This window comes from Pagrus major, chromosome 13 (assembly GCF_040436345.1).
Source record: "Pagrus major chromosome 13, Pma_NU_1.0".
Taxonomy (NCBI): domain Eukaryota; kingdom Metazoa; phylum Chordata; class Actinopteri; order Spariformes; family Sparidae; genus Pagrus; species Pagrus major.
Genome location: NC_133227.1, coordinates 23019599 through 23091687, shown reverse-complemented (window position 1 = coordinate 23091687; position 72089 = coordinate 23019599). Strand labels below are relative to the sequence as shown.

The window sequence follows — 72089 nt, the reverse complement described above, 5'->3', positions numbered from 1 at the left end:
CACCTTCCTGGGCGTCGGACACGACTGCCACACCTTCGCTGTGATCGTGGACGGCGGCACGCAGCAATTCGAGTGTCACGTGTTCTGGTGTGAACCGGACGCAGGGAACCTGTCTGAGGCCGTCCAGGCTGCATGTATGGTGAGTGACAACACCTGAACATCATCTAGATCCTGAAGACAATTTATGGATAAATTAAAATAAATATCGTAGTAGATATCAGGTGGTTTAAGGTAGAAAGTGAAGGGATTGTTGTTCTTCTGCCCCCTGGTGGTCCAAACATGTCGAGCGGCTCTCGCAGATGAATTAACTTCGTCTAACAGTCCTGTCCTCTCCGTCAGGTCCAGTATCAGAAGTGTCTCGTGGCTCAGACTCCTCCACCGAGGTCCAAGTCGTGGCGTGTTAACCCGTCAAAGGTCAAACGGGCCAACTCCATGGACGGCGCCACCTTCCCTCCTCTCTCATCCCGTCACCACGGCGGCAGCAGTAGCTCCATAATGACGCCGAGGATAACCAAGGGCAACGGCAGCAACAGCAACGTGAGGAAGGGGATGTTGGCGTTCTTCGAAACTTTCCGGAACAAACAGGCCGCAACCTCCTAATGACGGGGGCGGGACCATCAGAGACAGCAGAGACCACCGATCCTCCAGGACTGAAATGTTTTCACTGAGACCGTGACGGTGTCGCCAGACCATCACGTGATTGGCTGAACTCTGTGTGCACGTGGCTCTGGTGGTCCGACCGGCTGATTCTGCCGTCTTCACATCACCAGCGACGCCTGGCCTTCTGTTTATTAGACCAGAAATATACCTGTTTGAACTTATTGTCGTGATGTTCGTCTCACCTGTTGCTGCGACACCATTGGTTAGCTTAGCTTAGCTTAGCAATGGTGTTGCTAGCTACCTCACTGCAGGCTGAACGACATGAATGAAGAGAACAGACTGTGAAGGACCAGACCAGGATCAATGAACTGGACCTGCAAACGAGTCGCACTAGAGCGGATTGAAGCAGCTGATCAGTGACTCGTCCAGCAACACCTCCTCAGTTACCTGTCAGACAGATCGACGGAGCTGTGGAGGATCATTTCACCCAAAACTAAAAGAGAAAACTGAAACATTAAAAGACAAACTGGCTGGTGTGAGAACAATAATTAGATTATACTACTCAGGTGATCGGGTCAGAGTTAAATATTAAAAGAAAAAGTAGAATATTGAAAGACAAAAATAATTTTGGGGAAATGATCAAAGAAAAACGTCTTGACTCCTTTGAGGGTATCGGACTTCGCTTTAAAGAGACAGTTCACCCACAAATCAAAAATACATATCCGTCCTCTCAACTGTAGGGATATTTATCAATCTAGATTGTTTTGGTGTGAGTTGTTGAGTTTTGAAGATCTTAAACTAGATGTCTCTTAGCTTGCGGTGCTCAAAGTGCCAAAAAAACAAACAAACAAAAAAGATTTTGAATAACTTAACAGCTAAGTGTCTCCGTGGGCAAGTTAGTTAGTTTGGTACCAAAACTGCTTGATTTGGGTTCAGAAAGTTGAAATTTAATTAGAAATAAAGGAGGATAAAACTTAACATAACAATGGATGATTAAAACCATAAAACACCAAGGACAAATGTTAATTTGACGAGTAAATTAAAGTGCATTGCAAGAATCTAAAAAATGTACACACCATACAGAAAGCCTTCCAACAGAAGATACTGCGTACCGATATGAGGCTAATCCATTTAAAAAACCTTAACATATTATAATTTATTCATTCATTTGTTGAGCATCCACTTGAAATCCAATTATCTTTACAGTTAAAGAGATTTTAGGGTTGTGAAAACCTGTAAAATGTCCTGAAAAGCATACGAGCAGAAGGTCCTTTAAGGTATCTTAATGATCTGTGGATTAACCCGGTCATGATTTCAGGAAAGAGAGACATTACTGCTGAGTTATTCAATTTATTTATTTTTGTGGTGCCTGGAGCACTACAAGCTAAGTTCCATTATAATCGAGAGAAGGCAGACAAAAATAAGTGTTTTGGATTTTTGGGTCAACTATCCCTCTAATCAGCAAATAGCTTATAAATAATTAATCAACCCTGTGTCATTATACTTTCCCAACCCTTCACTGTCATGAGACACAAATTCAGTTGGATTTGTGTCTGATTTCTCCTTAAATTTCTCCTTAAAATGACTGAAACTTAGAGATAAGATAGAGAAGAAAAGCATCTTTCCACACTGGTCGTCGGTGTCAGATATGTATCCTGTATGTATTCGCTTCAAGCTTCATGTTTAGAGAAATATTACGGTGTGAGATTTTTAAAGCTGCAGTGAGAGATTCTGTCCGTCAGAGGGCGGAAACACAAACACACGGGAGCGAGTCTTAAAAAACTGATGCGATGTTTATCAACTTACCTGTTTCTTCTTCCATGTTCATTTCCCGTGGGAGGTTACCATGGTTACTGCTGTTCTCACGCTCCATTAGAAGTCAAGATGGCGTCTGCCAGAGAGAAGAAACAAGAGTCTTTGTATAAGTTAACATGTTTATTCATACAGAGCATCTCATTCACAAACGAGTGTGTTAGGGCCACTGGGAAACATATCTGAGATTTAAAGGATTAATTTCTTTATTTCTAGCCTTCAGTAGGCAACAGAAGCATTTTTCCTAGAAATTTCACGACTGGAATACTCGAGGATTTTTCTCGTAAATTCTGACTTTTTTTCCCCTGGAAATTATATATCTTTTCTTAAAGGAACAGTCCACCCAAATATGAAAATTCAGTCATTATCGACTGACCCCAGATGAAGTCAGGTGAAGTTTTGTAGTCCACAAAATGTTTCTGAAGCTTCACAGCAAAACGGTGTTTTGAAGCATTCTCAAACGACTGAAGAAGACCAACCACTTGAGGGTGCAGATGATTTGAACAACAGCGATGTTGTGACGTAAATGCGATAAAAGGGGGGAGATGGTATGACACAATGAGTAGCTGAATATTATCAATAACTCCTGTAAAGTTGTTTTTCTTTACGTTTTGAAACAAGTCTCCAGCTACTTCAGTTGTTTAGGAGAATGCTGCAACAGTGTTTCGCTGCGAGACTCCAGAAATGTTTTGTGGGCTACGAAACGACAAAACTGAATTTTCATTTTTGGGTGAGCTGTCCCTTTAACAGTGGCCTGATACTGCATCATACATGAAGCAATTCAAAGTGTTTCGGATCAAAATGCATAAAATAAGAGATGTGAACACAGAGGAATACAAAAAAAGAGACAGTTTAAAAAGATAAGACAAATAAGCAGGAACAAATTGAAGCACGAAGGTGTTCATGATCTGAGCAGCATTAAAGGAACAGTCCAACAATATCTGACCTGCAACAGTGAGAGCTCTTAAATGCCTCCTGAACTGGTCAGTAAACACTCTGCAAAGAAGTATACATTTATTTACATTATTATTACCATTATTTTAATAAAAAAGTCAACATCAGTTTGACACTTTGACTTGCAGTTTGCATGTCAGGCACAAATGACAGCATGGAAGGTCATTGAAAAATATCCTGGAAATGATTTCTTGAGGAACTTTAAAGTTCTCATCATGTAAACTTGTCTGATAGCTTTATGTTATTGAATGTACAGACGGCGGAGATGTTCACAAATATATATAACTTACTATAAACATATATAATATAAACAGACGGTGACGGTCCAGCTGCCTCCTGATCGGCTGAAGCACCTGTAGATAGAAGCTTTAGTATGTTTAATGTCAGTAGGAAAAATCAGTGAGAGGTTTGAATGTGTTAATACAGCAACAGAAATATATTTCAGAGTCCAAACTGTCCCAGACGTCGTAGAGAAACAGTCAGTTTGCCGCTCCGTGTGATGAAAACATGTCTGGTTATCTGCAGTAAAAACTTTGGCACAAGAGAAACCAATGATGTCATGTATAAATTAACCAAAAAATGTCAAATAAACAAGTGAAATATTCTTGGTCTGCTGCTGGTGTTGTTTAATGTGAAGAACATAACATCATGATGTGATGTGTTGGTAGTTCAGCTAATGCTACATCAGCTTTATGTCTCTTTTTTTAATCTTTGTTAAGCCAAAGTGTCAGTGAGTCTGGATTTGTGTTTGTCTGTAGAGGAGCCGTGGAGATTTTAACACCTCAGAGGTTTTTTTTTTTCTCCTTCTGCCACATTTTATCAGCTGAGTGTGAAGTTTGACTTAAGTGTGAAAATTGAGGAAGACAAAAGCTAATCTGTTACATGCTGACACCAACATATAGGCCTATTTAGGAACCAATGTGAAGACGGAAACAATTAAAGGCATCAGGACAGTAAGGCTCCAGCTACCTTCTCTTTACGGGCCTGTTTGGCCTCTGTTTATTTATATTTAGTCAAATTGCCAGTCAAAGGATGCCAAATCAGCTGTAAGCAGTTCCAGTTTACAGTGTACTCATGGATGTACAGATAACTGTCACTGGATTACTTTGATACTGAAGAAAACTTAAAAACGTGAAGATTCTAAGGCAAGTTCTGAATGGTCCTTTTTCTATGATGTCTAAGTGGATTTATGGACGTTTATTCTGGTTGGATATCAGAGATAGTGATATCCTCAAGAAGTGGATATCACCTCCTGCAGTATCTTTGCCTCCCCTTAACTCTCCAGCGCCCACCTGAGGAGGCTGCATGCTCCTGTAGTTAGTTTCACCAGGATTAAAATGATTTTGGTTACTGAAGAGCTCAGTAACAATTTCCTTCTGCCTCACCTGCTGTGATGTTTATTGTTAGACTTAATTCACACGTCAACAGAACAGGAAGAACAAAAACACAACCCAACTTTATAATAATAACTTTATGTATATAGCACCTTTAAAAACAGAGTTTACAAAGCATTTTGACAGACAAAGCAGAAACAGGAAACTCAGGAATAAACGCTACAGTTAAGCCAAACAGAAAGAAACCCAGACTAGAGAAGTTAGAGCAAGGAGGCAAAACACAAGATGTAAATAATACAAATAAAATCACACAAAAACAATACAATTAAAGAGAATAAAAGCAGTTGCAGCTTTTACTTAAATTAAATTAAGATTTTTATGCACAACATATATGAAGAGTTTACAAATAAAATGTTAAATTAGAAATCAAACTACCAAAGTTTATACAAGTACTGCTCGAACAATTACTTAATCAGTCGATTGACAGACAATTTATTGGAAAATATCTTGATAAGCTTTTATTTTCATGTAAAAACATTTCATATTTTCAGCTTCACAAATGTGAAGATTTGCTGCTTTTCTTTTAATAATTTTAATATAATTGTATTAGTGTTGAGGTTTGGACTGTTGGTTGAAGGTGTCACCGTGGTGGTTTCAGTCTAAACTCTGGAGGCTGTTTGATTTTCTTCATCAGTTAACAGTAAAACACCTGGAGGGTTCAGGTGGGAGGTCAGGACCCCCGGGGGTCCTTCACCATGGAGGCTGGCTATAGGTTATTAATAACCAATTAATTGGTGTAATAAAGATACAACTAATAAAGTGACTAGTGTAAATAATGCAACAACGGCAGCTGAAGTTATATTATTAAAAGAAACAAAAAGAAGGGGAGAGGGAAGTGAGAATGACAAAGAAAAGAAGGAGGGAGGAGGTTCAGCAAAAGTGTTGGGATGCGTCCCTCTGACCTCACCCTGTCCTCGTGCTGTTGACAGCTGTATCCTCGCGCTCAATCGATGCATCAGTCAACCGGTCAACAAGTCAATTAACCAGAGAGAGGCAGGACCGAGAGGAGAGGAAGTTTACACGGTGACATTTTTGGAGTTTGTCTTGAACTGGAAGGTAAGATAAGATTATTTCACACATTCCAGACTCCACAGAACAAAACGTCAGTTTACTAATTTATTTCATTTAAAGTCATTTCAAACCGCTCGTGTAACATTTAATAATTACCGACTTGTTTTGGTGTCATTTGCGCTCAATCCGGCCATCAGATAATTCGGAAAGCAGCAACTCTTTCAAATAAATTCCCCGTTTTTACAAACTCCGTGATGTGTCTACGCACTGAATTCTCACGATGATGATTTCTGCAAAGAAACTTGTCAAGAAGTGTTCAAATCTTTAACATCAACACGAGTTAAAGTACCTGATATCAGCCGAATTAAAGAATGGAAACTTTGGATTTGTAAAATGTCATGAATGTTATTATTCAGGTTGTAACTGCTCACTGGTGTGCCTGACAACATTAAAATGTACGAGTTATGAACGGAGTCTGGCATTGTGCTGCATTGTACATTCACCCACTGCACATTTCAGTATTGTAAATAATTTATTCCTTTCATAATATCTTATAATGGTCAGCCTGACTTTAAAAAGCTGAATTTGATCTTTAACTGGATAAGATAAAGCCTTAAATGATGCTTCTGGTGTCACACGTCTGAATGTGTTAATTCTAGGTTTATTTAAGTGAACTGTTCCTTTAATCCTGCAACATTAAGGGGGAATTTTGGCCTCAATCGGGAGATTTACATGAAATGTTAAATGGGTTTGTGTGTTTGGATGATGAAATGATTTTGAGGCTATTAGATGTTCGTGTGTTCAAGATGTCACACAGACCAAACTCCATTGAAAAAACTAACATTTTAAAAAAGAATTTCATCATAGCCCCAAAATAACTGTTACGTCACCTGTATTCATCACTGAAGACCATATAGATTAAAACTTTTGAAGCTATTTTATGGATATACGAGTACATTTTTTATGTTTGATATTCATTTACCTCCTAAAAAGGAACATATAGCGTCATTTCTTCAACACAAACTGTATCTTAATTCTGCTGTAAGGTGCGTTAGAGCTTCAGTCAAAGAATTAACATGAGTAAAATTATAAAAAACTTGCCATTAACAGCTCGGGGAGCAGACAGTTAAAGCAGCAGACTGGTTTAACTGGAAACATGTTTACTGGGTCATTTTGTCAGAACAAACAAAATGTGTGTGTAACAGAAAAAAACAGAGAGAGAGCTGTCTGTTTCTAAACTGGCTGTCATGGAAACCAGTAGATTAGATTACAGTTGGTATGTAGACAGTTTAGAGGGATCCCTGAGTGACGATTTGTCATATGGAAACCCTCAACGTGATTTTAAACAGTCACCTGACTGGAAATTTCTGTCACTTACACAGAACTGAACTACACATGATTTTAGTTACGATCAATCTGCAGACAGTTTTCTTCATTAGGCTGATGAATCAATCAGTCAGGCAGTCAATCTAGTGTTTATTTTTATAAAATAGCAAAAAATGGTGAACGATTATTGAAGAATTACATGTTTGTTTTCTTCAAGATCTTCAGTTTACTGATGTAACATACTGTAGGAGGATAAAGACACAGGGGCTTCAATAAAGAGGCCACAAATGTAAAGCCAACCACCCACGGATGGAGTGCTGGGAGTAATCTACCTGTGAAAAATACAACATATAAATAAAACGCCACACTAATAAAAATGTGCAGCCACAAACCATTTCACCATCAGAAGTGAGTGAAGTCCCATCACCCCGACCACATTGGTGACTGGTCCAGAAACACAAAGAGACAGACAACCAATCTTCACTAAACAATAAAAACAGTAAGATCTCTGTGACTAAAATACCTAATATTAGAATAATGCTAAAACAGCAGTCAGTGCTTTGCCCGAAAACAAACAAAGTAACTTGCAATGTTGGATTAAATCTACATTAGCTGACAGCAATCTCTTTTCATCTCTTCTTTTATGTCAGATCCACTTATTAATGATTAAAATGTACAATACCTCAGGGTGCTTGCACCTCTAACATACCCAACAATTAAAAATAAAATGCTTATAAAACACAGTGAGAAAAAAACCCAAAGGTTTGGCTTAGCAGAGCCTGAAGTGCAGCCTGTACACCTGCTGCCCATCAGCCTGCTTATTACTGTGGCTTCACCTGATTGGCTGCATGGTCCTAGTGCCCCTGTGTACAATGGGATATGACACACACCTTTGTGACTTCATCACCTCTACTTGTATGATTTAGACAGCTAGATAGAAGTTTTTAAATATTTCTCCTACCCCCTCTCAGATCCATCCATCCATCCAGATGAGTGACCAGCCTCCTCCGTACATTCCTCACCCCCACGGCCCCTCAGCTCCCGGCTTCCCCTCAGGTTTGTTCCTTCATTCGTTAATAGTAATGAAAATAAAAATAATGTGTTTTCTTTGTGAAACATGAAACTTCAGGTTTTTAAATAGTTTTAAAATATCATAATATTAGAACATAATCACCGCCATTCAACTGCGGGAGCTGCCTGGCTCTGCTGCCGGGGACAGACGCTGTTGTTCGGGCAGAAATGTGAGGAGGAGTTCGTAGGACAGACAGGATGACGGAGGCTTTTCCACGTATAAATGCAGTATTTTTTCCCTCATATAGGATGCTGAAGACACAACCTGCTACCACATTACTGTTGTCTGGTCCTGTAACGTTGCGTCGTGGGTTAGACATTTCTCTTTCATTTGATGAGTGAAGGATCTATTTAGTTGTCAGACTGTGAACACCATCGGACCGACACAATCCTGTTCCCAGCTGCCGGCTTTTCCATTCACACAGACGTCATCTCGCCTCTGCTGCGGCTTTGTGACTACCTCCGGTGGCGGATCAGAGGTGGAACGAAACTGTCCCCTCATTCCACCTCTGTAACTTTCACACAGATGGCGAGGCGTAGTATCGGCCCATGATACCCGCCTTGAAGGGGCAGCGTGAATGGGGCTTTTATTTGCCCAGATGTTCAGAAATTAGAAGTCAGCGGAGGGCTGTTGGAAACGGTCAGTTTTACTCTGTTGAGCCATTGTGTTGATCTGATCACGTGACCTCTCTCTCTCTCTCTCTCTGCAGCCTTCAACCCTCAGCCTTCAGCCTTTCCTGTCTCGCCTTACCAGGTACCCAGCATGCATTGCTACAGCCAGAGCACACCTCCAATAAATGAATGAATAATAACCAAATAAACTTAAGTTACTGTAGCAATACCAAGCTTCTAAACATTTATTTGAATTTTCCTTCACTTTTTGTTTAGTTTGTAAAACTTCTCAAACATAATACCTAGACAGAGAGGAAATACAGACAACACTGACACAATTATGGGTATTTCATAACTTGAGTCCAGCCAACTGTTCAGATACACCTCCTGTAATTTTCACTGTATTTCAAAGTCTAATTGAACCTCAATAGATGCTGAGTACTGACTGAAATGTGTTACAGAAAGTTGGTATTGAATGTCTGGACACGATGTCACTATGACAGCCACATCTGTGTCTTCCACAGACCTTCCCTCAGACACCTCTAGGAGACCCTTCCTACTATCAGGGACCAATGGGGCCGATGGGGCCGGGGCAGATGGCGACCCCAGGGCCCTACCTGGCTCAGCCCGGGTTCCAAGGGTACCAGAGCGGGCCTCCTGGGCCCTCCCACACCTGGGACAACCCGAAGACGTATGGAGAGCCGTCAAAAAACACAAGTGGGTCAAAGACACAACATCGATGTCTGTTTGTTTGGTATTCACTTCACACACATAGGAAGCTGGCTCAGCTAGTTGTATGGAAGTCTTGATCTAGTTGAGCTCGCTGTAATTTAGTTGAGCCAGTTGTAAGCTATTGTAAGCTAGCTGAGCTAGGTGTAAGCTAGTTGGAAGCTAGTTGGAAGCTATTGTATGCTAGTTGAAACCTACTGTGAGGTGGTTGAAAGCTAGTTTAGATAGTTGAAAGCTAGTTGAAAGCTAGTTTAGATAGTTGAAAGCTAGTTTAGATAGTTGTATGTTAGTTGTATTCTTCTTAAGTCTGGAGGTAACTCTGATGGATGGATGAAAAGTCACATGTATATGCTTATAAATGTGGACGTGTGTTCGCAAGTTTGAAAAATGTAAAGCAGCCTGTTTTAACCAATCAGGGCTGAGACTTTTTGCTGGTATTTACTATCTATTTACTAATACTAATTCATACAAGTCTACATTTGAAAATACCAGCAAATAAATGTTAATTCTGTCCAGAGTTAATGATTAAACGTTGATGTAAGACTTTGGCTCTCTCTATCTCTCTCTCTCTGTCAGTGTTCTTGGTCGATCAGAATCGTGGCGGCGACAGTGGTGGTGGCGGCGGCGGCGCTGAAAAATCGTGCCTGGCAGCGTGTTCGGCTGCTCTGTGCTGCTGCTGCCTCTGGGACCTGTTGGCCCACAACTTCTGCTGACCTCTGACCTTCACCAAGAGTTTCTTTGTTCCCATCATGCAGTGGGGCAGTAATGATGACACCAACCTCTGCTGGTGAAACTAATTATTGGATTTAGATAATAATTCATCATTAATGTTTTGTTTAAACATTTTTAAAAATGCTTTATAATCTCAATGTCCTTGTGGAGAGTCTTTAAAGGCTCAGCTTTCTGATTGGAGTATGTGCAGATCTATATACTATAAACTATAAACATGGAAGACATGCCTGGTTCATATTTTTAATTACGGAAATGTGTTCTTGTTTTCTTCATTGATTTGATGATGTCAATAAAAAAAACTTCATTAAGCGGACAAAGCGTCAAACACATTTCTGCATTGAATTTGAGTCAATGGGTCAAATGACCTGGAAGCTGTTGGTGTCTGTAAAAAAGCCTTTGTCTTATAAAAATATTTTTGCAAAATATAAATAACACATTAGCAATCAAAATAAGTTTGCTACATGAAATTTGTCTAGTATATTTTTTTTAATTGTCATATTTTCACTAATATCATCAAGTCAGCATGGAGAAACATTGTTCTTGTGTAAATCAAACAACCAATAGGGTAATTTATTTATGGTCCCTCAGTCACACTATCATCTGCACTGGCTGTGGCATACAGCAGAGGACCGGCTGTAGATCTGCATCCACTTCTACAAACTGTGATGGAGTCACGTGTTCTCTCATGAATGAATATCATATATGTAATATAAACATATATCACGTTTGCAATTATACACACACCTCTTCCTACATAAGCACACAACAATCTCCTTATTCGTTTTTAGTTTAAGATGTTGTTATTACCTAAGTAAGAGTAATGTGGTATGTTAGTGAGGTTTTAACTTAAAAGTGTCATCCATAAGGATTGTAAACATACTGTAGTTTACACAAAGCAGAAGCACCCAGGAACTTGGAGCGAGCTCTTCGCTGATTGGACGATGGCACTTACGTTCAGTGTAGCCAATGAATGAGCAGCTGTGTTAAGGATATAAAGGCGGGTTTCACCAACTCTCAGATACGTTTCGACTCACTTCAAAGAACAATAACACAACATGTCTGGACGCGGCAAAGGAAGCAAGACTAGAGCAAAGGCGAAGACTCGCTCTTCTCGTGCCGGGCTCCAGTTCCCGGTCGGCCGTGTCCACAGGCTGCTGAGGAAGGGTAACTACGCCCAGCGTGTCGGCGCCGGGGCTCCGGTCTATCTGGCGGCTGTGCTGGAGTATCTGACCGCTGAGATCCTGGAGCTGGCTGGAAACGCTGCCCGCGACAACAAGAAGACCAGGATCATCCCCCGTCATCTGCAGCTGGCCGTCCGCAACGACGAGGAGCTCAACAAGCTGCTGGGCGGAGTGACCATCGCTCAGGGCGGCGTGCTGCCCAACATCCAGGCCGTCCTGCTGCCCAAGAAGACCGAGAAAGCAAAGAAGTAAACACGAGCTACTTCAACAAACACAACGGCTCTTTTAAGAGCCAAAACATCTACCTAAAGGTCTATCGTTCCTCTGCTCTGTTCACCGCTTATATCAAGGCGCATTATTTGATAAAGCTTGTTTCTGCATAATTGTTTAACAGGGGGTTATGGAAGAGGATTTTTTTTAACAATAACACAACAAGGACACGTTTAGGTTGCTGGAATTGGCTTAGTGGCACTCGTAGAGTAGTGGACACTACACTTAAGTATCCTACAGCACTTTGTAATCAGATTGGTTATAATGCTGATCAACACTACAGTACCAGAGCTTCAACTCAAGGTCTACTTGCATTACCACGACCAAGAACTAATTCAATGAAAAGCACTGTGTATATAGAGCCATTTCGTTATGGAACACTTCCTTTAAATATTAGGACTATTCCAAGGGAAAAAAAGCATTTAAGAAACATGTAAAGTCACTTTTCAGACTTGAGTTACTAGTCTTTAATGTTACCATTTTGGGAACTCTTTTCCTTTCTTTTATTTTAACTAGATCTGTGTTTTGTAACTGGATCTGTGAATTATTGTTTCATATTGAACTTTTTGAAAAGGGACCCCAGGAAAACTAGCCTGGCGTTTGTGCGTCGGCTAATGGGGATCCTTAAACTATGTGGCTGTATTTTCTGCATATATTATGTAAAACTGAATCAAATAAACACCAAGTTCGTTATTCGCCCAGCTTCATACAAAGCCTTTCATATGGTTTTGAAGTGGGTTAAGTTTAGAAGTTGTAAAATATGCAGCCATGTTATCGTTTGTTTCAAGAAAGTTCATTCACAGTAGTATAAAACCTCCCGCCAACCCTAGATAAAGTAGTCATGTGACCCATTGATATGAACCAGTGCTGACAGCACCACGACTTCAAACTAGACAAGGTGGAAACTGCTCTCAAAGTGCGTGTATGTGGCTCTTAAAAGAGCCGTTGTGTTGTTAAACAGGTGCGGGTCAGTCTAAGCTCGCTCTCCGCGGATGCGGCGGGCCAGCTGGATGTCTTTGGGCATGATGGTGACCCTCTTGGCGTGGATGGCGCACAGGTTGGTGTCCTCGAACAGGCCGACCAGGTAAGCCTCGCTGGACTCCTGCAGAGCCATGACGGCGGAGCTCTGGAAGCGCAGGTCGGTCTTGAAGTCCTGAGCGATCTCCCTGACCAGGCGCTGGAAGGGCAGCTTGCGGATCAGGAGCTCGGTGGATTTCTGGTAACGACGGATCTCTCTCAGAGCCACGGTACCGGGCCTGTAACGATGGGGCTTCTTCACTCCGCCGGTGGCCGGGGCGCTCTTACGGGCAGCCTTGGTGGCCAGCTGCTTCCTGGGAGCTTTTCCTCCGGTGGACTTACGGGCGGTCTGCTTGGTCCTGGCCATTGTAGTTTCTCAGTCTTCTCTGTGAGAACAGTAAAGAATGAATACTGTCACACCGCGAACAGCGGCTTTATAAAGGACCCGCCGGAGCGATGTCGGCGCTGATTGGTCGAGCCCGAGCTGAGCGCGCGCTCTAGCTCATCAACTATTGGAGGAAAGAAATTCAAACTAACCAGTAAACCGCTCCTCCACGCGGCTGTTAACCCCTGAAGACAATAAAAAGGGTTTGTGGCTGATTTGACAAAAACAAACAACTAAAAACTAAATATACTTTTATTCTGTAATTCAAATATTCAACACATAATTCTCAATCATGTAGCCAAAGTCCTTTCCTGGTGACGCTCATAATTTGATAAACCAGCACACAAAAAAAACTCAAGAATAAATACAGTATGTTGCAAGAATCCAAATCCATCACTGACACATTGTTGAAGAGAAACAAACAAAAAGAGAAACTATTAGAGAACTGTGTGAAAGCAAATGTATCAAAAAATGAATATAAATGAGTCTAAGTTAGATCAGATAAGGTGAGATGAAACTTTAACGATCCCTCACTGGAGAAATTCACTTGTTGCAGCAGCTTAACAGTCATAAACAGAGGGGGAAAACACTGAAACAAAACAATAGGAAATAGAAAAATAAAGTAAAAATAATAATAAAGACTTTTTGTTTTGGAGAGTTTTCCGTCTCTTGATAAGAGTTTAAGGACAGGATGCTGTTCACTGTACACATTGTAAAGCCCACTGAGGCAATGTGATTGAGATTTGACACAGATAAAAATGATTTGATTCAAATATTGTAAATGAAAAGGACTTCACATGCTTCATAATATGATAGTATAGTATCATAATTTAACTTTAAATGTCCAAATACAGTGTGAGTGGTCAAAATGTCACCACTCACCCTGTAATGACTAGTAAAAATAAAGCTTCAAATATCTACAACTGGAATTATGACTAGAAAGCACACAGTTGTAGATACTCACAAATATACACCACTCAAGAGTAGTGAGGGATACGGGTGCACACATGATCAAGTCAAATGAAATGTGTTAAAATATCCACAAAATTAAAATGTGGACATGCCAGAATAAACAAGTGAAACTATAAAATATCCCTAACTCATTCTGAGTAGTGTATAGTGGATGTGAATTGTTGGATATCCAAAAATATAATATTAATTGCTTAAATGACTGACTTCTGCTCTGACTTGCAGCAGCTGGATTGTAGAACTGAACTGGTAAACCAATATCTGTAAGTCATGTATCTTTTCGTCGCTGCTGTGCTGGAATAGAAAACTCTTCAGTAGAAGTTGTGGTGGCTCTTAAAAGAGCCTTTGGAGCACCAGGTGCAGGGAGGGGTCAGGACTTTACTTCTTGGCCTTCTTCGGTGCAGCCTTCTTCGCAGCGGTCTTCTTCACAGGCTTCGCCTTGCTTTTAGGGGCAGCCTTCTTCGGGGTGACCTTCTTCGGTGCAGCCTTCTTGGCAACCTTTTTCGGGGAAGCCTTCTTCGCTGCTGGTTTCTTCGCTGCTGGTTTTTTAGCCGCTGGTTTCTTGGCTGCGGGCTTCTTGGCTGCGGGCTTCTTGGGTGCAGCTTTCTTGGCGGCGGGTTTCGCTTTGGCGGGTGATTTCTTGACCACTGCCTTGGCTTTGGGCTTCTTCTTCTCCTCGGTCTTCTTTGCTACTTTGAAGGAGCCAGACGCACCTGAACCTTTGACCTGAGTCACGGTTCCTTGAGTCACCATCCTGCCCAAACAGGTATTGATGCGTTTGTTGGACTTCACCACATCAACGCCTCTGTCAGCGAGCACCTTCTTGATGGCCGCCGCCGACATCCCCTTGCGCTCACTGGACTGAGCCAGGACGGCGCTGATCTCTTTCGGGAGGGAAGGTCCATCCTTCGGCTTGCGGGCAGCCGCCGCCTTCTTCTTCGGGGCTTTGGCCGGGGCCGGAGCCGCTGCGGGAGCTGGAGCTTCTTCTACCATGTTTGTCTCTGCTGTAGTTTGCTGAGTTTGTCTGAAGTGACGGCAGGAGGCGGAACTTATAAAGCACATGAGAACCGTGGAGAGTCAACGCACACGGCCGCGCCGCCGCGCCGCTCACATCCGGAGACACTTGTGTTTTCTCTCCCACATTTTGGGGATAAAACTCACAGAAAACAAACGTTTCAGATCACGATTGTTCCTGTTGCAGTGAGGAAAAGTTCGTCCCTTCATATCGACTTCGTGTTTGGAGACGAGAAGTCGTTTATTTATCTCCAGCAGCCTTAAAACCTCTCTAATACACGGTCGCTTTGTGCAGCTCGCAGCGACTTTTCTTCACATTTCGTCTCTAAAAATGGCTTAAAGAGTTTTGTATTAGACGTGACAGTGGTGTTCTAGCGAGATGAAACATCTGAGGATATGATAAAAGTGAAATGACCGCAGTGGTGTGATTTATTTCGCTGTATTAAGAGAAGTTTTCTGTGCTTGTAAACACACGAACGATGCCGATGCCTCAGGCGGTGAGACGAACTGTCACAGACTGATCCGCTGGAAAAGAGACTTCCCTTTTCCGCTAAACTTTAATTTAACACGAAGGGATTGACAACAACACTTTAAAGGTTAAGTCTGTGATATTTCAATAAAGTAATACGTTTTGTCTTCTGCTAAAGACATCTGCTTCAAGTTTGTGAGGACAAGGGTCAGTCCCATAATGCTTAATAACAACACATGAACGTGATATAAATATTTTCTTATAATATTTTTTTTACCATTTGTCCTCTATCTGTTGCCGATTGGCTACTTTAGCACATAAATATGCATTTTATGTTTTTATCAAAGTTACAAACACACAAAGGCAGATACAGAAACTGAACTCTTTGTTTTAATGATGCTAAACGAGGACAAATAACGTAATGAATAAGATTACAGTTATTTTTGGTTTTCAAATCAATTATCATTTTAATTTTAAAGTCATAAACACATATGAAGACTTCTCAGGTTATAGGCAAATATTTAGTTATTCAAAAACAATTATCTCACATTCCCATAGACCAGTGATTGGATGTTATTAAGTACATTCACTCAAGTACGGTACTGTAATTGTACAATTTTGAGGTAGTTGTACCATTTTCTGCTACTTTATACTTCACATTAGATAGTCAATATGTAGAGCATATAAAAATATGTATAATTTACTTTGACTTGTATTTTTTGTATACATTATCAGATGCTTGGGTGACTTTTTATTTTTACAAAGTAATTGTTTAACACAATCTTTATGAATGACTTTTGGATACTTTTTACAACACTGCCACAGACCAGTAATGAATATTATGTTGTGTGTGAGTGAGTGAGTGAGTGAGTGAGTGAGTGAGTGAGTGAGTGAGTGAGTGAGTGAGGTATTGGGATTGATGGATGACCCTGGATGAAGTCGACTATCAGCCTGCACTGTGTGATCAGCCTCCCATAGTGGAGACGAGGCAGGAACATTACTGTAAGGTTACAGCACCAGTGTCGAAGAAATAATGAGTTGTTACACACAACCAGACGATTAGATTCATCCTTGTTATTCAACTTTTATTTCCACTGGCAATGGCCGTGCATGAGCTGATGTGATTATCATCCTCTCATATACAGAAAATATTCCCACATTACAAATTATATTCAAAAAATTGATTATTTTAATTACAAAATCATATACCCTTTGCTGAATTTGGACTTCCGATGACCCAAATCATCTTCTGTAGCAGCTTCTTCAGTTGTTTTGGAGAATGTTCTTGCTCTGTTCTACTGTGAAGCTCCAGAAATGTGTTTTGGACTACGAGAGTTCAATTGATTTTTCACCATCAGCATGGAGGTGAGTAGATAATGATTTTCTTCTTTTCTTTTTTGGGCGAACTTATCCTTTAATCATCATTTGCAATGACTTGGTAACAGCATTTGATGTTACACAGTTAGAAAGAAAGAAATGCCTCTGAACTAAAGCCACTCAAAATCGACCTTATGTGTCAGGTCAGAACCAAGAGTCAGCTTTCTTTTATCTAACAAAGACAATACATACAGGTCTTACTACAGTTGTGGTTTCCTACAAAGAAAATAGAAAACAGCAAGTAGTCTACTGGCATGATTTGAGGGAGTGTAAAAAGGAGCTCTGTGATTATAAAGACATGTTGATACTCAAATTGACCACAGGGTGGCTGCAAAACATCAAACATTATCAGCATCATACTATAAGAGGATAAACAGATCATGTCTATAAGCTAAGTATAAACGTCAAAATCAAATAAACTACAAAAGCAAGGGAAGTCAATGCTGCACAGAAGACTCAACACATATGAAGGCTTCATAGGTTATAGGCAAACATTTAGTATAATCATGAGCAGCTATCTCACATGTCTACAGTGATCCAAGTACAATTTGTGATACAGGTCCCCTTACACACACACACACACACACACACCACATGGAAGTAGAGATTTTATTACTATACAGCTGGGGTGCCCAACTTTTTCCTCGGACCAAAACTCAATGGGCTAAAAGAAAACACCCCCGACTTTAAATGTTAAATGGTCCCAAGTTCCCTTAATTAACTCAGCACGAGTCACTTTGCAGGCCAACTCACATAATGAATAAATATTGGTGTATTGCATGTTTCAGGCCAAGTCGAGCCTTTTCACTGGTTGAATTTGGACCTGAAGGGCCAGTTTAATTTTTGCAAAAGCTCGGTTACACAAGATACATACATGGTTCATTTGGAACAATAAAATGACAAACTCATTGTTAGTTTTCAGTTCATACAACATGACAATGAAAATAGTAAACACCAAAACGTCAATAAATACAGGATAGTTGCCGTTTTAGAGGAGGTGGGTGGCCCTGAGAAGGACCTTTGTGCTGGTTAACAGCAGGTTTACTTGGAGCTGGTGTACTTGGTCACAGCCTTGGTGCCCTCAGACACGGCGTGCTTGGCCAGCTCACCGGGCAGCAGCAGGCGGACGGCGGTCTGGATCTCCCTGGAGGTGATGGTGGAGCGCTTGTTGTAGTGAGCCAGGCGGGAGGCTTCACCGGCGATACGCTCGAAGATGTCGCTCACGAAGGAGTTCATGATGCCCATCGCCTTTGAGGAAATGCCGGTGTCAGGGTGGACCTGCTTCAGCACCTTGTACACGTAGATGGCGTAGCTCTCCTTCCTGGTTCTTCTCCTCTTCTTGCCGGACTTGGTGACCTTCGTCACGGCCTTCTTTGAGCCCTTCTTGGGCGCCTTACCAGGTTCTCCAGGCATATTTCAATCGATCAAGACGTTCTGGGTCAATAAATCTGCCTGCTTGCAGGACGCGACTTTATATGTATCTCATGCAAATGTGAGTGTGCTGTTGCTCGCACATGACTGGCTGTTGTTTTAATCACGACTGAGCATGCGTCAACCCAGAGCGACTGTCCTAAAATCAGCAGTGTGGTCTGAGAAAAAAATAAATGAGAGGTTGGTCATTTATTGACATTCTGTGGTAAATTTTATATAGACAGAGACAGATTGTTAGAAATAGGACTAAAGTGGAGAGTTAAAGGTTTATTGGAGATAAACGTGATAAAAAGAAAACATGCAGTAGTTATTTTCAGTACGTACGTTTACTGATTGTGTTGCCTATGAAGCAACTTGTATTTACTCTGTTTGTTTACATATGTAACATTTAAGTTGCCAGTCATGTCCCCTGGCCTCAGAGTATTCTGGTTCGTACTTGACCTAAACTCTAAAATCAAAGAAAGTGGATAATAACACAACACTTTAAGTGTACTTACATGCCTGTATATACCTTTGTTATAATTCTACCACTTGTTAAAAACAAATAATTTACTAGTTTATGAGTGTATAAAGATACATAATTCACAAATTATAAACAATTACCCAACATCCACATTACAATGCAATCCCTAGTCAATTAAGGAAGTAAGACATTCAGTTTGGACCAACAAGAGACACAGTAAACAAACAAATGTGTTTTATTACTGCAGACAAACCATTCCTGTATTAAACCACTTATTGTAAAACTGTATCCCTTACCCCCCCCCCCCCAATATCACAAGGCCATTGTTGGGACTTGTTTTCTTGGTGTGTGTTGTGGTCACTATTGTTAAAATATTGATTATTACAGAAAACTGTGGCAAACACGTTTGATACACGTTGTTCAGAAAGATAATCTTCACAGGTGAACACCTTTTTTATGTTGGAAGTGTAAATCAAAACACTAGAAGTATAAAGCTGATGTCAGGCTGTAAAGATTGTTGCGGTCGCTTGATTTGAACGTCACCGCCGCTAGGCGTCTAACTACACAATTACTACACATGTTTTCTATAAACTGATTCATGTTTACGAATCACAAGTTGGGGTTAGAGTAGTTTGTAACGAAAGTCGTGCTGTTAAAATGGACTAGTGAGTAGATGCGTGTCCGCGTTCTGCGTGATGACGTTTGGTTTCTGCGACAACCTCTACATCCTCACGGGACACGAGAACATTAAAATCTGGGACATATAACGTTGTAGCATAAAACGTATATAATATATCTTGTGTCTGTTGTAACCACAGACCAAACTCAGTTATCTGACCGAAATAACGAAAGTCTTAGACGACAGATCCGGATGTATAAACATGCTAACTGATGTCCGGGTTACAGCTACACACTACATCGCGCTGCTGTCAGCCTGAACAATGTAGCGCATGATACTGAATTAAATACGGAACAACGCTCTTTAGTTGAAGTGGGTGGCTCTTAAAAGAGCCTTTGGTTGCCTGTCAGAGTGTCAAGATGAGGTTTAGCCGCCGAAGCCGTACAGGGTGCGGCCCTGCCTCTTCAGCGCGTACACCACGTCCATGGCGGTGACGGTCTTCCTCTTGGCGTGCTCGGTGTAGGTGACGGCATCGCGGATCACGTTCTCCAGGAACACCTTCAGCACACCGCGGGTCTCCTCGTAGATCAGACCGGAGATACGCTTCACACCGCCACGGCGAGCCAGACGGCGGATGGCGGGTTTGGTGATTCCCTGGATGTTGTCACGGAGAACCTTACGATGACGCTTGGCGCCTCCTTTACCGAGTCCCTTTCCTCCTTTGCCTCTTCCGCTCATGATTCAAGTGTTGTCGATCAGAGTGCTGCTCGAAAACTGCCGAACGTGCCTGTCCCTGCAACATATAAAGCACACATGCGGACGTAATTGAAAAGGGCTGCGCTCAACATGGTGGGCGGAGCCAAACTCACCAGTGTGTCTACATTGTTCTTTACGTTTATGCTGTTGATTTAGTGTTTTCACAGTTATCATTGAGACTTGTTGACAGTTGATTCGGCCATATAGACCATCTCATCATCAAAAGCATCTTTGCTCAAATCAACCACCTATATTCTGAACTGAAATACACTCAGTCCGCCCCCCCTCAGCAGCACCATCACGCAGATGAAATCAACTCTAACCACCATGGAACAGATCTTACTTGAAGGACAGGACCCACATACCCCCCTCCCCCAGTTTTCTGCCACCTACTCCGACATCGTCAGCACAAACATGCATAAATACCCAACTATTAACACCCTCTCAAGAAAAAGAGCAAGAAGGGAATCAACAGAAAACAAACACGTCACACCAGTGGTCATGGAAAATTACAGAACCCCGGGCAGCTCCTTCACAACCAATCAATCCATTGTCAAAAAAATCCCAAAACACAAACCACAAACCCAACTCCATAAACTGGTTCATATGAGAAACGGTAACCTCCTCATCTTCCCTAAGGACACCCCCTCCCTGAACAACCTTCTCACACCATGGCCGGAGGGAGCATTCAACGGTGCACAACTCACTCGCAGACTGGCACGAAAACAAGGTCCCACCCTTCCATCTGACTCCTCTGTGAAACTCCTGGTCATCAAAGGCATCGACACCAACATCAATGAAACACGAGTCAAAGAGCAACTGGAAAACCAAGGCATCCCCATCAACCGAATACACAGAATCATCAGCAGAACCACCCAGCAACCGACCACATTTCTCAAAATTCACCTGACAAACCCTGACCAAGCTGCCGGCCTTCTCCACGAGGGTTTCTACATGGATCTGTTTCAGTACAGAGTGGAGAAGGCCCGGCCCCCACCTACCATCCGCCAGTGCTACAAATGCCAACAGTTCAACCACATATCCACAAATTGCAAAAACCCTGTTGTATGCCTGAGATGCGGCGAAAAACACCACCACAAAACCTGCAATAAAGACAAACGTGAAGCCAAGTGCGTCAACTGTGCTGGTGAACATTCTGCTGCCTCCAAGAACTGCCCCATCTACCTGTCATACATGACTCCACCCTCCCGAAAGCCACCACCCCCTGCAAAACCCCCAACCACCAACCCCACCAGCCTGCCGCCCAATAAAAACACCCAACTCACCCACCTCCGCGACGACCTCAGGAAGCTGGCCATGGACGACACCAGAATCGAAGAAGTCATCAAAAGCATTAGAAAACACACAAACTACATTTCATGAAAATCCTTACACAAACCACACATAACACACCTGCCTTTTTGCTTTCTGTCTGTTACATTTTTTTCATAATGGCCATCAGTACTTTTCTCCATATAAACATCAGAGGGATAAGAGGAACGAAAGAGGAATTAATCCAACTGCTAAATGAAAAGAACATCTCTGCAGCATCAATAAATGAAACATCTTTAACAAACAAATCACGCATCAACATCCCCGGTTACAACATCATCAGGAAAGAAAGACAGTCTAGACAAGGAGGAGGAGTAGCAATTTTAATCAGGAAAAACATCGAATACAGTGAAATGGATTATGGTCTCTCATCACAACAACTCAACGGAAATGAATATGTTGCAATAAGAATGAAAAATCACCTGCACCATCTTATCACAATCATCAGTATCTACTGCCCCCCTGGAACAAGACCTTCAGCAGAACTGTTTCAAGCCATCACCACCTCTGACCACACCCTCATCATGGGAGACTTCAATGCAAAACACACCGACTTCTACTGCAATATAACAAACACAAATGGAAATGCACTCAAACAGATTCTTAACAACACCAACTTATCAGTAATCAACACCAACGAACCCACCTACATCTCCCCTGCAACAGGCAACTCGGACATCCTGGACCTAATTCTCTGCACCCCCAACCTGGCCTCAAAACTTCTCCAGTTCTCCACCATAAACCATCTCAGCAGTGACCACCTACCTGTCCTCATCACTTTCTCCTTCCACCTACAAGCCACCCCAAACAATAAACACAACTACAGAAAAGCAGACTGGGAAATCTACAGAAAACACATCGAAGGAAAACTAAAACACACACCCATCACTCCCAACACCACCCCCGACGATCTGGACCACCAAGCAATCCTGTTAAGTCAAATACTCACCCAAGCCAGAGAGGAAACGATACCCAAAAACACAACAAAACTCCAACACAGTCACTCCCCCACCACATCCTCCAACTCATCAAACAGAAGAGAAAACTACGACGAAATTACATCCGGTCCCGATCACCTCAAACCAAAAGAGAAATAAACAGACTCCAAACCACTATCAAATTACAACCCAGCCTCCACAAACAAAACACCTGGAAAACCTTTTACAAGAAACTGGACCACGACACAAACCCCCGAACCTTCTGGCAGAAAATCAAGAGCATAAACGGAGATCCACAAACCAACACCACCCCCCCACTCAAATCCTCTGGCACAATCATTACAGACAACAAAGAAAAGGCCACACTCTTCCGTAACCATCTTGAAAATATCCACTCATGCCCCAACGACACTCATTTTGACAACACATGGAAAGACCTGGTGGACAAGGAAATCACAAAACACAAATCATCACAGACAAATAGAATCGACCCCCCCACAGAGCACCACCCCCCTCACAAGGCCTGTCGCCACCAAAGAAATACAACTGCACCTAAAAAAGATGAAAAATAAAGCACCGGGAGAAGACACGATCCACACCATACTTATCAAACAAGCACCAGTCACCTACCTCCAGCACCTTGGACAGCTCTACACCACTTGCCTCACCACTGGCCACTTCCCTTCACCCTGGAAGACTGCACTCGTCACCATGATCCACAAACCAGGAAAAGACCCCCACAACATCATCAGCTACCGTCCCATTAGCCTCCTCAGCCACATCGGAAAACTTTTTGAAAGAATCATCACCTCCCGACTCAGTAATCACATCGAATCAATAGGTCTCATCGGTATCCATCAAGCAGGTTTCAGAAAAGGCAGAGCAACAACAGACAACATCCTCCAGTTATCCGAAGACATCTACAGAAACTTCAATAAGAAACAAATCACCCTAGCAATATTCTTCGACATTGAAAAAGCATTTGACAAAGTATGGCATAACGGTCTCATATACAGATTACTGGACACCAACCTCAAACTCCCCAAACCCACCCAATCCATCATCTCCAGCTTCCTCAACAACCGCCACATCAAGGTCAAAGTCAACTCAGCCATCTCAACACCATTCACCCCCCAAGCAGGAGTACCACAAGGCGTAGTTCTCAGTCCACTTCTATTTCTCATCTATACCTCAGACATCTACTACCCCCCAGCCACCATAGCCAAAGTTTCACAGTTTGCCGACGATCTCTGCTACTGGTCCAGCTCAAAATCTCCACAACTAGCAGCTAATAAACTCCAACATTGCATAACAGAAATAGAAACCTGGTCAAGCATGTGGCGTATCAAACTCAACCCCGTCAAAACCCAATGTGTCATCTTCACCAAAAATCAACACCTACAGCTCAACAACATCAACCTCTCATTATTCAACCAACAAATCAGCATCAGCAACGAAGCAACTTTCCTCGGAGTAACCTTTCAAAGCAACATGACCTGGACCAAATTCATCACAAAACTGGAACAAAAAGGAAACATCAGACTGAACCATCTCAAAGCCCTCTGCGGGAAGCATGGCGCATCACCCTCAACAATAACCAAAGTCTATCTAGCCTACATCCGACCCCTGTTTGAATACTCCGTCCCCGCCTGGGTCACCCTCACCGACAACCAGATACAACGCCTCCAAGTAATACAAAATAAAGCACTAAAACTGGCTCACCGTCTCCCAAACTATATCAGCAACCACTACATTCACAGAATAACCGGCATCCAGACCGTCAGACAGAGACACCAAGCGATAGCCCTAAGATATTTAAGTACAGCAATAAACAACCCTGCCCTCCAGAGAACCATCCAAGAAGCCAAACAAATTGTCAACACCCCCCTGTCATTCATCCTCCAGCTGAAGCCCCCCCTCTCCATCCCCTGATCCCCCCTCTTCTGTGGCCAAGTAACTCAACACAAAACACACAACACAGACCACCAAACACTCACAGGGACACATGAATATATGAATATGAATAGATCACTTATGACACGCATACACACAAGCCTGCACTAAATACACATGAGCACTTTATTTCATTTTGTTTAGTCTTTTGTTCTCTCTCTCTCTCTCTCTCTCTCTCTCTCTTTCTCTCTCTTCTGTGCCATGTAAAAGATAAAATCATTTTATTATGGAGAAGTAAACTTGAATTCAAATTTCTGCCTGTATATAAGGCATTCAAATCTCACCATTTAAAAACAGTATCGTGAGGGAATGTGTAGTGTTTTTAAAGTAAATATTTCACGTCCTTTTTTGTCCTCATAAATTGTGTATGGGTCTTCTTGTCTTGGTTATGTCTCTCTTAGCAGATTTAGCCATAAACACAACACTGAAATAGTATCGCCATTGTAAGTTGATATTTGTTGTGATCAATCGAAAAATTTGTAAAAGGAAGAGGTATGTGTTAAAGACAATAAAAAGCAGACTTACACTTGTGTTTTACTTTCTTCTTCTACTACTTTTATTTTTCTGGTGCTTCCTTCTTTCCTCTCCTTACTCATAATCTCCTCAACACTCAGACCAGCAGTAGTAACACTTAATACTTATGTTATGTGAAGTCGTAAACGTCAAGTATTTCTACATAGTGGTACAACTTTTTGTCCAGCAGGTGTTGGTGCTGCATGAAACACAAAAGAAGCTCTTACTGATGGATAGTGTAGTTTTGCTGTTAGAGCAGACCACATCCCACCTGCAAAATAATGTTGCATTTTTCCCATTTAGATTTTTTTTTTAGTAATTGTTTCTTTTTGGCTGCAAAACTGAAGCTTTTTTTAAATATCAAAGATATAATATGTAACATTTCTGCATTAAAGATGCAATATATAAGAACTTAAGAAGAAAACATTCTAAAAAATCCTCGAATTATCAACAGAATGTGAAGAAATAAGAGTTATTTTTATGTTATGACATTTATGTATTGTTAGACATCTACAGAAGTTATCCTGCTACACAGCTTACCCCTCCTGTCCCGGTCCAAAGCTCTTGTGCCAGTGGTGTAAACGCCAACAATCCCCCGTTGCCCCAAGCTCTATCAGGACTGCTAGCTACATGGCTAACTGAGCCAACTAGCTACAGGTAGCAGGAATTAGCGGTTACTCTGCTAATATGCTCCCCCAGCTGTAGAGCTCCTAGTCTGGACAGCTAGCTACACGGCTTACTGAGCTAAATGGCTAACGGCAGCTACAGTTAGCAGGAATTTAGTGAGAGGATGATTCTTACATATTGCACCAAGTGTCTAAAAACAACAAGACCTTTGTTATATAGTTTGTTGAGTTGTGTACTGACAGTATCCTAAATGTTTCCCACAATGTTCAAACACAGAGAAATCTGTAATTTAATTCAAAGTAGCGATGGGTTTCATTTGGTCGTCAGAGAGAGAGGAAGGAAGCTGGTGAAACAGACTGAACATGATGTGGATAAAACTTGAAAACATTACCTCGACTGTGTACAGATCAGATATTTTCCTCTGTAGCCTCAGTTTTACACTCCAAAGTTCCTGTGACTAAGCCATATTCAAAAGCACTGATGAAACAAAGTTTTATTTAATTTAATTAATTAACTTAAATTATCATATGCAATTTACAATCAAACTCATTTTGTCTCCTGTTGAAGGGACATGAAGTGGAAACTCCGTCTTCTCCAGACTCAAACGATTCAGTTCATCTCCAGCGCAGAGATCGGTCCAGAGCATGTTTAGCGTAGCTTAGCATTAAGACTGAAAGAAGATGGAAACTGTTAGCCTCGAACAAAAGAGAAAAACTTCATCATCCATTAACCCCGAGACTGTGTGATTTACATGTTCTTAAGTATCAATCTATCCTATTGACAGAGTCATCAGTAAAACACAGCACGATATATCCATTAAATAAGTATCACACACACAAACACACACCAGATGTTACAACAGCTGCAGGATGACACAGGTGAAATATTTATCATTCTCTGTGAAGATTGATGCATTTCCACAATAAATACAGAGTATAAAAACACTTGTCACGCCAACCGGTGGCTGCAGTTCCTCTAACGTCCACTAGATGTTGCTGTGATCAAACTCTGAATCGAAGTGAATAGGAAACCTCCAACTTCTCTCAAGGAATACAAAGTTAGGTTTGTTTTTAAAGAGTCTGAGAGAAGATTTTCACAATACATGTTCTGTCAAGGAGATATTAAGGCTTTAACAAGGTAGAGGTCTTCACAGGTCCACTTGGTTTCACACAGCCAAGTCCAAATTACAGATGCAACATGAGCCAGCAAGCTAATTTAAGCCAATCCACTCATCATGTTCAAATCTTATCCAGGCATTCAATGCTGTTCAGCTAATTGTAGCCAGCATGCTAATATACATTAGCTGATGCTGCTGTTAGAAGTAAGATAGGTTACCCGCTAACAAGAAATTAAATTTTGAAACAGCAAAAACACCAAAATACAATTTTTACATGACAATAAATAAACAAATAGAATAATGTTTAAAATTGAAGTAAACATACAATTTCAGGTAATTTTTCTGTTCAGTTTAAATAGTTTAAGTTGGTTTTCCAACTTATTTTAAAAACATTTTCAAGAACTGATTTTATGAGAACTTTAAGTCAGGATTTGAAGTACTTTAGTATAATAAAAATATTGTTTAAGGAAAGATTCAGCTCAGAACTTTAGCAACAAATGAACAATTAAAAACAACACAACAATAATTAAATGTATAACAAAATCATGCCCACATATTTTTATATGTACTTGTCTCTAAATTAGGTTTTACTTTGATCCTTTGTTTTACATTTTGTTTCCTGTTGACTGTTTAATGTTTACAAAAGTGAGCTAATGTTGATGTTTAAGGTTAGTTAGCTCACTGGCTAGCAAGTAGTCAGAGTTTGGTGATTTTTAAAACCAACCAAATGACAATAAATATTGTCAGATAATATGTTATTCACTTTGGGGATCATTTTGTATTTCATATTTCAAATTACATTTATTGGTACATTGGATATAGTTTAGTGTTGAAACTTTTTTTTCTGCTCGTTTGTCTTATTCCTGATTTATTTACATTAATTTAGGGTTAATGCGGGTAACTTAGGGAGACGACTGCTCTTTTTACTGCTTTGAACCTTTTGAGCATTTAAGCAAAATAAATAAAGTAAAATATAACCAAACAATAAATAAGTGTATAAAAATGATCATTTTAATTTAAATTTTCCATTAGATTTACTGTTCTATGTTCAACCCGACTTACTTGAATTAACATTTATTTTAGGACCGTATTTCAGGATAGTTTAAACACAATAAAAAAAGACAAATAACACAGCAATAAGTAAATATATAAAAGATGCTTATACTAGTTTTCAGATCAATTTAATTGTACATACTGTCTTTAAAGTCAGATTTACTGTCTTAGTTTTTTTTTTGTTTAACTTATTTTGACAGATTTTAATTTCAGGGACTTTGGATCAATTTTTTAGCAAATTTAGAAAAGAACGATGGCCGATGTGCTGTTGCTTTAAAAAGTTTGTAGTTTTGTGTTTTATGTTGTAGTTCGAGTAAATGTTGTGTGATCTATTGCACATGTGCTGTCGAGGTAAAACAATCATTAAGTGCAGTGGATGCTCCTGATCAGGTAGGAACTATCTGGTGGGAAAAAACAACCCTTTAAAATGTCAGTTTCTCTACAGCGGACAGCCGGTCCAGGTGAGGAGCTCCGTCATGTTCTACAGGTGAGTTATTAAGGCTGAAGAGGAGGCGGGAATAGTCACAACCACCTGACAGGTGCTATTGTCACACCTGAACAACATCTCAGTGAGTGAGCAGAGTGTCTCGTGATGTCAGCAGTGAAACCTGCGTGTGTTTTAAAACCGCTTCCTGTCAGTGGCAGGGTGGGGGGGCGTGGCCACCTGAGGCAGCAGGTGTGCCAGTTAGTGTTCCACTTTCCTCCACAACGTTCTCTCTGCGGCTCCATGCTACTTCTTTTCGTTAATGCTCTGCCCATTCAACACCTTCCCGGCGTTCTTAGCGAGCGGGGACACCGGGCCCGGCCGTCCTCTTCCCGACGACCCTGGGAGGAGCTTATTGTCAGAGGAGGCGGACCATGGCGGAGGGCGTAGTCTGGAGGCGACACAGCGCGGGCTGGGGCTGATGGAGGACAGCGTCTGCTGGCTGCCGTTCAGGAAGGAGGAGTTGTTGGAGCCCTGATTGGAGCGGTAGTTGTAGTACGCCTGCCAACCCTGACGCTTCTTCTTCCACTGACAGCGAAGGATCCGGATGAATGCCTGAAGACACAAAACCACAAAATCATTGACTTGTTCAAGCTCCAGAAACGTTTTGTGGACTGCAAAACTTCACCAGACTTTCCATCAGCATGAGGTTTTAATTTTTGGGTCAACTTCTACTTTAACATTGATTAAAATGTATTATTAACAAGCATCAATCACTTTTATGACCTGTTGGAGTCTCAGCTGCCTGTAGCAGGGAACAGGCAGTAATACCAGTATTAGTATCAGCAGTATTACGTGTGTTACCTGTTTGAACTCTCGGCTGTAGCAGGGGTAGATGATGGGGTTCAGGCAGCTGTTGAAGTATCCCAACCAGAAAATGACTTTGAAGAAGGTTTCAGGAGGACGCAGGCTGCTGTTGAACGAGCCTAAAAACACACAAACAGATGGTTTTGTTCCATCGTGGAATTTTAGGTTTATAAATGAGCCAGAACATGAACCAATGAAATAATCAACATTGTGAGTTGGATAGTGGGTTAAATACTCGGATCAGCAGCTGAAACTTTAAAGAGTCCTCGAACGCACCAACAGAGACGTTTGAACAGCAGTCTTACTGTAGCAGAAGCAGGAATAAACACACGTTTGGTTGGTTTACATGTGCAGATACAGAGCATGTTTCACCACCAGGCGGCAGCATTCACTGCAACAAAACGGGAGCTGAGCCAGTTACATAATAAGATGTAGAGCTGCCAAACAGCTGAGGAAGCTATACCATCATCATCATCATCATCATCATCAGGAGCTTCTGCTGCAACTTTAAAGTTTGTTTACACACATAACACTCAATTCTGATTGGCTGACAGGTGTTAATCAGTGATCTCATCAGTGCTGAAGTCTTAAAGCCGTCGAACTGACAACTACAAATAACTGCAAACTGCAACACACACTGAACACAACCAGCAGCAACATGACATTTATATAACAGCAGTTTTACTTCAGATGGACATCAGTTTTTTGTTGTTGTTGTTGTTTTTCTTTGTGGTGGTAATAATACAAATTCAACTATACAAAACCACCTTGCAGTTGTCTGCCTCTCGCAGCAGTCAAGTTGCACTTCCTGAGCTGTGGCATCACAATAAAAATGAACAATGAAATTTTGGGGATAAAATATCGCACATCACTTCATAATTTTATCCTATCAGACATCTGTGTTCAATTTTGTTATAACTATCATGTGAATTGTTGAATAATGTCCTAAAAGGTGTTTCAACTAACTTCTAATCAGTACCTGCTTGTGTCCAAGTGGATGTTTGCGCCAAATTTGAAAAAATTCCCTCGAGGCGTTCTTGAGATATCACGCTCACATGAATGGGACGGACGGCAAAAAACCCCAGACTCTCTGTACCTCATCAGATTTGACCTGTTGGCCCTTAAATCATTATGTAATCTCTGCTATTTGTAAAACATGTGATAAATATCAGTTACATGTATTCCCTTTTAATATCAAGATGATTTATTGATGTTTTAGCTGCAAACTGAACATTTTCTGTCCTCATCCTCCTCTCCTCACTTGTGAAATCCACAGAAGGAGCAGTCAGAAACGCTCCATCTGTCTCTGATTTCACTGCTGCGAGAATAATAACAAGGTCATATTTTACAAGAGCGTATAAGGAGAAAACAAGAGAGCAGTCGGTTTAAAAATACTTTCTCAACAACTGAAGTGATAAAACATAATTTCTCTGTTCTGAAGCGTGAAGAACAAACAGCGCAGTGAAACAAAATAAAGACGATGACATGTAACCAGAAATAATTACAAACAGGAAACAAACTGAAATAACCTGTAACATCTGTAACATCTGTAACACCTGTAACACATGTAGCACCTGTAACACCTGTAGCACCTGTATCCTTGTTTCCTCTCCTTGTTTTCCTTGACTCATCTCTCCTTCTATCCTTGCTTCCTCTCCTTGTTTCTCCTTTTGTCTCATTATATCCTCTACTTCTCTTTTTGTCTCCCTCTCCTTGCCTCCTCTCCTTCTCTCCTCCCCTCTCCTTGTGTCCTTGCCTCCTCTCTCCTCAGGATCACAGAGGTGCTGACCTGCAGCATGTCAGAGGTTTTTTAGAGGATTTCAAAGGATTTCAAAGGATTTTGGTGGATCAGGTTTTTGATGATAACATAGACTCCCGAGGACGTGGATTATTTCTCCCTGAACATGGACTTGTAAGGCCATCCTGCGCCTCAGGCTGCGCTCTCTGACTATATATGAAGACTCTGGCTGTTAACCTGACCTCCGCCATGAGAAAAACATGTGACACCTTACCACGATGCATCACTGTCCTGTGAAAAACACGTATCTCCAAGTTTGGTGATTCCCCTCGCAAACACAGGAAGACGCTATTTTGGTTTCAGTTTAATAGTGTTTTGGGTTTCTGCCACGTTCTTCATGTAAATATAATCACAGTTCCCAGGAGCTGTTTCTGTTCACAGGGTCTGAGCCTCACAGCAGCTTCAAGACGTCTTGGTCCAAACCTTCACTCTTCTTCTGGGGTGGTTTTATCAAATTTAACTTCAGGTTTGTTTCAGTCACGACAGCAATGATGTTAAAGGACTGACAAAAAACTGACACCAAATTGTTCCTTTTTTAAATAATAGTGAATAAGCTTGTGTTTTCTGCACTTCAGCGTCTACTTATGAACATTTTTAAACAGATACAACAAACTCTGCAGCCAGTTTGGCTGACACAGAGGTGCTGTGAGCTAAATACTAAAATCAGCATGCTAACATGCTCTCAATGACAATGCTAACATGCTGAGGTTTAGCAGGCATAATCTTTACCATTTTCATCGTCTTAGTTAGCTGGTTACCAAACTTCTATACTTTTATGGCACCAGCCGAACCAGAGAAAAATGTCGAGTATGGAAAAATGTCTTGTTGTTCGTCAGTGAGCCAATAAGCAAGCAGCGTGCTTGTTGTGCCAAGATGTAATAGTGCTAAGTGGAAAAACACTAGGTGATGCCCAGAGACGGGGCTCATGTGTATGTGCGATGTAATCTTTTGTTAAAACGGATTTCATACAATCGGTATCGAAAGAAGTCCTGTTCAGGAACCGTTTTTGAAGTCAAGGTGGTGAAATTTGTGGAAAATGATACCCAGTCCAAATCTTATCTCAGCATGTTCACAGGCTGCACATTGTGAGTCCTCGAGTGGAGAGATGCCTGTCATCTCTGTTTACTCCAATGGACCATTTTTCTTAAAGCGATGGCAGATGGTGGGCCCTCTCAAGAGTTCCCAGAAATTAGCTGCCAATACTAGCAGCCCAGTACTGTCAATCAATCAATCAATCAATCAATCAATCAATCATGTATTAACTACAAACTGCCAAACATTGCACTTCTGTCTCTCTGTATTCATCACATGTTTCTTCCCTGAACAGAGGAAAGGACAGTTCTCATTTCCAACAACATGGAGTATTGTCTGGATTGTATGGATGACTCGTATTGCTATCTGTGAGGTGATGTAGAAAACAGTTTGGACTAGACCTGCCCAGACTGAAAGAGTCATGAGATAACTTTTGTTGTTAACTGGAGCTAAATAAATGAAATTGACCTGAGTGGAGGTGTTTGATGCTGCTGTCCAGTAAGCATGCAGGTTCACGTGGTCGGTGCATGAGCAGCACAGTTCGAGGCGGACGCTGCGTGCAGTGGTTTGAGAATACAGTACAGATATTAAAGGGGGATTCAAGGATGCGCTGGTGGGTGGTGTTCTGAGCCACGAATGCCAAGAATGATTTTTTGTCCCGGTCCAGCCCTGACACGTTAATATTTATTTGTTACTGCTGAGGCTAACATATAAGAAACATAGAAGAATAAAGAAGAAATGAACTTGAACTAGCTCATTTTAATTTTTCTAATTTACTGAAATGTATTCTGTTTTGTCATGACATATTCTGACAAACTAAATCAAGACTATATTAGGTTAGGGGACGGCAAATAGCAAAAGGTATCTGGCTCAGGTGATCTTCTCAATATCAGCACCCTAAACAAATGGAAAGGATCAGCAGGTAAGTGTACAAAACTAAAAGAAAAAGAAAGTTTTCTTTCCTGTAACAAATTCACAATACAAACCCAGTCCTTTTCTTATTCTCTAGATTTTCTGCATCATTTACTGTCTAACTGAGCGTCAGCAGCTTTAATCGAGCTTAAGAGATAAAAGCAGTCATGCAGACACACAGCTTAAAATGAAAACAAGTCCTTCTTTAAAAGGTGGAGGAGCTTCAGCCTGTCCTCGCTGCTGATCTACTGAGGACGCAGTGCAGATCATGACTCAGCAAAAAGCAAACACTGCATCACCGGGACACTCAGCACTTCATACAACTATGAAGTGAAGCCACAACATTAACATCTCTTCTTGGAGTCGTAGAGGAGTTAAAGAGTACAGTTTGTCTTGACAGTGGAGAGGAACAATCAGAGTCACTAAAATATAAAAGATTCATTGTTTGAAAAGAAGGAAGGAGGCTTTTATACAAGAATGTCAAAATAAAACTAAAGCCAGTTCTGCATCAGAGAGGGACTGACAGCTAGTGACTCATTCAACTGACACATGCACAGTTAATGACGCCAAATTTAATAGGAACAAAATACTAGATTTAAGGGCTGTGCAACATGGTAACGTATCCACATCAAGTTGTACTCACTCATAGATACTAGCTTCCTAAATATGCCTGATTATTTTCATCAAGATCCATGCATCATTCCCTGAGAAATTAATCAAAATGTAAAAAAAAAGAGCCCGATCTCACAATGTTAAAGAAAGCGAGAAAGGATTCCTGGATCTGTGCCAAAAGTTAATGGGGTCTATTCTGGGCTGGGTCCAATCCCCCCTCTAAGTTTCGTGGAAATCCATCCAGTAGTTTTTGTGTAATCCTGCTGACAAACCAACCAACTAAAAGTTCCAAGTAAATCACACTCCTTCTCAGAGTCATAACTGAGTCAAATATAAACACAGAGGCATAAAACACAATGATATTACTCAGCGTGACTTTCACTTTCAGACGATATCATTATCTCTGATGTCAATCAACAACAAACGTCCATAACTCCATTTAGAAATCAGAGAAAAAAGACCGTTCAGAATTTGCCTGAGAATCATCAATAATTTAAAGTTTTCTTCAGTATCAAAGTAATCCAGTGATAGTTGTCTGAACATTCATGGATACACTGCAAAACAGAAACTGCTAATAGCTAATTCAGCATGATTTCAAATACTGGCATAAAGAAAGTTTACTAACTTCACATCAAAACATGAAGGATCTCTGTCCACTGGAACGCTACAGGGCTTTTAATTTGAAACAGATCAAATAAATATAAGCACAGATATGAGTCATTTTCTACGTTAAAAAGGTAATCAAGCATTCTTGCTCCTCTTTTACATCCTTGAAGTAGGACTTAAAATGCCTCACTGTGGCCAGTCTGGATCTCTCTCACTTTTGATGAACTCAGGCCAAGATTTTTGTTTCCGGACCAAAGCCTTCAGCATAACCATGTTTAGGCTCGGAGTGTTTGAACTTGTTGAATGTTTGTGGAGAAGTTTCTCCTCACAATCAACCCGTTGAATCCTGTGATCACAGGACTGTTTCTCTAAGCATCAAAGGATCGGTCTGCTCACAGCTAATAATAACCCAGTTTATTCTCTCTCTTATGAAATCTGCCGTGGTCCAGAGGTACACTGTGGCCAGAAGGATTGTGGGTAGCTTCTCATTCAGACTTTCAATCAGTGTTAAAATGGTTCCTGTTTGAAAGTTAGAGCTGCAGGAATCTTTCTAGAAACCTTTTTAGGAAATCAGGAAATACCTCAGTTCCTGAGGTCGGATTTTTTGATAAGCAGAAAATATCTGTTGAACAATTCGTCTAACACAAACTTAGACTGTGAAGTCGAACGCCTGATTCAAAGAAGATGACAAAGTAGACAAACAGCGTCCATTACAACAGTCGCACTGTGGTAAACGATAAAGAACAACTATTTTAGTCTCACTAACAGGTGAAGTGATAAACATTCATTATCTCGTTACAATTCAGTGTTCTGGGACACTTTAGATTCTGGTATTCATGTAGATGCCACTTGACATACACCATCCACCCGAACGCTGTTGCAGACCAAGTACACCAACTTATGGCAACGTCACTGCCTGATGGCGGTGAACCCCCAGCAGGACAATGTTCCCTGCAACACCTTATGGAAAGTCTCAAGGAACGTGACAAAGAGTTCAAGGGGTCGACATGACCTCCAAATCCCCCGGATCCCAATCTGATCGAGTCCCCATGGGAAGAACAACTCAGATCCAGGGAGCGCATTGGGAAGGTAAGGAGGAGGATTATTAGAGGTGTGAATCTTCACTGGCCTCATTTCAATTAAGATTCAGCTGTCAACAATTCGAATGCAAAACGATTCTTGTACAGCATCAGTGTATGGCATCCTCAATGATCTGTATTACTGCACGTGGCTTCATCATTTAAATTCCCCTTTTATTCAGAAAGTCCTTCCAATACTCAGACAACAGCAGTCTACAAAGTAAAAGCTGCATCTTTTTCAATAAATAAACATTATAAAAACAAAACAGTTATCCATCTGCGGTGCCTTACACGTTTGTTGTAATCTACAATAATATTGTTTTTCACATAGCAGCTAATCTGATGAGTAACTGTTGTGAGGCAGAAGTCTCGGACCCGCGGCCACCCTGTGAATGCTCGCAGTTCAGTCACCAGGATGTAATGTTCTCAGTTAACATTTCTGCAAATCACAGATACGTCCAAGGTCACATTCGTACCAAACGTGGCATATCACGTTCACGTGCCAACAGGGCTGCCAAACGGCCGACCGCAGTTCGAGTCACACCATTGGATATTTGGAAGGACACCTGGGGATATCTCCAGTGAATTATATTGCATCAAAAGCAGGTGTTTTCTGAAGGAGACCAGCGGACATTTCCAGCCGATTTTGTGGCAAACCCAAACCAGCTTTGTGTCACGGGAAGTCAGACCATCTCCATCCATGATCGTGGCAACCAAAACAGATATTTTAAGCCAAACTATGACGTTTTCCTCACCCTAGCCAAGTGTTTTTTGTACCTAACCCTAAGTTGACACACATAAAGCTGCAACATGCAACTTCCTCAGGTCTTTCCTGGGCAGTTTTTGGGTGGTTTGGGGGGTGTTATTGTCCTACTCAACTCCCAACTTCTGTATGTTAATTTTCATGTCCTTGTGGCTTCATCTTTTTCTCTCAGTCGGTCATCCACTTCGGTGCAGACTGAAATATCTCAACAACTATTGGATGGATTGTGATGAAATGCTCAGACGTTCCTGTTTCCCTCAGGATGAACTGTAATAACTTTGGTGCTCTGGAATATGAGCAGTCAGACCTCAGGGTAGTCAGACATCAGGTCAAGTTTGGTCTCAGATCAGTCTTTGCTGGGATTCATTGGCTTTGACACAGTCAGTATTTATGAACATAAACAGCTTCCCGTCCAACTCGACTAATCCGAGCAGGCTCAGCTCTAATCTGTGTTATCAGCCGGGGGGAATGTCTGGCGTCGCTCCACCGTCCATGTTGTGGGAAACCCATCACAGAAAATAAAGAAATGACAAGTGTGTTTAACTTCCTTAACTCCTAGAAACTCAGTGACGGAGGATCTGAAACATCACTGTTCAGGCCAAATATTTAAAATATGAAGAAAACAAAAATAATGTGTAGTTTCTGAAGAGTTTCTGGAAATGGTTTCTCACCATCAATCACACTGGTATTCTTCGTTCATGGATAATCCATCTAAAATAAAAATTAAATGGATTATATCTGATTTTTGGATGTTTGTGATGAATGTTGTACAAAGTTATTTACACATCCTGGCGAGGATCACAGAGCAGAAGGAGCATTCGTGTGATGTTGACAACAGAGCCAGGTGAAAAAAAAAGGGTTTCCACATCTAACCTACTACTCTGGTTATTTAATCGTCTTCAAATGAGGCTTAGCATTCAGACAATTTCTCTTGACTATCCCTTAATACTTAATACTCATTGCTCCAGCGTGCTACAATAGACTGAAAAATCCACATCGTAGCAGAACGTGACACCAGTCGGTTATGAAACCGGTAAACCGCCCACACCTATAAACATGTAAGATGTATTTCCTTTTTAATAAAAGTGATTATTTTACCTTTACTCAGCTCATTAAAGTCATTAAAATACCACTGAAACAGAACTTAAACGCAACCTTGACACATCTAGATGTCTGACAATCAGTGCTCTGTTAAATCACTGATCCTAAAATAACGAAATCAGATTAAAATTTTTCAGATGTTTTCTTTGTACTTGGAGTCACAATCAATCTTGAGCTTATCACTGGGCTACTGATCAGAAGTGCAAACATGGTCTGAGCTAACGAAGTTTTTCTTAACAAAATTATGTTTTTGTTGGATTATTCTCTGCTGTGTGAGTCAGTGTCAGAATCAGACCTTTCATCAGATTTCTCTGTCAGTTTATTGACTGTGTTGCTGATATAATGAAGCATCTGGCAGTCAGACGGGTTTGTAATATTATCAGATGTCTGAAGAGGCTCTTCAGTGGTTGAGAGAGGACTCTTATCTGAAGGTAAAAATGCGGTATTAGAACCAGATGTGTGGATCGCTGCTCCCACTCACATATACCATCTAACAGTGAAATGAGTAAATAGAAATGGAGAGGAACATCGTGTTATATAACCCAACTTATATAACGTTATGAACACTTGAACCTAAAGTGAAGCTTTAATGGTCTGTTTGGAGATAAATTTCAGGTACTCCGACTGACATGATCTGATTCTGACTTCAGACCATGTTTGGAGTTATTAAACTGACCGAACACTGAGCAGAATGATGATGAAAGTTCATAGACAGAGCCCTGTATTCAGATGAGCCAATATCTAAAATAATGGTTGGTATTGTAGCTTTAAAGATTTTGAGTCGTTGAACGTACCGATGGGCAGAGCGAGGAAGAACGGCAGCCAGCAGAGGATGAACATGCCCACCACCACGCCCAGCGTCTTGGCAGCTTTCTTCTCTCTGGAGAACTTGAGCAGTTTGACGGTGAGCGTGCTGCGTGTCGCAGAGGCCCCGCCCCCTCCGTTCTTGGAGGCGGGGCATATGTCCTGCACCTGCTGGTTCCTGCAGTGGATCCTCAAGGTGAGCTCGTTGGAGTCCTCCTGACGCTCCTTCATCACGCCAGCCTCCAGGTTCTTGGTGGTACGTTTGGCCACGATGTAGACGCGGAAGTACATGGCGAGGATGACGGCCAGAGGGATGTAGAAGGAGCCGAGCGACGAGAAGAGGGCGTAGAACGGTTCCTCTGTGATGAGACAAACTGTGTCATCCTGCAGGATGGACAGGAAGTTAAAGACAAGTTTATCTTTAGTTTCATCAAACAAAATAGATAGTAATAGTTGCTCTGGAGCTTTTACTGTCAACTATTCAATAAATCACCAACTATTTTGATAATCAATCAATCAGTTTGAGTAATTTTTTAAGAAAAAATGGTCCAAAACATTCTCTGATTTACTGGTCTGATTGGACCTCATGATGAATTTGTTCTGAGGGTTTTCTTTTGATCAATCAACAAGATTGGTGGTGAGCTAATACGCAACTGCTGCCTTACAACACTGAGGGGACACACTGACCAAACATCCACTACAGAAAAAGTTTATTCTCAGAAGAAAAACAGCAAATCCTGAAAGTGAAACTGAGAGGCTGAAACAGGGGATTGATTAGTATAGATAGTACTTTTGCTTTAAATTATAAATGACAATGAAACAATTTGATTATCATGATAGTCATAATTTTCTGCTGAAAACTTGGCATTGTTTAAATTGCCATTTGTTGATTTTTGGGAACTTGGGATGTCTTTTGGTCGTCAGTCACATTGTGCTGATGTTTCTAACGTTTGATTACAAACAGCTGAATCTCTTTAAATCTCTCCTGAAAAACGTTCAAAAAACATAAATAAGTTTACTCTCTGTTGAACAGAGGAGGTAGAAATATGTCACTGAGATTATTTCTGGACTTGAATTTAATTCATGACTTTCTAATAGGAACATTTCATTTAGACAAACTATCCACTGAAACTAAATTAAGTTCAGAAGCCCTGACTTCCTCTTTTGAAGGTTTAATAAGACGAAAGGAGGAAGTTTACTAAATTAAATGTACTTTATCAGCTGATTGAAACGTTATTTGCTGAAGGCAGTAGTCAGGGGTTATGTAATATCCTCATATTAATAACTCTCACAAAAGCTATCGTAATTGGTTTTGGTTCAGTGGTGTATAATAATGGTTAGTTTTAAAACCTCTGACTGTGGCTGCTTCCAGCCTAGCAGCGGGCCGATGGAGATGATGATGGCGAGGATCCAGACGCCCAACATGGCGAGCAGCGCCCGCTTCTCTGTGACAATCATCGGGTACTGCAGTGGGTAGCGAACCCCGATGTAGCGGTCGATGGAGATGACGCACAGAGACATGATGGATGCCGTGCAGCACAGGACGTCCACCGCTGCCCAGATGTCACAGAAGATCCGACCAAACACCCAGTAATCCAAAACCTGCAGATACAAGAAGTACCTGAGTCCACTTCCTCTTCAGTTCAAACGTTCTTTACATGAGGAGCTTCATTCTCAGACTTTGTACTTTTACTTTTAATACATTTCAGAGGGAAATCTTTACTTTCAGCACTGCACTACATTTATTTTTAGATTTTTGGATGGATGGATTTAATTTTTACATTCGACAGGAGACAAATGAGGCTGTTTTCAGGTAAGTAAGCATCAGCCTGCGTCCACTCTGACCATTGATCATCATAACTTTGCCACCTCTACAGACTTCAGTTTTACAGGAAACATTTCAAACTCTGGTCCAACACAAAGTGAGTCACCTACATAAGAATGAACAGTCTTTTCACTTGCTGTAGGAACATTAATACTTTGCTGTGAGAGAAAAAAGCAGAGGAACGAGTCTGAATGAGAAAATAGTCGGGGAGACGTGGTCAACATGGACAGGCTATTCCTCAGTAAGAACTGGAGGTGATGTATGTTTTAATATGTCAGCGGTAGTAAGCTAGCTAACGTTAGCCTCAAGGCCTAGAATATTTATCAGCTGCTCCGGGTTATCTCTCTCATTGTTTTGTCTAAAAGGGCGGTCATAATTAAAATCACAGTCTTACAGATTTTTAATCCTAGATATCAAACATGTTTGATATCACTCAGGCGGCCCTAATGAGTCTGTGAACAGGTCGGTACCCCTCACATTACCAGATAATCTGGGCAGAACATCAGAACCGACTGAGGTCTCTCAGATTTCTCCTATAATTATGAAGTCACTGTAACTTAAGTTCAGGAACAAGACCACGCCACCCTGCCTCACTAATTTACCACCTGAGTCATGCTAATTTAACAACCAGCCTCTCATTAAATCAAACCGCGTCTGCCTGGTGCTCCCGGTTTCTTCACACTATCAATATGCATCAGGTTTAATACATCCAACGCAGTAATTCTTCTTCTCTATTATTACAAGAACCCTGGGGGATGATGAAGCAGCGCACTCATAGATGGTTCAGCCACTCCACGACCCCGTTCGACCCCAGTTCATCCCCCAACCACCTTTATGATCAATGAACCTCGACCCTCTTCCTATCTTCTATCAATTTGAATAAAATGACCTTTATGCTACATGATGGCGTGTAGGGCTGAACGATTTTAGGAAAAGATCTAATTGCGATTTTTCTGGCAGATATTGCGATTTCGATTTGATTCACGATTTCCTTCAAATCAAGCTTCAGTGCAATATTCACAATGTACAGTAACATTAAAACATTAAATGCTATTACTCTAATGCAAGGATGAAAACTAAAGTTAAAAATTGCTTCCAAATGTATTTATTAACAAGAAGCATGCACGGCTGATGGCTGCAGTTACCCTAACGGCCGCAACGGCCGTCGTGTCACTATTGAGTCTTATTTCTTGATCCTGCACCAAGTTCCTTTAAATAAAATACAAAACAATTCCCGGTGTCCCGGCGTGGCTGCTCTTATCATACGAAGTTACACTGGCAAAAGATGCTGTAATTGTAGTCTGTTTGCTACAGTGGGCCTGAGTATCATTTTCACCGGACTTTTTCGTCATGCACTCGTCATGCAAATGCCTGTGGTGATTTTTCAAGTGCCGGTATAAATTGGTTGTGTTTCCGCTGGATGTTGCAACTTTAGCGCGACAGGTTTTGCACAGTACCTGTTTCTGGTGCACGTTTGCAGCCTCAAACCCGAAATACTCCCAAATGACCGACGTGCTTTTTTTCTTCGGGATTAATTGTGTAAAATAGTTGACACAACAGATCCTGGGTCAGTCAGGAACGCTGCAAAAACCGCAGCTTTGGCGATCACATGATCGCGTTGTCTGAAATCGCAATTTCGATCAGAAAACGATAAATCGTTCAGCCCTAATGCCGCGGTCTTTGTTTGTGAAGTCGGCATTAAATCCGCCCGAAAATCCTGTTGTGTGATCCTGGCCTTACAGCAAACTAACACTGATGTCTCTCTCTTTACCTCGGGTTGATCATGAGCCTATGCACCGATCTGTTAATTAGAAACAGGACACTGCTACTAATGCACGAGTGCTAATGCATATTAATGCACAAGTAGCCAGTATACATAAACAGCAGATGTATTTGGTGTCTATGAATGAGTACCAAAGGGGGCTGATGGAGGTCTAGTTTTAACCGTTTACAGCCAAGAACTGTAAATACAAAGGTCTTGCACTCAACACAATATTAAAACAGATGCATCACAATATAAACTCAATTTCTTCAGGAAACACTAAAGCTGCATTTCAAGTAATTTACAGTCTCCAACCTGCTTTAGTTTCTGCTGCTTTTACTGTATTTGATGTTGTAGTTTAGTGAATAATAAAGTGATATGAATATATTTTAGCACTTAAAGGGGCACTATGTCGTTTTGGAGAAGACATTTAAACTCAGAATGTTTTAATAATTACAATATTAATGAGGTAATAATACAAACTCAAACTACAAACTTTATTTTTCCATAACCGAGAAAACAAGATGTTCTCCTTTAACTTCACTAAGGTTTGATGAATATCGTGATAAAACAGATAACTGTGGTATTTTTGGCCACAATAATCAGACCTGCTGCGTCAAATTAACAAATGTCAGATTTTAGTTTTTGTTGTTGGACTTTCGGTGAATAAACTTTGAGTTAATAATGATTGTAAACATCCAAACTGTTTACACCGTGACATCAGATGATTAGAAGATTATTAAAGAAAATTATTAGAAAACTAGAAATAGATTTACATTCTGCAAGGACTATTTGTTACTTTTAAAGGATTAAATCAGCATTAGATTGGTATCTTCAAAACTGAGAAGTGTCCATCATCCAAAGTGACAAATGTCTTGTTTTGGGCCTGTTGTTTCAAATTGTTTGACTGTTTGTTTACATCCAAACTTTTGACAAAGACAACAGAAGATGATAACAAAACTGTAATATAGCTAATTTCCTCACTTCTCGCTCATTTCTGTACTTTTCCACTCCTGTATCTCTTTATGGTCTCAACTTCCAATTATTTACATTATAAATTATCCAGTTAGTTATTTAATTATTTAGTCTAGAAAATGTCACACAGCTGCAAAATGTCCAAAGTGACAAATGTCTTGTTTTATGTGATCAAGAGTCCAAAACCTTAATAAATTCAGTTTATAGTGAAGAAAGAAACAGAACCAGTTAATATTTAGCTTTTTTCCTGAAGTTAACTCTGATATTTTTTGGCCTCAATAATCATACCTGCTGTGTCAAATTAACAAATGTCAAATTTGAGGTCTGTTGTTGACCTTTGGTGAGTAAACGTTGAGTTATTGAGTTATTGATTTGTTGACGTCCAAAACAGAAGATAATTAAAGAAAATAATTAGAAAACTGCAATATAGAAAGCAATATTTTATACTTTTAAAGGATTAAATCAGCATGAGATGGTCATCTTTCTGTGTCCTAATGTTGTCACTTCTTTCTCTTTTTTCTTGATTTGTTTTTCTCCCCTTGTATTCCCTCTTTGCTTCCTTCCTTCCTTATTATTTATGGATGTAGGATTATTTTAGTGTTTCACTTGATTGTTTTGTCTGTGACATGTCTTGTGAATGTTTATTTCGTGTTTAGTGAATATATGCGACACATTACATTTGACTGTTATTGCACATCAACGCATCCATATCCCAATATATCTATTTAATTTTAAGTACAGTACTTTTCCCATCTTTTATGGTCTCATCTGCAAATGATTTACACAATAAATTACCACATCAAGTTAGTTATTAATTATTTAGTCCAGAAAATGTCACAAAAGTAACACTCCCAACCTTCCCTCCTCTCCTTTCCTGATCTAAAATCATTAAAAATCTCCATTAAACAGCCAGAAACTGATCGATCACTGACCTCCAGCGTGGCGGACACCGGCAGCACCGTGGTCCCCAGCAGCAGGTCCGCTATGGCCAGGTTGATGATGAAGTAGTTGGTCGGGATCCGCAGGTGTCGGTTGCAGACCACCGACAGGATGACCATGATGTTGCCCACGATGGCGAACATGATGAAGAAGGCCAGCACCATGCCCACCGGCACCGCCCGGCTCAGGTCCAGCGGGGCGGCGTCGTGGTGGTGCCCGGAGCCATTGGTTCCGTTGATGGAGGAGTTGGAGCCCAGCGGGGGAGGCTGAGTCCCGGGGTAGAGATCCGCGGAGGAGCCGTTCGTCCGCAGACTCATGGTGGAGGAGAGGGCGGGTTCCGGTCCAGTGAACAGAACAAAAAACTCGTTTCTCCTTCAAAATGGACTTTAACCGTTACTTTTCTGACAAACAAAAAACAGCCGCTAGTTTGTGTTTTCTTTCAAATCTTCCTCTCCGGTCTCCCTCGGTGTCGGTTTCACGGTCTTCGCGGCTCCTTAATGTTTAAAAAACCCGAGTATTTTTCGGTGGAAATCCGTAAAAAGCGGCCGCGTCTGTGATTAAATCCCATGGCTGACGGGAGCGCTCGGTTTGCCCGGGAGGGAGGGAGGGAGGCGGGCGGGCAGCAGGTGGAGGTTTTTCGGGGTCAGCTCGGTCCTCTCTCCGGGGCGGTCAGGCTCTTTACCTCCTGCCCGACCGATGGAGCTCCTCCTCGGGTTCAGCTGCTGATTTCAGTAGCAGGTCACGGATCTCTGTGTCCTTTTATGGAGCAAGTGTTTAATGTGGGAAAGTTTCGACTGAAGAGAGAAAAAAAAAGAAAAGAAACAGACACAAACTGCTGCATCCTCCTCTCATGGTGGTAGAGAGACACTGACTCTCCCTCTCTCTCTCTCTCTCTGACTCTCACATGAAATGTACTTTAGTGGTCAGTGAGTGTTGTGAAAGTAGGTTGTACAATGTACGGTGGCCCCGAGGTGCAAAAACAACAATGTTGGGGTAAAGAAATAAATAAATAAATACTTTGTGAGCCATCCATCTGTGTTTAAACGTATACTGTTATTGCGGACTGATAAACCACAGATTGTATGTAAACCGTAGGGGCATTTTTGAGTAATGTTTTGTCTCTGGCTTGATCTGGAAATCTATTTTGTTTACTATCATATTATAGTTTCGTTGTATGTTTAAAAAAAAAATCTGAAATCAGAGAAGCATTAGCGTGAATATTCAGTAAGCCAGTCATTCTTTCAGTACGGTGGCCCAAAGGTGTAATAATAATAATGATAATAATAATGATAATAATAATAATAATAAAAAAATAATAATAATAATAAAATAATAACTTTATTTATATAGCACTTATCTAAACAAGGTTACAATACGCTTCACATTAAGTACAGGTTAACAATACACTTCACATAATACATGAGAATAAAACAAAATTAAGAACACAGGCCACTTTTTTTTAATATTAAAGAAAGTGAGAAAACAATTCTTGATCATCCTTTTATCCAAAAGTTAGTGGGGTAAATTTTGAGCCGAAACTCATCCTCCGTCCAAGTTTTGTGGAAATCTGTTCACTAGTTTTTGTGTAATCCTGCTGACAAACACACACATCAAAAACACAACATTGTTAGTACAGACATCACTGAAGTCACTGAAATACTGTGTTTTCCATTTTGTTATTAATTATTTTATTAACAATAAAACAGAGCATGGCATACATATGAACACATCTAGTGGCTCACAAAAAATATTCAAGGGGGCACTATGTAGATTTGGAGAAGAAATTCAAACTCAGAACTTTTAATGAGGTAATAATACAAAAATAAATATTTATTTTTTCCATAACTTAATGAACAATGTTTGAAACTAGAAAGGCGGCAGGGTCCGCCACATAAAAACGAAGTAAAACAGTATGAAATGTTGTTGTCTTTTAAGGTCAGTTTGTTTATTCAGTTTATTCAGTCATGAAAACGAAGAGAGTTTGTTTATTTTGTTTGTGGATCTTTTTCTTCTGATCCAAATTTATTCCCCAAAATTACAAAGTGCACCTTAAAAAACCCGTAAAAGTTTAAAGATTAATCTAATTATACAGTTATTTTTAAAAGACTTCCCATCAAAATTAGCTATAATGTTAGAAAATATTTGTAGGAAAAATAAATAAGTTTAAGTAGCATTGGTCACGCTGTGAAGCACAGAACTGTTCGGCGCAGTTTGAGGTTTCCACAAAGCGTGAGAATGGACCAGCTAATGTGGGCGAATGTTTTGTGATCAGATTCGACCAGAATAGAGCTTTCTGGACAAAGTCCAAAGCTCTATGTGTGGTGAAAACCTAACACTGCCCACACCTCAACAAACACCATCCCCACAGTGAAGTGGTGTTGTAGGGAAGCTTTTCCTCGGCAGGGACCGGGCATTTGTGAGAACTGAAGGAAGACCGGATGGTGCAAAAGCTGAGTGGGACAAGTCCAGATTTCAATCTGATCAATACGAGGTACTGTTTGAAAAATTGCATCATCCAGCCAACCTGAACAACCTCGAGCAAACCTGCCAGGAGGAAAGAGGAGAAATCACTCGAAACAACTTTCAAAGCTGAAAAGAAGAGAAGATATTTATATTATGTAACTGATGCCTACCACAAAGTGCTTCAAGCTGTTGTTGCAACATAAGCGCTAACGTTTAGTGGTTGAACTCTTATGCAAGTCAGTTCAAATTTAAACATTTTTGTTTAGTTTTTCTTGAAAAGTTCTGCTGACAAATAATTAACTTTGGGTTTGAAAATGTACTGTAAGAGCATATCAGTTTACAACAAAACTACTGTAGGTATCATTTGTAATCCAAACAAGTCTGATTAATTTTAAGGGGGTTGAACGCTTAGGTGTTGTTCTTTGCACCCCCAGGCCACCATATTGTTTTTGTAATGTATATTTTATTGTATTTCTGCTGCTTCCTTAAATCAAAATGCTTCAACTTAGAATTTTCAGCAGCAAGAACTCAACATTTCTGTCATAAAGATTTACCCTAACCCTTAAATATAAGTAGCACAACTCTGTCTTTAGTTTCTGGACTTTTCTTTAATGTTAGTCCAAGCAGTTATTGAAAAGAAACCTTCTGAGAGGTTTAGAGGAGAAAAGTCTTTAACAACTGTAACATGGAGACAAAACTACACACTGGTTTCATATGAGAGGTCATAAGACACACAAGTTTGGAAACTTATTCAACAACATGCTGAATTGTATAATATCTCCATTTATTATGTAACATTTTAATCTGCAGAATAAAGATATCTGACAGATAAATGTAGTGCAGTCGTAATAAGTTGCACGTGGAACAGAACTTGCCCTTTTACATTTATCTGACATGGCTAAATGTTATTTTTTTTATTAGTCTCATGGTCTTTTAATTGAAGAGGCTCACGTCCGCAACCTTTAAGTGAATAATTGAGTAAAATTAATAGCCTTTAAGTTCAGAGATAAGCCGAGTTCAGTTGAAGGGAATCATTCATTGCACTTTGCAGCATTTGTCTTTTTACATTCAAGGAGTTTCCAGAAAGTAAGAGATTCGTTTGATAGCTTTTGTTCATTGTCATGACCACACACACTGTTGCCCCAGATACACTTTAAAGGATAAAACATTGAGTTTTACACATTGTTGGTTATGATCTGTGGGATTTTTCTTTATCTGTTTCTTTAACTTTCTCAAATTAATATACAGTATTTTCATCCATCAGAAAAATGTCACTTCAGTTAGTGTCTGTGTCTGTTTGTTAAACTCTGTTCTCGGTAGCAGAAACACGACTCTCTGTAAATGACAACCAGCATCAACAGTTTCAGAGAGGAACGAATGAGACGCAGAAAATCTGGATCCTCGTCAGACACTGAGCGCGCTGCTGTTTTTACACCCCGCTAGCGTGCGTGTTTGTGTGTCTGTGTGTGTTTGTGATATAAGACCAGTGTGTCGTCGTTCCCAGCCAAGGTCGACTACTTTCAGGCGATATAAGTAGCGTGCTGGGAGTGTGTGTGTGTTTGTGAGATCTATTTTCAGATCAGTTAGAAATGTGCACCATGCTGCTGGCAGCAGAGCAACAATAACCTCTGGTGATGCGCCTTTCTGTGGACAGAGCGTCCAATCACAGCGCAGATCCTCAAGCGGGTGGAGGAAGTCCCACTGTTGTCATCGTGACTTTATTTCAGACTGTTTTAGATAGTGTCTGAAACAATAGATGTGCTATTGATAGATGTATTAATATATTAATATATTTGTCCCAGTGGTCAGTCACTGTCCAAAAATCATTTTCCTCATACATCTCCATTAGAAAAGAGAAGTCTGTAAAACTGTTGCCACGACAGCAAACAAGCTCAGTTTTTACTCTATGTGTTTTGATTTTAGTCTTAAATCAGTGATAGACTTTTCCGAATAAGCTTACATTGTGACATAAACAGCTGTAAAACAGTGGAAACATTATTTTGAGCGTAACAACCCCCACAAAATGATTCCCTTCACTATCATAAATTGAGCCATTTGGTTCAGTAAAATTAGGAAAGACTAGAAGAGCCACACAATTAAATAATTGTATCTCTATTCAAGTTACCTGTCCGCTGACTGCTGCCGGGCTGCCGGGCTGCCATGCCAGTCCGTTAACTAGCCCAGAGACACTGCAGCTGTGACAGCTGAAGAGGTCGGTGTGTTTACCAGGAAACTATGGCTCACAATCCATTGTATCGGCTCCACGGCTATTTGTTGTTTTGTTTTGTTTTTTCAATTAAAACATCTTTAGTTATCCCCAAGGGGTAATTCCTGAGGCAGGCATAGTGAAAGGAAGAAAATACACACAGTACATAAACAACAACATGTAATAGTTTTGTAACCAACTGCAAGAACTACGCAGGCACAACACATTTACACTATGCAACCACTGGACATACAGTTATAAAATAGCACGCTAGCTATTGTGTGATAAAACAGTAAACTCCCTCCGCTTGTCCAGTGGACCACCAGAGCACCCTGGACCTCCTCCTTGAGGGTAACAGGGAAAACCAGCTTAATTGTCATCTGAGTCCTTTGTGACCCTCAGAGACTTCCTGAGGCACCGTGAGTGTACAGCTCATACCAGCTATTAGAGCTGCCATACCAGGTGATGAAGCATCCTGTCAGCAGGCTCTATATGTTGCTCCGGCAGAAGTCCCTGAGGATTTGGGGCCTCAAGCCATATTTCTTTAGGCGCCTCAGTCCATACAGCCACTTATGGGCCTTTTCAATGACAGCGGTAGTGTTGCTTGTCCATGTCAAGTACTTGAATGAATGAATGTTAACTGCAAGGTATGTGAAGTCGTTGACCCTCTCGACTACTGTGGCCGTTGATGAGGTCAATCCACAATGACCTGCTTGGTCCTGTTATATATTATCCTTGTAGTGTTGTAAGTAGCGGACACATTAAAAAGTTGACCTGATGACAGTGCTAGATGAAAAGTCAGATGATCATGAAAGTTATTACAATTCATCCTGAGGGGAACGTGGGTGTCATCACGATCCTTCCCAATGTTGATGAGATATTTCTGGTACAAAGTGATGGACAGGCTGACAGTAACATATAAAGGCACGCTGCTCATGTGGTTAAAATAGATTCAGCAATACAAAATAGAAACGAATGAGATCTCTGTTATGAGGATAATAAATAACAAAAACATTTATCAAAACAAGATATTTATATGTTTTCTGACATTTTACATGTGTCAAAGCACAATTACAATTATGAAAGAAAAGGATCAGCAAAGATGTAATGTGTATAACAGAATGAGTTACTAGGATGAAACAGATAATTAAAAAGATAAATGTTGCCTGTCCTTTCTGAGCAGCCGGGTCTGATTGGCACTGAGGCCGACAGGCAAAGCCCTTGTCATTTGTAGCTGTATAAATACAGCAGACATTCAGTGAGTACCTTATGCATTCCTGTGTTGCGGTGATTGGTGGATGGACCGTCCTGCCGTGTTGTCGAGCGGTTTGTTTACGCCTCAGACAGAATTCGGTGATAGCAGCTTCAAGCTTATTTTTCAGCCTCGTCATGAACGAGCTCGAGGTGTTTTGGAGAGCTGTTCGCTCTGATAAAACACAGAAACACTCACAGTGTGTGTGTGTGTGTGTGTGTGTGTGTGTGTGTGTGCGTGTGTGTGTGTGTGTGTGTGTGTGTGTGCGTGTGTGTGTGTGTGTGTCTGTGCGTGTGTGTGTGTCTGTGCGAGTTTGGCACTATAATTTGTTCAATATCTTCTGCAGGGCTCGTCTGAAAACGAGCCAGAGGTCATTCGGCAAACACTGGATTAATGATCATTTGGATGCTGCTCATTCATCCATTGCAGTTCGATTACACTCAGGGGACTGAATCTTCAGCATTATGATCTACACCGTAATATAATGTCCTATAAAATACAATATATATGAGTTAAGAGCAATGGTGGAGGAAGTATTCAGAGCCTTTACTGAAGTATTGGTAGTAATACCATATTGTATAGGTAAAAGTTTGTACTTATAATCAGGAAAATCCACTTAAAGTATTAAAAGTAAAAGTGCTGCAGTAAAATGTGCCCTTTGACTGCTCAGCTCAGTTTGTACTATTTTATATAGGACTGCAACCTATGATTATTTTCATTCTGGATTAATCTGCTGAGATTTTACCCATTAATCCATGAGTCAGGGAAGGAATACGATCCGTATCAGTCTCGGCCTCGCTGCCCAGCCGGCCACTCACATCACAGCTTGGTCACGTCTTCGTATGGAGTCAGCAAGCTTACTGCTAGGTGCTAATCAAAGTTAGCTGGATTCATGATATGTTCTTACATGAAAAACGACTTGAACAATTATCATTTGGCAATTCATTTTCTGTCAATTGACTGATTAATGGACTAATAGTTCCTGCTGTACTTGCATAACAAAACATCACATTTTCAAAACTATAAACTTTTAATTTCTTTTATATGCAAAAACTCCGGGTGAAATAACCAAGAAATATTCAAGAGTAACTAACAAAATAGTTACTGAAGTACAGTACGTTTAAACATGTATTTAAGTACTTGAGTATTTCCACTGCTGGTGAAAAGACATGGAAAGACATATAGCCCAAAACAAAATGGATGCCAGAGAGTTTTCCTGTCCGTCTTTCTACAGACTGACCCAGTTCCCTGGTTGAGGATTACTCTTTGTGGTTTTCTTAAACATCTGAATCATCCCTTTAATCCAAAATACAAATATATGTGATTATCTGAGTTTTAGAGGTAATCTGCATCAAGCTTTTTCCCATGACCCCTGTCATCGTCACGGTAACAAACTGTCATGAAAACGTCTCATGGCTGCGATTCACACGACGTACACGTAATACGTTTGTATTCGCGGTTTAATACAAGAGTAAACATAAAGTACAGCTGAGGGTTAAGTACTGCAATTAAGTACATTTTTATGGTATTTTTACTTTACTTAAGTATTTCCATTTTCTGCTACTTTATACTTCCCCTCAGTACATTTTGAGGGCAAGTATTGTCCTTTTTACTCCACTACATTTATTTGATCACTTAAGTTACTAGTTACTTTGCTGATTTCATGCTGCATCAGAGCCAGCATACATTTATTTGATTGTTAAATATTCAAGCTGCTAAACGACAAGGCCAAAACTCACATCACATGTAAATATAGGTCAAATTTTCTTTTACTTGTTCTTTTTGACTCTTAAGTACATTTAATATCAGATACTTTAAGATTTTTACTCAAGTGTTAATCATATGTGAGAGGTGACTTGTACTTTTACCAAAATAATATAACATATTACATATATAACATGATATCTTTACTTTTACTAAAAGCTTTTGGAACTTTTTACAACACTGATCACAATCCATCCAGTAGTTGTTAAGTTCAGTTGGGATCAAACTGGTGGATCGATTGCCGTCCACTGAGCCGTGCGGCTAACATGCCTAACGACAGCTGATGTTAATTTGTTTTGAAAGACTGTCCCACTGTAACCCGCATGTCCCCAAGGTCCCAACACGTGAGTTACACAACTTCCTTCCTGCCGACAAAAGTATAAAATTGAACAAGTTGCTGCTTTAACAGTCAATTTAACTCCTTTATTCTTAGAAAAAGATGCTAACTGGATCTTCTGTGTGTTGTCTTCTGAGAAACTGATCTTATTCTCCCAGCAGAGCGAGTCTGACGACAGATCATAAAAAAAGGAATGTCTGCATGTGTGTGTGTGTGTGTGTCTGCGTGTTCCTTGTTATGTAATAATGATGGTTTCTGAGGTCTGTAATTAAATTATATCATTAGGTTGTCCATGTTCGTCATAAAGTCCGTATCTGTCCTGTAATCCACTCATCTGAGCAGAAAAACTCCTGCTAACTTAAAGCAAAACAAACATCTCCTTCAATCTGAGGACACACCAAGACAAAAGACTCCAATAACGCTTTACACACTTTTACTATAAATTAATCAATGCACAAGTTGTAAAGGTAGAATTAGAATAGTTTGTAACTAAAGTCGTATTTTATGTCACAGAATAAAACACACAAAAATCATCATGCTTGTGTTAACCACGACACACCCAACCCAACGGATTTCAAGACAATGGAACTGAAAGTGCAGAAATGATAACCGATTTCCCGTTATGACATTTTTAATTTAGGGCATTTAGCTGACGCTCTTGTCCAAAGCGACAAATACATACACTGATGACGGTGGCTGCCATGCAAGGTGCCGACCAGCACATCAGGAGCAGTTTGGGGTTCAGTATCTTGCCCAAGGACACTTCAACATGCAGACCGGGGGAATCAAACCAGCGACCTTCCGATAACAAGACACTGGCTCTACCCCTGAGTTTTACTTCTTTATGCTTCTTGAAACTAAAACTCGTCCACATATTCTGTTTTACTCAACAATAGACTTCATATATATGCGTTGGCTAATGGCTACATACATGATCATGCTAATGCTAACAGACTGAGGCTAGAGCTAATAAGTCCTTCCCTTGGTTAAGATCCATTTAGGAGACATGGAGGTAAAAGAAACTATGTTGTTTTATATGTATTATATATTATATTATAAATCTGTACAGTTGCTTCACTTTTACAAAAAAACGGGAATTGAGGACGAGGATGAACCGACGTGTTTAGGAAACAACTCTAATCTATCGCATTATATTGTTTGTCTCTGTTTGTAAACATCCCAAAATGTGCTGAAGATCATTTTCTAAGTACTTTTAATTTCATGACACTACTTGGACTTCACAATCTCTCCGTGTTTCTCGGATCAGAGACTCTGAACGTCATCATCACCATAAAAAACAACCGGAGTCTGTGTTCAACCAACCAAAGATCAATACAATCAAAATAATTTCCAGTTACACTCGAAATGTGCCGGAGTTACATCCAGAATTGAATTTAGAGCACATGATTCCTAAAAGCCTCTGCTGCCAGAAGTTTTTCATATTATTGTTTAATGTGGTTAGCCGTCACTGATTCCTTGTTTTATGTCTTAATGTGTTTACTGCTGCAGAGTCTTGTCTTTTTGTGGATAGAAGACCAATAATGTCAAGAAAAGTGAGTATTGGTGAGTTGTCGTCATGTGTTAATATTGTTTGACTACTTTTTTGTGACTTAGAATTTTATAATTTCGACTTAGTGTGTATTTTAATTTTGATCATCTGCAATATGTAATTATTTTTTTCTTTTCCTGGAAGAAATTGGCATCCATACAAACATCCAGTTAACAGTTTACATAATTGGTCTCACATTAGTGGAATTTGTTCATAAATAAAACATCTTGTCTCTTCTTTCTCCTCTCTGACTTTTGACATCCTCTTCTTCAGTTTATTTTTTCTTTTCGCTGCTTGTACATTTAAAAAGAACAAAACTGTAAACAAATAGCCCCGTATGAGCACCGCTGCGTCAAACAGTCGGCCGCTGTTTATTATTGCTGCTGCAGAGCTTTTTGGCATCATGAGCAACGGACCGCAGGGTTGAATGGTTTGAATCCTCAGATGACCCGAATCTAATCAGCGCTGGCTGAGTCAATGTAGAAAGATGTTTCTGCTTTTCTTTTTACTCTGAGTGTGTCAAGAGGCTCTTGACTCCTCTCTCCTCGCGTCTCTTCGCTGCCTTCCCCTTTCACACCTCATTCAGGAGGGACTATGAGAGGAGGCGAGGATACACAAACTGAGAAATGAGAAGTCACGGAGGACAAGTTGATCATTGGAGTGTAACACAGAAACTGGTTCGAATCCAGCTGGCGACAACAAAAGCGCTTCACATAAAAGAGAAACACACTGAGACCTTGTATCCTAGACTGTATTGTTTAACAGATGTTACTTATATTAATTCGCTGCTGGGAGTAAACTCCAGCGCACTCAAACGTTTAAGTAACACTTAATAACAAGAATTACCATAATGCCTCTGTGCACCAGTCAAGTTGCTGTTTCTGAGCTGTGGCGTTGAATAATGGGCAGAATATGTTTAGCAGTATATCTTGATGCCACAGTGCATTCAAGCTCGGACCTTTTGGATATCAAATTTAATCACTTCTTCACTTTATCCTGTTCGACGTTTTAACGTATTGTCATATGAATTGGTGAGTTATGGCCAAAAATGTGTTTTGTGAGGTTACAGTGACCTTGACCTTTATGAAACTGCGCTGTTTTATTACAAGCTTTGAGGACATTAGGCATCTCAAGTGACCACATGTGATCAGATCTCACTTCCTCGCTCTATATTTTGCATATAAATATAGTCTGTAATGTACATTTTTGGTTATATAAGAAAAATAAAATATGCCCTTACCCTTTATGAGAGCTTCTAGTTAACATAGAAAGCTAAAGTATAAATTCATAGATGTATTTTACGTCCACACAAAGTGCCTGATATGTCATCGCTGCCGCTGTCGTTAACCTCGCTGCCCTTGTTACCTTGTGTTTCTCACATATTGAGTCAGAAGCTAAAATAAGTCGTGTCATGGTCATTTCACTGCCTGTTATTCAGCTGCCAGAATAATATCTGATGACTGATGGTTCCTGTTGGACTCTCTTCTGAATAAACACTTGAACTCTGCATATCAGGGCTGAGCAGGCAGGATGCTGCCAATACAATAAAACACATCAACACACACACACACAAAGAAACACACCTGGGACTCGATATAAAAGCAGCTCGGGAAACAAATGACCCTGAATGTTCAGGAAATTACTGTGAAATCAGAAATAAGAGCCATCAATCAGTCCACATTTGATTTCTTGTTAAATATTCATACAGTTTGCCCAGTGGGACCATTTTTTCCTCATGAATCACGTATCTGACCGGGCAGAGTTGCATAGCAACAAAATGTTGGACAAAAACTTTAGTTTGTTTCCACAGCAGAGCTTCAGAAAAATGTATGGAAGCTAATTTCTGCCAAAGTAAAAGACTACTATGTCCAACCTTACTATCTACTATCTTTACTATCTCATAATTCTGACTTATCATTCTTATTTTCATTTCTATCATGCAGTTGTCCTCCATACATTTAAGATTGTGTGACGAAACTTGAGAGTTGTGTGTTTTTCAGTCATCGACAGTTAGTCAGTTTTAACTGTGAGACTGCTCAGTCATCAGTTTGTGGAGCTCTCCGAAGTGTTTGAAGTGTCACCGCATGATTGTGTGACGGATGGTTTTTCCTCGCTGTGCTGCTTTTCCAATTCCACAGACCTCCAGAAATCACCGCTGATAAATGTTGTTGGACTTCACAGCAGAAAGGTGGAAATGAGCCGTAAGATGAGACGTTTCAACTTAATTCAACTAAACAAAAGGACTTCGGTCGTGCAGGAAATACTAAACATCAAGACAACAACAAACAGGCAAGATAAAGCTTTAAAGTGTTCTCTGCAGGAACACAGATAGACGGAGAAGAAACTGGGCCTTGTTCTTTATACGTGGACGTCCGAGTTATCCACATTAGATTGTTAGATTTCAAAATAAGAGCACACTGTTATTCAAGACAACTTCATCCAGAATCAACATCGATCCTTAAGGAAATTGCTGCTGATATGCAGGAACAAATGTCACTTTAAAAGATAATTTTCCAACTTGAGAAAGTCAGAGTTTGTTATAAAACTAATGAAATATAAGACTGTGAAAGTACGTATACATTTATGTATATGTTGTAAAGACTACACAGCCAACAGTCGCGTTAGTGACGTCGTCTCGTTGAATGCTCACCAAAACCCTGAACTTAAATCTTGTAGAGCTGCTCCTGTATATTAGCAGCTCACAGAACTGACTAACTGCATTTGTCGATATGAACAGATTTATTGTGATTTTCACCTTTTCTAGTTCCTTTTCTGTGCTGAGTTGGCGGCCATGTTGGTGTTGGTGACGTGAGTGAGACGATGTTGTTGCGGTTTAACACAAAACTGGACGATATTTTACTTTATTTATGACAAACAGCTTTATTGACATGAAAAATGACCTTTTTAATTAACATGCCATATGTATTACACATATGGCATCTTGGCACAAATCAAAGGGGATCAAAATTTTATTTCTGTCATCATCTGTGCAAATTTTTTCTGAATTGATGTCCCATGAGGTCCAGCGGGAGGGGTGTAACTTGAGCTTTATTGAAACACACGTGTGGTTTGATGCTAAGCTAAACATTCTAGTTGTTATCTTACTACCTTGTTTACATTAGCCGCGTTTCACACTGGCACCCTGTTTAGTTGATGGTGGTAACCTACAAACCACACAGAGCTAACCTGCACTGGAGCAGCGCCAGCAAGCCCTAGGCTAAAGTCGGGGTCGGCCCGCTTAGGAATGTGCCGGTGTGAAAACTTTCTTAGCCCGGGGCTAACAGCTCTCTTAGCCTGAGGCTAAGTGGAGTGTGAAAAGCGCCCTTCTTGATTATTTGCTTCAATCCCTCAGGTGTCTGTCTCTGGATATCTCAGAGGTGATTATCAGCTGTGACCTTTGACCTCCCTGCAGAGAGCTGCCACATAAACTAGTCTCCAGTTTCCATAGAAGGAGCAGAAGTGGTGGATCCCACCGTGCTGGAGGATTTGTTTGGGTTTTTATTGAGACAGAATGATTTATCTTCACGCTGCTTTCAAACTCTCCGTCTCACATTATGGAAGGAGGACCTCCGCCATTTGTGGTCGAGCGGCCCTAAAAACAGCTCTGCAGAGTGAGAATATGTGGAATGAACATTAAAATGTCAGCGCTGAGTGCAGACTTCTTCCCCTCCACGCTGCAACCCTGAGTTATTAACTGCCAGGCTAAAAATGCTAAAAATGGCACAATGTCCCTTTAAGTTTTAGCTGTACATTCCTGAAATTTCAACTTTTACTGAGCAGACGATGCTGTGAGCGAATCCATGAGAGTGAACCTCAGTGGAGCTGATCACAGACACTGAATCATCATTTATCAGAGAGATTCCAGACGTATTTTAGTTTTTTATAGTTTCAGCGTTCAAGTGCTCTTCCATGTATTAAAAGTATCCATTTAATCCATATATTTGTGTTTTAGTACATTTCAAACAAAAAAGACAAGAACTTAACAAATAAACAAACTTGTTTAGTTGTAAAAGTAAATTTGATAGACAGTGTTGTATAAAGTCCACAAAAGTCATATTTGAGTTAATGTAAAGAAATCGTTTTAATTTTTTACTTTGGTAAAAGTGAAAAGTCGCCCGTATGAAGAGTACTTGAATAAAAGTCCTTTAGTATCAGATATTAAAGGTGCAATGTGTAAGAATCGACCACCTTCCAAACCAATAGGGGGCAGCATATCACCACAGTAACCGCTAACTGCTGCTAACTGTAGCTGCCATTAGCTAGTTAGCTCAATTAGCCGTGCAGCTAGCAGTTTTCGCCAGCACAGCTTTGTGCTTTTGACTTTGACGGGCCGAGGCTAGCTGGTTAGCATGCTAGTAGCATGCTACTTAAGTAGATAGCTCTAAACAACAATACATAGATGTCACAACATCTAAACTGTTATTTTTTCACATTCAGTTGATTTTTTTTAATTTTTTTTTAACAAAAGTCCTGACATAGAGGCCCTTTAAATGTTCTGAAGTATCAAAGTACATACATAAGTACTAAGTACTAAGTAGTTATATATGTGCTGTATGCAATGGGTTCACAAATTATCAGAAGATGTTCAGCTATTTTTTTTATTGGAGGTGTTTTTGTATCTGATGCCGATATAAATATGAATTTAAAGAATGTGCTACTTTTTTGATGCAGCATACAATCTGCAAAGTAACTCAGTACTGAATCGTGTAGTTAACAAATCAGGTAGTTTAGTATAAAGTTCAATATTTGCTTCTAAATTTATCGGAGTGGAAGTTTAAGGTAACAGTAAAGATGGTCGACGAAAATATGAATATGACGAGAGAAACAGAGAGGAGAGAAGGGCACAGTGATGAAAAATGGACACTGGTGAAGTTCTCAAATGTCTCAGTGGAGATTAAAAATAGTCTACAGCCATAAACACAGTGTGTGTGTGTGTGTGTGTGTGTGTGTGTGTGTGTGTGTGTGTGTGTGTGTGTGTGTGTGTATGTGTGTGTGTGTGTGTGTGTGTGTGTGTGTGCCCATCCGACGTCTTTTTAAGGATAAAAACAGACGAAGGATTCAGACCGTGATTCATCGTCTGCTGTCAGACTCCAGCTGGACCCCGTCATTATTTTCATCATCATCATCATCATCTTCTTCTCTTCTTCTTCTTCATCCTGACCGCCACCTGCTGCTGATCATCACGCTAATCTTCATCACTAAACCTGCCCTTTTCTGCTCTTCCTCTGAATCATCCAGTTATGTAAAGTGACAATCTGCTAAACATCCAGATAAATGAAACTCTGTTCGTCCGTCCATCCATCATCCATCCATCCATCCAGCAGTGTGTTCATGTTCAGGTAGTGTAGTAGTACATTATTACCTCTCACTATGACCGTGAACGCAAACTTTGAATGTTTAACTCTCTGCAGGTTGATTTTCACAGACATAAACTGAAGCTAATCGTCTCTCTGGAAGGAAGTAAATCCAGCTAACATCTGATGGAGGATTCAGAGAATATTTGAATAAAGGGGTTTTAAAAAATTATAAAACACCGTGAGGCCGACAAACATGAGTCCTCGCTCGGTGGAAAACTCTCTCCTCTTATCCCTCCTCTTCCTCCTCATCCATCCATCAGCAGAGAAACTCCCACCAGCTGTACGAGCGGCTGCTGCTCGCCGCCATAACTCAGCTCCAGCTGGAGCGGAGGAGGACAAACTGCACCCGAGAGGAAACGCAACAAATAACTTTGAAAACAGTGAGGCTTTCTCTGAGAGCTTCTGCAGGTTTGACACAGCAGGAGATCGCTACTGAAGTTATTTAATACATTTGTGATGAATGTCAGTGGATGCCAGTGGTTTTGACTTCTCTCAGAGGTGCACTACGTAGTTTTGGGGAAGGAATTTTAATCAGAAGAGAAAACTTATGCCTAAACAAACTAAATAAATGAACTCTTCGTTTCCATGAACGTCAGAGTAAACTGCATCAACAAACAGATCTTAAAGGACAACACAATTGCATACTGTTTTACTTTGTTTATAGTTGGCGGACCCTGCCACCTTTCTAGCTTTAAACAGTGTTCTGGACCCTATTTTCCTCTGAGAACAGCTTGTTTATTCAATTTTGGAAGAGATAAATATTTCTAAGTTTGAATTATTACCTCATTAATATTGTAAATATTAAAATTCTGAGTTTGAATTCCTTCTCCAAAACTACATAGTGTCCCTCAACATGTTTCCACTTCAAGAAACACTTTGCAGACAGTGAGAAGAAAAACAACCATCATCATCAGCTCCACTCCTTCTATTAAGTCTCACCAACGTTTGGAAAATTTGTCTTTAACGTTTTCTTTGAACTCTGACAGCAGAAGCTCAACTGTTCAGGTGATTTGTGTCACAGTTGAGGTCGGGGCAGTCTACCCTCCTGTGTGACCTTTGACCTGGAGGGGTGGGTGATGAATACGGTATGTTTTAGATCAGCAGCAGGTACTGCGACTCCTCGTGCTGCCAGGAAACTATTTCCACCTGATTGAGGTTGTTTCATGGTTACATAACTGAACTGTGGATCATAAACGTCACGTTATGTTTTCATAAAGACAAAACTGAACAAAACAGGATGAACCCATATATTTTGTTTAAAATGAAGACATGTGAAATATTTTCATGTGATGGAAAGATAAAATTAAAAAAAAACATCACATCGCTCCGAAAAAATGTTCTGGAAGTTAATCTGTGAGTGAGGAGAAAAACAGGATGTTTATGGTGACAAGGTAGAAGAGAGCTTTATCTTGATCCTGTCAAAGAGTGTCAGGGTTAGATTTCTCCTTGATTCGTCTCAGATGTTTAAACAGTTGGACTCTTGTGTCACACCTCTGGTCCTGGATCAGCAGAGCTTTGATGTTAAAGTGGTCGGATAACCCCGCTGTAAGAAGTTACGAGCAGCGTCAGCAATCTGATCTGATGTGGAGCTGTGTGTTTTTGACACAATGCCAAAAAGTTTGACGGATTCACCTGCATGTACACACACATCTGGATATATATAAACATTAATAGGTAGTGTACATGGACAAAACTAATCCAAAAAACTTTAAAGTTAAAGAGCAAATACCTATGAAAAGGAGGCACCGGTTATGTTATATTCACCCGGCTGAAACCAGCGATTTACAACCTGTTTGTTCAGTAAAAAATCAATCTGTGTTGAAACACTCACGAACCAGCAGGTCAGAGTGGTTTATTTTAAAATGTTCTTGCAGGAGGTCCATGCGCTGACATCGTTTCAAGTTTTTTTTTCTTTTTTCAGCTGAGGGTTGTATTGGCACAAAACAGACCTCCTACAAGCTCCTCCACAGCCTACTGCAGGTCTTTGACGCAGTGTGTGTGCGTGTGTGTGTGTGTGAGTGAGGAGGAGGAGGAGGTGTTGTTAATATAGTGATGCTACAGTTTTTAACTCTTATGGATTTCTGTTTTTGGCTCCGCGCTCTGATGCAACGTAGTTAAAAAATCTGCTGTGTGAGCAGGAGGTGGACTGCTGCAGTGGTTGTGTGTGTGTATGTGTGTGTGTGGCTCTTTTTCCGTCCTTCATTAGCCTTTTGTCTGCTGCCTTCAAGGACCATCATACCAATGGTTTATTTGAGGTCTCAGCTCAATAAATCCTGACATCTATATTCATTCCTATTATCGAGTTTCTGAGTGAAGTGATTTTCACTTTATTTATTTATTTTTTTTAGTTTGTTTTGTTGTGTTGAAAATCAACATTAAAATTCACCCAAAAAGGAAAATTCAGCCATTTTCTTCTCAGCCTCATTGCTGATGGAAAGTTGGGTGACGTTTCAAAATCCACAAAACATTTCTGGAGCTTCACAGCAAAACAGCACTGCAGCATTCACCTAAACCACTGAAGCAGATCTCCATATGCCTCCAAACTGATTTGAAAACATGTTATTTACACCCTTTTTTAAGCCTGAAATCTTGTAGCTGCTGAGCTAAAAGCATTAGCACGTACCCCATCTGTGGCTGTAAATAACATGTTTTCAAATCAATTTGGGATCTCGCTACATCCGGAGACTTGGATTACGCCGGATGAGACATCATGACGGAGGTTAAGAGACTGAAGAGGACTTTGACGGGTGAAGCTAACAAGAGAAAATGCTGGTAGCATGTTTCAGCCAGGTGTTACACACTTGCACAAACTTCGACTCCGTATGTTCAACAGAAAAATTGCCTGAGCATGCATGTTAACCTCGTGTTTTCAAGACATTACATTGTTATTTTGTGCTCAGTTAAGTTTGTAGTTCGCACGTAACGTTACATTACAACTGAGAAATCTTACAGAAACCTGGGATTTGTGGAGCTTCTTGCGTAAACCAAGTCAAACTGTGAGCGTATAACGACGGTCCAGTTTTCCTGTCGCTGGTACGTTGCAGCGGTCATGTCGTTTTGGGAGAGGCTGGAAATCGACCTATTCAGTCGTTGAGGTATGAGGATGTGTTGCACAAACTAAACCTGTAGATGATTTTATAATTCACATATATGAACCAAGATACCAGAACACTTAAAGTCCCCTCTGACTCTCAGTTCTTTTAAATCAGCGCTTGAAATCTTCTGTTTGCATTTTATTAAACTAAATTTGAGACTTTTTATTCATATTTCAACATATATCGGCACTTTTGATTTTCATTCTGTTGTTTCATCGGTTTTATTTCATCTCATCTTAGCTTATTTCATATTTTATTTGACTCTTTTGTTTTGTTTTGGCTTTATGTAACAGTTTGTCTTTTCTTAATGCCTTTCTTAGTTCTCATGTAAAGCACTCGAAAAACTGTGAAAAATGATCTAGTAAGTGGATGTTGAGACGTTCACAGACATCTTTGTGTTTTTAAGATTTTTTTTCATCTGACAAAATGAGCAAAACAAACAGGTTTGGTTATAATAAGTGAACTTAACTAAAGATTCAGCTGAACAGAAGAAGTCTGAAGTCAAAGTGTCACATTTTGAGCCTGAAAGCCTCCATTATTTTACTCATCTGTGTCTCAGGTCTGTGTCTCTGCTTTGATGTGGAGTGCTGCTCAGTATTCATTTATTCACCTCTGATTTCTTTTTTTTTTTTCTTCCAGTGAGCACTTAGAGTCTGTTTACGAGCCGGAGAGGAGATCAAATAACTGAATCCTTTTAAAACAGACGAGGACATGTGGACGGAGCTGAAGTCGTAACTGTCAGTTGAGACCAAACTCAACCAGCTGATTCAAATGTTTCGTCTGGAGCTGTTTTAATGTGAGCCGTGGTCCTCAAAGCAGTCGTGTCCTTAATGTGCTAAAATGGAAATATTCAAGTGGTCTCATAAGAACCTTAAAGCTGGTCCAGTCTGATTCAGAGGGGGTGACGTTCAAGTGACGTCTGTTCAGGGCCGCAGGCAGGAATGCAGAAATAATGAGTCCAGAGGCAGAAGTGGAATGTAACTAAGTACATTCACTCGAGTATTGTACTTAATTGGACATTAAAATCTGGATACAGTGTTGGAGGAGGAGCCCCGCTCATTCCTATGAAAGCTGCTCAGTGGCGCATGAAGCCAAAAAAGCTCGACTTCGCAGCTATGAAAGCCGGATCTTTCACGTTGTGCAGCTCACAGGGTGAGCTCAGAGACTTCCACCAACCGAGCCAGCTAACTTCTGGTTTAGCGCCCGGCTAACTTGAATTGAGATTAGATAATTTAATTGTGCGCCTCTTCTACACTTTCCAAATTTTATTGGACCGAATAGAACTAATTATGACAAACAAGACACTCAAAAAAATGTGTCATTTTGGGCTCCAGTGCAACACGTGATGATGTAATTATACATTTGGCCACTACGACAGCTGGCTTCATAGCCTGGCCCTGTTCCTGGGGGCTTGGCAGTTACAGGTTGCTTTCAGGAAACTCTGTAAATCATAAAAAGTTGAGGCAGAGCAGCTAAAAGACATTAGAGGGAAAACGAGAAAACATTTCCTCCATAAATGAAGATCCAGTTTCGCCAAAAGCTGTGATGGTTGGCGAGTGTGTGTACTGCCATAAAGCAGAAACAAACTTTCTTTTGTTGAAAAATATCTTTTAAATTGACTTGGCTATTTTCCAAACTATCAGTTCAGTAGCGTCAGTATTTGACAAGTTGGGAATGAGACTAAACAATCAACTATCTTACAAACTGGACCTTTAACTTTATAACTTACACTGTCGTATTTATCTACTATTTAATACCTGAAGCTGAGACATAATATAGTGTTCAGGTGTGGCCGTTTGTGTTTGATTGGTACTTGAACGCATCACTGGTCACACAGAGCACATAAAGAGTCGGGGGTCTTCAGATGGTCCAGAGCTCATTTCGGCCCCGGGGCCTCCTAGTCACTGATCAGATCCAGTTTATACTGTAGTGATGAATCTGTCTCGCTTCCTTACACTTCAGCCCTGTTGCCATAGAAACGACTGATATGAAGACTGTCCTCTATCTTCCTCCATCTCCTCTTTCATCTCCTCCTCTTCTCTCCACCCGTCGGTCCTCCTCCTCTGTGTATTAAAGCTTCGTGTCAGATCCACTCCAGCTGACATTAGCGTCCAGCTAACGCCAGTCAATGGCTCATATGCGAGTCTGCTGGTGCTAATTATATTATGCTAATGAGGACAGACTGACTGAATGTGGACAGACAGCAGCGAGCAGCATCAACTCTGAGTGGTTCCACATTAATGAGCGCCGGGCTAACAGGCCTGAAGCTGTTCAGCATGAGGCTAATGAACACAATGCTACACGATGCTAATGTGAGGCTGGAGCGCTCGATAGCACTCGACCTGCTTCAAAGTGTTTGGAACGATGTCGATCCAGAGATTCACACCAATAGAGAAAGAGATGACCACTCACTGACTGAATTATTAACATCCATTAACATCTATCTACATTCATTAAAATCTATTAACATCTATTTACATTTTATCTTCACTGAACGAGCTTCAAAACCTTCAAAAAACTGTTCAGTTCAGTTGGATGAAGGACCAGATGAATCCTTTCTATCTCCACATCTTTGTGTTGATTTTGTCAGAAAAACGATGATGAAAATTACTTGCTGACAACTTTTTTTTATCACATTAAAAGCTGTACTTTATTGTAAACTTGTTGTGTTGTCACATTAAACTGCAGTTCACTGTTTAATGCTTCATATTCGTCTGTAAAGAAACTCGCAGTCCTGCTGTGTGCTTGCCGTTAGCTCCGTAGCTTTCAGTTTTGTTAGCTGTTAGCTCCCTCAGCCAACACATAGGTCTCTGCTGCCCACCACCTGCTAACAGCTAACAGTTAAAAAACTCTCTTGCTAATTTCACGTGGATATATTGTTCAAAGATACTTGTTGGTGTGACCTTTTTAGACATAAATTATGACTTAATGTATTTTAATTTTTGTAAATTAAAAAAATGAAGTAGTCTAAATGATTAACTCTTGTAATGTAAAGTCTTATTCAACACCTGTAAAGCCGCACATCATCGTATCTTATTGATTAGTGAAACTGTTCCTCCAACAACTGGATACATCTGTTCTGTATACAAGAGCTGAATATTCAGTCCAGTCCAACCCAAATTAATAGTAATTATCAGGGCTTCAGACGAACCTTTTTCAACACAGTCCCAAAAAAACAGCCATCCCAGAGTAAACTGTGACACAATCAAAGCATTGCTTGATCACTTTATCATCGTCTAGTTGTAAAAATATTAGCATTTAAAGTACTTTTACCTCTAAACTGTTTAAAGTCTAAAACTAAACTTGTGTCATCGTTACCGTTAGCTCCGTTAGCTGTAAACAGCTAACTGGCTCTCCTCCTACCAATTTCAACACGGATTTGTTGTTCAAAGAAATGGGATGCATCCCCATTGAAAGTGTGTTTATAGCGTCTTTTTTTACTTCAACATGTCAAATATTTGTGCCAGTGAACTGGTGCTACCAGAGCGCTGTGGTCTGTCTATGTGAGACTATTAACATAGTAACAGCATGAAAAGATGTGCTCGGTTGTAGTCAGCGCTCCTTTTGGTTTGTCATTTGATAAGTGATAGTTAATTTACTCACGTACTGTATTTGAGTACAATTTTAAGACACTTTACTTGAGTATTTCCATTTTCTACAACTTTATACTTCCACTCCACTACATTTTGGAGGAAAACATTGTACTTTTTACTCTATCACTCTACCACTACATGTATTTGTTCCTTTAACATATGTTGTAAGGTAACAGATTTATGAACTAAAGTTTCCCACAGTGAAAATTAGACAAGACACAAAAATAACCGCTGGAACAAAATACAAAAGCACGCAGGCAGTGACACTGTCAAGCTGTGTGGATGTCGTACTAATAAGTACTCTGTGCGTATCAAAGCCTGACATCTTCTTCTTCCTCCGTTGGTTTGTTTGTTTGTTTTCCAGGAAAGAGTATGAATGAACTCCAGCCTCATTATTTAAAACAACATTTCCCATCAGCCGCACAGCATGTTGCTGTACAGGAGATGTTTTCTCTTGTCTTCTGTGACCACAAACTGAATCCTGTCAGGATCACAGAGGTCGGAGGAAATGTCAAGGCAAAGGATGGAGGCGGCGGAGCGGACTGTCGTCATGGCAACGGCCAATAAAATGACATCAGCGTGCGCAAACGTGTCAGTTTGAGTCTTCACGGTGTCTGAAGGTTAAGTCGTCCCGCTTCCTCTTCTTTTTCTTCTTCGTTGTGAGGTTAATAGAGACTCTGACCTCCACCCTTCATCCCCCCTCCTCCTCCTCCTCCTCTCATTGTTGTTGTTGTCATCATCGTTAACATCACAGCTGATGTTCAGCAGCACAGATCACAACTAAGTGTTGTTTAGTATTCAGGCAGACAGAGGAGGTTTGACCTGTTTGATTTTATAAGGCAGGATGACATCACAGATTACACAACTCACACACACACACATTAATCACAGCTAGGCAGTCAGCCTTGATCTTAAGCTGTGCGTCAGTCATCAATAACTATATTGATTCCAGAGGGTTTACAGCCGCGTGTTCATGGCTTCAATGGCATTATATCGATGATGTCACTAAATCCTGTGATCTCACTAAAATGTTAAATGTCACGTTATGACCTCGACCTTACGACTAAATTGATTATTTTTTTCCTGCACGGCGAGAGAGAATAATGTTGAACTACTCCTTTAACCGAATCTGGTTGTTTACTGATATTTAGTTTAAGTTGAAACTTCTATACGTCATCTAGTAATCTAATTTAAACCCGGAGCAGAAACATGCTGGAGCCTGCGGTCACGTGTTTCTACCATCAGAGGAGTCGGAACAAGATGCATGCTGGGAGCTCGTACATTGTCTGTGATTATAAATATAGAGTTTAATATGTTGTATAAATATATGATGTATTTATATTTCCAGCAGGAGGAATGTGATCAGGGAGGAATGTGGCAGGAAATCAGAAGAGAGGCCAAGAAAAGCTGACCTTTGACCCCTGGATGTTTTCACAGTCAGCAAACGGTAGATATTAGAAAAAGGAGAGGAGGAAAGAGAGGAGACAAGAGAGGAAGTGAGGAGAGGAGACAAGGAGAGGAGACAAGAGAGGAGACAAGGGGAGGAGGGAAAGGGAAGAGGCAAGGAGAGGAGACAAGAGAGTAGACAAGGACAGGAGAGAAGGGAAAGAGACAAGGAGAGGAAGCAAGGAGAAGAGATCGGGTAAAGGGACAAAAGGAGAGAAGGATCTGAAAGTATAAGAGAAAACAAGGAAAGAAAACAAGGAAAGGAGACAAAGGAAACACAAGAGAATGAGACAAGGATGAAAAAAAGTTGGGAGACAAGGCAAAGAAACAAGAAGAGGAAATATGACATGGAAATGAGATGAGGATAAAATAGAGACAGGTGACAAGGAAGGAGGAAGGAAGAAGGAAACAAGGAAAATGGATGAGTAAAGCAGAGAAGGAGAGGAAACAAGGAGACCAAACATGGAAAGGAGACAAGGAAAAGAGATGAGAAGAGAAGACCTGACAAGGAAAGGAAACAAGGAGAGTCGACAGGGAGAGGAAACTAGGAAAGGAGATAATGGAGACAAGGATGGTAAACAAGCAGAGAGACAAGCAGAAGAAAAGAGAGGAGGAGACAAGGAGAGGACACAACGGCAGGAGACAAAGAGAGGAGATAGGGACAGGAAACAAGGAAAAGAGCAGTTCTTTTCTGTAGTATTACTACTTTTACTTCAGTAGTGTGAGTACTTCTTCCACCTCCGCTGTTTCTCTTGCTCAACGTCTGTTGAATTTCTCAGCTGATTCTCAAGAACTTTTTTTCTGACTTGTTCCCGTTTGGCAACATCAGTCTGTGTCTATAAATATCAGGACGAGTGGAAAAGAGAAGTAACGTGAGTGAGTCGTCTGTCTAACTCTTCCTCTCTGTCTGTCTGTCTGTCCGTCCGTCTGTCTGAGGAAACACATCAACATGCTGTCGCTGCTTCTTCACACCTTCACCTCCGTCTGTTTCCTCACAGGTGAGTCTGAACCTGAAGCTTTCCACCCTCTCACTGACTTTAACCGTTTAACTGATACAAGGACACACTGGACTAAAATCAGACTGTCGGACACTTTCATTGAGTAACATGTGGTCAGCAAAGTGTTTCTACATCTCAGAAGGGAAATATCGTACTTTTTACTCTCACTACATTTATCTGGCAGCTTTAGTTATTTTACAAACTCAGATTTTGACCCACAAAATATAAGAATATATCAACAGCTTTTACATTTTAGTTTAGTATTTGTCAACTGTTCTGATCATTTAAGTCGTTTTTCATGTAAAAACATTTTAATAATTTGAATGTATTTCTAAAAATGTTGAAGTTTAGACTGTTGGTTGGACAAAATAAACATTGTGAAGGCGTAACTTTGGGTCATTGTGACCACATTTTCTCACTGTTGTAAGTATTCAACAAACCAAACAATCAATCGATTAATGGAGAAAATAGTCGGCAGATTAAATCAAAATGAAAAAAATCGTTTGCTTGTTGAAAATGAGCTCCACCTCAACCAACTCCATCAGCTCTCGCATAGAAAATATTTACATCTGGAGGTCGGGAGTGCAGTCTGAGGTGTTTGTAGTTATTTTCTTTCACGTTTCACAAACTATTCATCAGAATCTAAAAAGAAAACTTTACAAACCGTCCAAATATCATAACGCTAAAAAATATTCAAACGTGTTTCGACGTTTAAAACATTTTCCCATTTTAAAATCAAACACTGAAGACCAACGTATAAAAATCATGTTGACATCTAATTATGACCTGAAACCATGTTTGTGTCTGCGGCAGCCCGCGTGTCAGCGGTCACCACGGAGACGGTGGTGGGCGTGGCCGGGAGGAGGGTGAAGCTGCCCTGTCGGTCGGAGGCGGTCAGTCAGAGCGGAGTGGAGGTGTGCTGGGGGAGAGGCGAACCATCACTGTTCACCTGCCACAACACTGTCATCAACGCAGCTGGAGAGCAGGTCTCATACAGGAAGTCCTACAGGTACAAGGTCACACATGGTCAACAAAAACGAATATTTTTGCCGAGACGTCGGGACATTTTCCAGTCGTATCAGTGTCAACAAAACAAGATTATTTTGACGAGGTGTCGAGACACTGTCCAGACATGTTCGTGGCAAACAAAACCAGATAGTTTTGGGTTAGGGTTAGGTGTGTAAGAAAACTGGATCATTTTGGCGAGGCATTGTCCAGGCGTGTTAGTGTTGGGAAGTTTCCAACTGTGTTAGTTGCAAGAAAACCAGATATTTTTAACAAAACAATGGGACAAAACTGGATATTTTTGGAGAGACGTCAGTACATTTTCCAGCCACATCAGTGGCAACAAATCAAGATTATTTTTGACGAGATGTCAAGACATTTTCCAGCTATGTTTGTGGCAACGAAAGAAGATATTTTTGGCGAGTCATCAGGACATTTTCCCGTCATGTTAGTGGCAACAAAACTAGATATTTTAGCAAACGTTGAGACATTTGTCAGTCTTATTAGTTGCATCTTCTTTTTGTTGAGTTCTGTTTACTTTTAGAGGTTGAAATTAAACAAATAATATATGAATGTAAATTTAGATAAAAAATGAATGTACTAAAGGTTTTCCTGATGATCTCCTCTCGTCTGCAGGTACTCCGTATCTTCCTCCTCCTCTCTGTCCATCTTTAGCTCTCGACTGTCAGACGCTGGTTTCTATCACTGCAGGGTTCAGCTGCCCGGTCTGTTCAACGACCAAACATCCACCGTTCACCTCATCATCATCAACCGTACGTACAGTCTGAAGTAGTAGTAGTAGAAGTAGTAGTGGTCAAAAGTAGATCGGACTGTTTCCTATAACTTCTGTCTGTCCTCGTGCAGCTCGCTCTGTGGTCTCTGACACCTCTGAGCGTGCAGACAACAGTGATGCTGAGAACCCGAACGCACCACACACTACAACAGGTGAGTTCAGGACGGGTCTTCACGGTGAGGTGGAGAAAATCATGTTCTCGATTTAATTCTGAGACACTTTCATCACATCAGCAGGTTTCAGCGGACGAGACGTGACCAGGCAGACAGGAAGTGATGTCACTGGAGACGACACCACAGGACCAATGGTGGCACTGGTTCAGGTAACAAAGATAGTTTACATTGACAACTCTACGCATTATTGTTGTTGATGGAGTGTAACTAAGTATATTTACTCAAGTACTGAACTTAATTCTAATTTTGTGTAAGTTTTTTCCATTTTCTGCTGCTTTAAACTTCTCCACTACATTCTGGAGGCAAATAATGTACTTTTATTTTTGATAACTTTAGTAACTAGTTACCATGGCAGCAGACAAGCAAACAGACGACCCTAACATCTCTTTGTTTGTTTGTTTGTTTGTTTGTTTGTTTGTCTGTTGACAGTCGTCTGTCGAGCAGCAGCAGCAGGTCGACAGTCTGCAGAGCTTCATTGGAAACACAGTGAGGGTCTCCTTCATCGTCTTCATACCTGCACTGCTGCTGACTGCTGCTTACAGTCAGTACACACACACACACACACACACACACACACACACACACACACACACACACACACACACACACAAACACATATTCCTTGCTTTGGTTATGAGTCCCTCTGATACTGAAGTAATAACAGGTGTTTTATTTACTTTATGTCTGTAGGATTTTGGAGGACCAATCAGAAACCAGAGACTGACAGGAGGCTGAACCAATCAGAGGAAGAAGAGGTGTATAGCTCTGTGTAGAGTCTATCTGCTGCTGTGAAACATGTTTTGAGTTTTCTGTTTTCTTTTAGTCCAGCTGGGCCACCGTACAGACCTTCATCACAGCTGCCAGAACATTATTCATTGCTGGAAAATCATCAATGTGCTTTTCTCACTGTTGGATTGTAACCAAGTACATTTACTCAAGTACTACACTTGAGTATTTCTGCTTCTGCTCCACTACAACTCAAAGGGAAATGTACTTTTCACTCCAGTACATTTATCTGACAGTTTTAGTTACAGATCAAGATTTACCATATAAAAGTTAATAAAAGTTGTTTTGTGACTTTGAGTTGATGTCACTTCCACCAAAGAGACTTTTCTCCACTGAACTTCTCACATTGTTTGATTTCAAAAACTGTTCAAATGAGCCAGTAATTCACAAAAAAATAAAAGATTAGAGAAAAACTGAAAACAAATTTGTGTATCAGAACTTATTTTTTCTTCTTTCCTCTCCCATTAATCATCTGACGACCGCTCAGATTTATCTGGTGACCCTTTGGAGGGGCCCGAAAGAGATACACTGGACTAAAGTAGCTAACTGTTATTAAAATAGTCTAAACTAGCTTCACCTGGAGCAGCTATGACAGTAAAACACTGCTCCGACATTGAAGCAGTATTATTATTATTGATGTTACGTAGAATCAGATATCAGTCAGAGACATTTTACTACACAACCAGAACTTTTACTACTTGAAGCTGAGAGGTACTTTTACTGCCGATATCATGAATACGATACTAAACACTTTATTGTCCCCACAGGTAAATTTGTCCTGGACTCAAATGCTGCACACATGAATGCCTCCAAGTTATGAAACAAAACAGCACCAGCTGTGTCAGTCACAACATTATAATACACTCAACAAATATTATGTGTAATTTATTGTTGATTCTAGGAATATTTTGGTACTTTTAGGATTTTCAAACCAAATTAAAACAAGTTGTACAATTTCATTTTTCCTTTGACTTCAACTCTAAATGCTGTTTGACAATCAAACACGTGGTGTAAAGTATAAAACATATAGTCATCATAACCGCACAACACTGAACAACAGCTCCTGAAACACCACAGTGACTGAAACTCTCCTCACATTAGATAAAACTTGCTCAGTGTTGTCAGAGAGCCTGTAGCGCCCTCTGCTGGTAGCCGACATGTTGTTGTAATTACCTGAGGAAGACGGTGGTCGATGATGCGGATGGACGTTAAACTCTGCTCCTGGCACATGAGGAGAAAGTAAGTGTGTTTCTTTGTTTTGTTGCTGTCAGCATGTGATGATGAAGATAAAATCGTTGTTTTCTTGCTGTAGTTTGGTGCGCTCGTTGTTGTTACTTCACAAGATGGCGTCGACCTGCTCCAGCGGCTGTGACGCAGCGTTTTTATTCCTTCCTTCGCTAATTATTCCCGTTATTATCTGTTTTATACTTCATAACCACGTTGTCATCTTCACGAAGCTTCAAGCAGCATTTAGCATTTATTACATCTTCATGGTCGATCTTATCCGCTGCTGTTAAAGTTTTATTGACGTTATTCACCTGTTAGACCGCAAGGCTAATCCGCAGTAGCTAAGTTAGCTAACGATGCTAAGCTACAATACATGAATCATGTTCATATTTCCCGCCTCAAAAAGTTACTTACACACCAACAGTTGTAAAAATATTGGTTTAAGTAGTTCAGCTATGTTATTTACTGAGCAATTAAGGTTATATAATGTGATTCAGACTGTTTTTGTATTATATTTATTTAGATTAATACAAATATCCATCAAGTAGATGTAAGATACTGTGTGCCACTAAACCCTGACCAGTACATTAATAAATACATGTTAGATAGACTTTATGTACCAGAATTGGTTTTGTTATTTACGGAAGCCCTAAAGGGCCATGCATTCATACATTTTATTTCCTCCGTTTTCCCGTGATAGTTAATTTCATTTGTTAATTTCATTTGTTTTCTCGAGATCTCGAGTTATTATCTCGAAAATAACAACTGCCGTTTTCCCGAGATAACGGGATAATTTTCTCGAGATAAGGAAACTTTGTTTT

At 40.5% G+C, this 72089-nt stretch overlaps 7 protein-coding genes across 7 annotated transcripts in view; 2 read left to right on the top strand and 5 right to left on the bottom strand.

Annotated features, from left to right (window-relative positions):
• Nucleotides 1–600, top strand: part of apbb3 (amyloid beta (A4) precursor protein-binding, family B, member 3) — an 11047-nt gene extending 10447 nt beyond the window's left edge. Inside the window, exons 12-13 of the mRNA XM_073480024.1 lie at nt 1–139; nt 340–600. The exon at nt 1–139 is cut by the window's left edge and continues 41 nt beyond it. Coding sequence (XP_073336125.1) covers nt 1–139; nt 340–600 — 400 coding nt within the window. The remainder of the gene's footprint in view (nt 140–339) is intronic.
• Nucleotides 601–11224: 10624 nt separating this feature from the next.
• LOC141007154 (histone H2A-like) lies at nt 11225–11789 on the top strand. Its single transcript, XM_073479508.1, has one exon. It carries the CDS (start codon nt 11297–11299, stop codon nt 11672–11674), a length of 378 nt encoding a protein of 125 aa, XP_073335609.1. The 5' UTR covers nt 11225–11296; the 3' UTR covers nt 11675–11789.
• An 850-nt stretch (nt 11790–12639) lies between these two features.
• On the bottom strand, nt 12640–13076 carry LOC141007547 (histone H3). Its single transcript, XM_073479911.1, has one exon. The coding sequence runs from the start codon at nt 13074–13076 to the stop codon at nt 12666–12668; it is 411 nt and encodes a 136-aa protein (XP_073336012.1). The 3' UTR covers nt 12640–12665.
• A 1135-nt stretch (nt 13077–14211) lies between these two features.
• Nucleotides 14212–15056, bottom strand: LOC141007478 (histone H1-like). The gene has a single exon (XM_073479841.1). The coding sequence runs from the start codon at nt 15054–15056 to the stop codon at nt 14442–14444; it is 615 nt and encodes a 204-aa protein (XP_073335942.1). The 3' UTR covers nt 14212–14441.
• Nucleotides 15057–16657: 1601 nt separating this feature from the next.
• LOC141007270 (histone H2B 3-like) lies at nt 16658–18356 on the bottom strand. The gene has a single exon (XM_073479616.1). It carries the CDS (start codon nt 18334–18336, stop codon nt 17965–17967), a length of 372 nt encoding a protein of 123 aa, XP_073335717.1. The 5' UTR covers nt 18337–18356; the 3' UTR covers nt 16658–17964.
• A 673-nt stretch (nt 18357–19029) lies between these two features.
• Nucleotides 19030–20199, bottom strand: LOC141007407 (histone H4). The gene has a single exon (XM_073479768.1). The coding sequence runs from the start codon at nt 20172–20174 to the stop codon at nt 19863–19865; it is 312 nt and encodes a 103-aa protein (XP_073335869.1). The 5' UTR covers nt 20175–20199; the 3' UTR covers nt 19030–19862.
• An 8256-nt stretch (nt 20200–28455) lies between these two features.
• Nucleotides 28456–43541, bottom strand: LOC141006665 (alpha-1A adrenergic receptor-like). The gene is made up of 5 exons (XM_073478891.1): nt 43218–43541; nt 39074–39325; nt 37714–38107; nt 29014–29135; nt 28456–28764 (listed from the first exon to the last, which is right to left on the bottom strand). The coding sequence occupies exons 1-5, from the start codon at nt 43539–43541 to the stop codon at nt 28456–28458; spliced, it is 1401 nt and encodes a 466-aa protein (XP_073334992.1).
• Between the last annotated feature and the right edge of the window lie 28548 nt (nt 43542–72089).

Bases quoted from the DNA above. Each gene is read 5' to 3' on its own strand.
- LOC141007154 (XM_073479508.1), top strand. From the start codon at position 11,297: ATGTCTGGACGCGGCAAAGGAAGCAAGACTAGAGCAAAGGCGAAGACT.
- LOC141007547 (XM_073479911.1), bottom strand. From the start codon at position 13,076: ATGGCCAGGACCAAGCAGACCGCCCGTAAGTCCACCGGAGGAAAAGCT.
- LOC141007478 (XM_073479841.1), bottom strand. From the start codon at position 15,056: ATGGTAGAAGAAGCTCCAGCTCCCGCAGCGGCTCCGGCCCCGGCCAAA.
- LOC141007270 (XM_073479616.1), bottom strand. From the start codon at position 18,336: ATGCCTGGAGAACCTGGTAAGGCGCCCAAGAAGGGCTCAAAGAAGGCC.
- LOC141007407 (XM_073479768.1), bottom strand. From the start codon at position 20,174: ATGAGCGGAAGAGGCAAAGGAGGAAAGGGACTCGGTAAAGGAGGCGCC.
- LOC141006665 (XM_073478891.1), bottom strand. From the start codon at position 43,541: ATGAGTCTGCGGACGAACGGCTCCTCCGCGGATCTCTACCCCGGGACT. The intron at 38,108-39,073 runs GTTTTAAAACTA...TCCATCCTGCAG, and splicing joins GGAAGCAGCCACAGTCAGAG to GATGACACAGTTTGTCTCAT. The intron at 28,765-29,013 runs GTAACACACGTA...TTGTGTCTTCAG, and splicing joins ACAGCCGAGAGTTCAAACAG to GCATTCATCCGGATCCTTCG.